The sequence below is a fragment of the Hetaerina americana genome, unplaced genomic scaffold, assembly GCF_022747635.1.
Source record: "Hetaerina americana unplaced genomic scaffold, ioHetAmer1.1.p SCAF_3, whole genome shotgun sequence".
Classification (NCBI taxonomy): domain Eukaryota; kingdom Metazoa; phylum Arthropoda; class Insecta; order Odonata; family Calopterygidae; genus Hetaerina; species Hetaerina americana.
Window position 1 is genome coordinate 82,500,856 of NW_027286874.1, and position 72,089 is coordinate 82,572,944.

A 72,089-nucleotide genomic window follows, 5' to 3' on the forward strand; every position below is an offset into this window, starting at 1 on the left:
CTACTTTGTTCCAAATCTAGAGTGAAGCCTCTTCTTCATGCTCGTCGATCCTCTCGCACACCCATCGATGACGTAGGTCCCAATGTTGGTGGTGAACTAAGCGTGGACCGCGAGATTTTGTCGAGGTCCCCATTTCACTCCCCACTCAATGATCGCGTGAAAAATCTCATTAATCTTCACAAATTCATACATATAAAAACGATAAACGGCATGAACACTTCAAAGTGTTTGGTAGTTGAAAGAGTGTTGCGGTGACTTTTTTTGTCAGTTTGTTTGTAAGTCCATGCCTCACCAAGAGTCATGGGCTATTTCAGGGATATGTAAAGAAGCGAAAATTAAATGTATTTAATATCTTTGATTAAAAAATGCCTAACGTTATGTTACAAACTTAATCAGATTAAGGGGAGTCGAAATCACTCGAATCACACTCGCAATATTTAAAGAATATAGTGAAACCTTATCTACAGTTTGAAGGGAGTTAGCTATCTGGTTCGTGGGATAGTCTAATGAATAAAAACGATAGGACTTAAAGCTTCGTATTCTATGAGTATCCTGTTTCGCATCCCATTGATTACTGCTACCTGCAACTTCCCCTCTCTTTCCTCGAATTTTGATCCCTTTCAATTTTGGTCGATGATATCATTTTGGGAGTGCCTCGCCGCGACGAGTGCTCGCGGAGCACGATGCTTTAATTCTCCGCCGCTCGTCTCTCTGCTCATTATTTAAAAGAGATGCGATAGCAATCGAGAGCAACGCACTGGAGATTCTCTCGGTCGGAAGTGAACAAAATATGTGTGCGTCTTTATTTTTTCACGCCCGCTTGTTTTTTTACCAAGTGGAGCCGATTTCGCGTCTTCCGTCCTCATCCCTTTCCTTTAACCTGCGGCCTCGCGAATTTTCCCTCTACTTTTATCTCTCTTTCTCCTCTCTGTAATTTCTCTTTACTATATTTTGTATCTACCATCTCTGTTTTCTCCCTTATCCTTTCTCTTATTCTTTTTCTTCAAGGCGATTACGTGCCACTCCGCACCACCCATGATCCGTACATTTCATTTCATCTGCGACCTCTCGCCTCCCTCCCTCTTTTATCTCCTCTCTCTACCACCCTCTTTTCTTCTTCTCTCCATGATTCAACCCTCTCCCTCTCTCTCCCTCTTCTATGTTGTCTCTCTTTTGCCTAGTTCCTCTATAATATCTCTGTTCACTCAATCCCTTTCTCTTTTACTTCTTTAAACCAATGAATGGCGTGTCCTTCGACCCATCCCTTTAATTTAATCCGCCACCTCTCACTTTTCTCTCCCTCCCTCTTACCCCCATCTTTCCCTCTCCCTCTTTGTCACTGTTCTGTCTTAATCTTACTTCTCTTTCTCTTCCTTCCACTTAACCTCCCCAATGTTTTTCCTCTCCCCTCTCCCTGGTCCCTCTCACTCTCTTCCTCGCTCATGTATTCCTGCCGAGAGTCAGCGCTTCGCCTCACGCCGCTCACCCACCCACCCACCCCCTTATCTCCCCGTCTGACCGCCACCCCTTCCCGTTTCCCTGCGGCCGCGCTTTCCTCGCCTGCCAGGGGCCATCTGCACTTGGGCCACCTTGCCGTCGCTGAAGGAGGGAGAGGACGGGGGCGTGAGGCAGAGAGAAAAAAAAGTCCGCTTTGGATTTATCAGTTGGGTGGCTCGTGTTTCAGACCTGGAGTTCGCCATGCGGCCGAGATATTGAACCGAGTTGATGACCTCACCGAGTGTGCCTGGACTTTGTCGTGACCCGGAAGGATACTCGCTGGATCGCGTATCGGGTTGCCTCGAAAATATTTAATCAGCGGAATATAATTATGCAGATTTATTTCTGTAATAAAAAATCGCCCGTAGCGATGCATATTCAAAGCGTAGAGTATATATGTATATATATATATATATATATATATATATATATATATATATATATATATATATATATATGTCTTCTTTTGCACTTGGTATATGCAGAAGCACTTGGCAGTATTTTTTCCACCAAACGATTGTTGTTCGCATCAGTTCTTCATCTCATGGCTTAAGGTGGAAAACGATCTCACCTGAAACTATATTTTTATATGTGACTATGAATTATTTTATTACAACTTAAGCAGTAAAAAGTAACATATTAGCGAGTTACTTACGTAAAATTGTTTCTGCTCGTTGTACATTCATTCGTCTAGATTTGTATAGTAGCGGGACGTGGTAGTCTAGTGGGAGGTGGTGAACTACTGGAACACGGTAGGACCCAGGTTCGATTCCTGGGGAGGCCTCAGAGCACGTTCAACTTCAACCAAGCTGTGCTCTTTTCCGGGTATCACATTTTCCTGGGAAACCATAGGCGGCATCGGGAAAGGATCTGTCTACTCAACCCTAGTGTGCGACATTCCCGCGCTGTTGGGCCTAGTACAGGGTCTACCCTCTAGTCTATCTACCCTCACCTATGAAACCGGCCTTCGGGTTGAAAACTGTAGTCATGGTCATTTATATAGTTTATTACTTCCTGTGTCTCAATCGTTTCGGCTACTAACAGAATGGGAATTGAAGGGTGTAAGATATTGTGAAATATTGAATTAAGAAATTCCCCAAGAAAATTAACGAATATTAACCTCAAATTAACGTTTAAAATGAATAATAGTTCCTGATGAGTATAATTCAAGCATTAACTTCATTAATCCAAAAAAGAAAAACTTGATTGTTGGGTCCAGATCGAAAAAAATTTGAAGCCATTTCAATGAAATATTGGCTTCAGAATGTGATCTTTATTCATTAAAACCTACTTCTCAATAATAATCTAGTTATTAATGGAGTACACGTGTAAGTCATTCTGAAATTATTAAGTGCTCACCAAAATATTTTTCCGTTCACTGGGACTAAATTTATGTTCCACTTTCAGGGTCTGCAATACACTCAGTTGGTGCATTCCGGGAAAGCGGCGGCTTACTACCATCCGCACCCCGTCACGCACTTACCCGAGGACCAAGGGATCGACATGACGCAGGTGAGAATTCAAGTTCCCCGCTCCCGAAATGGCACGTCCTGCTAGCGCGGAGCTCTCGTCACGTGATCGGGTCGTAGAGCGGTCACGGGCGGAGTGTTAGCACACTCATTCCCGTCCCGTCCAATTCCCTCGAATAATGCGCCGTTAATTCCATTACCTCACTTTTTTTGAGCTCCCTGTTTCATTTTTTTCAAGCAGACGAAGCTAAAACGGGAGCATTTCCAAGGATTCTGTTCTCTTCTCCTACATTTTTATTCTCTCACCTTCTCTGTCAATGTCACGTTAGGCCCCCCACTCCTCCCGCATTCACCTCTCAAATTGTCTCCCTTTCTTTCCAGGACATCGTTTTAGTTCCCTCCTCCAGCCAATAGGCACCTCATTAGCCTGTTCTTTGGAGCATGTAGACACACGACATTTGGTTTCCGGTTATGTCTTTCTCTAACTAGACGAAGGTTCGCGTTATACGAGGGTCATCCGGAAAGTAGTACCCGTTCGTGCCGCATGAAGTGCTGACGACGCGAGTAGCCGCTGGACGAGGTCAGATAGCTTCAGTGGCTTGCCTGCCTTCTCTGAGCCAAGTTGCGTGACGCTAGCATTGCCTGTGTTGTTTCTGTGATTGTTTACAATGTTTAAAAAAATTGAGAACGCCGCCAGTTGTGAAGTGAGGGCAGTGATTAAATTCCTCAATGCAAGAAACGTTCGCCCATGTGATATTCATCGCCAATTAAAGGAGGTGTATGGAGACAATGTAATGGACGAGTCGTCTGTTCGGCGGTGGTGTCGCAACTTCAACATGGGGAGGGGGAACACACACGACGATGAGCGTTCGGAGAGACCGTCTGTCATTACAGACCAACTGGTGAGCTCAGTTGACGAATTCGTGAGGAACGATCGGCGCGTCACAATTGATGACATCTGTGAGCATTTTCCCAATGTTTCTCGAACAATTGTTCATGAAATTGTTAAACACCATCTGCATTATGCAAAAATTTGTGCAAGATGGGTCCCTCGCGTATCTCAATGAGCTGGCGGCGAAGGACTATGCAGCAGGAATACAGAAACTTGTCACACGTTATGACAAATGCCTTAATTTGCTTGGAGATTATGTTGAGAAGTAGTTTAAAGTATCCTCTTTCAAATAAAATTTTTTATGTTTGTTAATATTTACTTTTGTGTCTTTATTTCACGAACGGGTACTACTTTCCGGATGACCCTCGTACCTTTTGTGTGTATTGATTTACGGCTCAAAGTTTTTAATTCATAATAAAAATCCTATTGATAGCAATAATATTCGGTCTTATGCGCTTTCCACGTGACAGCAGGGTAGTGCTGTCACTTTATTTATTTACTTAAATTACAGTAAAAAAGTCAAAGTAACTTACAATTTGTACCTCAGATCATTCTTATTTTATCAGACTGTTTGGTTTTAAACATTTTCACATTTAGGATACAATTTTTCTTAATTTTATAATTTAAAGATAAGATTACAGAGATGATGTGGATGTGCATTATCTTCGTGTGGATTATCTTTATTCTTGATCCTTCTTCGTTTCTGCCTTTACATGTTGTTTTATCGTACTTCTTACTTAACAAAACTTGGTCTGGATTCTTGGTTTAATTCGTGAGTTCCATGATTTCTACAAATTTTTCTTTGGGAAATTCTTTAGGATTTAGGATCAATTTGGTTTACGAAAACCTTTCAGAGTTAAAAAATGTCTTAGATATTTAAATTCATGATTGTCTATTCTTTATGCATAATCTGTTACCCTAAGTTTCTCACTATGTTATTTCTATCTTCGGTGAAAATACTACAATGAGTCAATCCAAGTTCAATAACGTCGATTCCATTCTTGAAAGGACATTTATTTTCGTCAGTTTTTCTTTCTTCTTTAAATATGTCCCGAAGTTCCCATTCCCTGAACTTCTGAACATTTGCGACCCATTGGAATATTTATTCGGTCTTTTCTTGATTTCTGGAAAGAATTTGAAAGTTGTTTTCCCCCTTTCTTCTTTAGATCAATCTTCTTGTTGGTGGATTTACATGATTTCCTTGATTATTCTCTTGTTTATCCTCTAGTATTCATATGGATACAGTTTCTCTGTTAGGAACTGGGTATGGTATTTTCTTCCTAAGTCTAATTTTGCTTTATGTTCCAGAATTCCATATGCTATAGATAAGGACTAGATGGCTAACCATACTATAGCAGAATGATAATGGGAGTAATCAGCATCTTTTTGCTTCGTTGAACCTGCGTTTACTTCAACTATAGAACATTCTTCTTCCCCAAAGTTTTCAACCATATGATTGTAATCGAATGGCTACAGATTTATAAATCGTTATTAGATTTAGAATTTTGATTGAATTGAATTTACTTTGCAATGCATTTTTAAATTATGGAATATATTTTTTACTTTATTTGAAATGTATTTTGCATGCATGCATTAAGCTGAGTCTTTCATCAAAGATGATTCCATATTATTTTAAATCTTTGTCTTTTTAGATTATTTTCAGACACTTTTACTGTAAGGTATCTTGAAAATGTTCCTTTATAGCAAACGACGGCCGTGTTGTTTGTGGCCAGTTTGAGCTTGACTCAATCGTTCGCAAATATATCCGTTCAGGTCTCAACTTTAGATTCTAGAAACTTCTTTGGTGAGAGAATTGTATGTTAATCTCAATGTTGTCAGCATAAGCTGTGAGATTGCAATTTTCGATTAACGTGCTTTTTAGCGATTCATTCATCATGATATTCCAAAGAATGGGTCCCAAGATCCATCCTTGTGGAGTAAATGGCTCACTTCTTTTTTTCCGAGCTTTGAAGCTCAATTTTGATAATTCTATCTTTGAAATAACTTTTAAATAGAGCAATTATGTTGTAAGATAATTTACATCTTTTTAAATCTTGAATGTAGACCGGCCAGGGAATCAAACGCTGCTTCGAAATCCACGTAGCTGTGGGTACACGTATGTGTGGTTTGAATTTTTTATTTCATTGATGAGCTCTTCCGCTGCATCGATGGGAGCTTCCTATCCAGAATCCGCAAGGGGCAATAAGATTTTCTTCACCCACGAATTCATTTATTTGTAACTTAATAACCCTTTCAAGTACTTCCCCCAAGGTCTGGAAGGAAGGTGATGGGTTTGAATATTTTAGAGTCCCAAGGAGCCTTTTTCTTGCCCTTCAGAATGGTACATAGAGTACCATTTGGGAAATATTTCTGCACAAGATCTTCAAATATTTTGTTCAAGATGTTGTAAATAGTTTGTCTGCATTCGTGCTTTTCCAAAGATCGTTAGTTTATTTCTTTTCTAAAATACCTCTCCTGTGTAACAACTGCAGTTAGACTGTCCTCCATACCTTCGGTGAGGAGCAATGAGGGAGAACGGCAAAGAGAAATAAAACTTTCGAATTGATTCGGTATTATTTTTTCCTTCTCTTTCCCCTGCTCTGGTATTTCCATTCATCTCTATGAGTACGGGCTCTTAGCATAACGTCACAAGACCCTGATTCATGGGTTTTTATTCGGGGGAGCGATTGTCACTTTATTAGACTGGTACTGATATGTTTCTTTTTGATGATTCCACTCAAAAGAACTGTCGATATTTGGATTAAATCATCCTTATGATTGTTTTATGCATTAATAGTGGCATTATAGATAAATGTTTAACATTTTTCGGCCATTAAAAAATAATATTCCTTCCTAGAAAGAGTTTTCGCATCTAGCGTTTTATAACTCAGATTCTTTTGACCCTTTTCCCAGAGAATAAGCCGTTACAAAAGCAATAATCAACTGTGTAATGTGTTAGTACAATCACCTTGGTGTTTCACTCCAACCGAATGTGTTTTTTTTCATTTGCTAATTTGCCATTATTCCAAAAAGTTTCTGTTTTCACTTAGGTACGTAATCACCGTGGAACGGGTAAAGACGCTCCTCGCCTTTCAGTTCTATTCATAAGTAATTCACTTTCACATATAAACCTTACCGAAGTATAACGGAGTTGAGAGCGGCGAGTGACCGAATCACGCAGTAAAATCCAAGGGATGCGAGCGAGGGACCACATTGAATATTTAAGCGGCGGCCGCCTGATGGCGCCTCTGCGGCCGCTCCTAAGGACCCTCGACGGCATCGCGCCGGAAATGACGATGCCCAACCCCTCCCACCGTCCCCACCCCTCATCCAACCCCTCACCTCCCCCCCATCCTAGCTCTCCCTCCACTCCCCAAAAATCCCATCCTCATCCTGCAAGAAAACGTCCCGTCCCACCGTCCCGGGCCATCTCCCGTCAATTCTTCCTATCTACTGTGTCCGCCCACAGAACCAACGAAATATATGGCCTCGGAATGCTTGCGCATGCAGCAAATGAAATGATCGGGAGTGAAGGGGAACGTTCAAGCGATATTTTCATTATTTAAGTCAATTGGATAACCTACAATATTCTGGTGGAAAACTCATGAACGCTATCACTATGATTTTACACCACTCAAACATCGAGTGAAGGGCTTAATGTATGCAGTAGACTATATTTACACCTATTATTAGTGTTTTTCCGTCCACTAAAGATAAACTACTGGTTCCTTTTTGTCTTAGTACGTTATTTTAGGAGAACTTGAAAAGTGTGGATAATTATGCACATAATCTAGTGACCAAGTGTCTGATGATTATCCCTTTCATCCAGTGACTAAGTGCTTTTTATCGATTTTTCTTACTTTCCAAATGTATGGAATGCCGAAGAATTTCAACGATTCTTGTAAACAAACAACGCGTCAATAATGTGGCGAATGGAAGCTCAGAATTTCCAGGAGAAGTGAATAAGTACTTGGTCAAACAAATTAAGAGCTATAGAATTTGTCTTTTCGTGATTCAATCCGTCAGATTCGTGATTTCACATACTCGTGATTTTCAATAGAAGGCAGAGAGAATCAATTTTTGTAAGCTGGATATTTGCCTTGCTTTACACAGGGTATCCAAAAGATAATAAGTAAATGCATTCATTCGCCTGGCTAGGATATCATCCTAGTAAAATATGGTCTACAATTAAGGATCTCGTCTCAGTAAAAATGTAGTATTTACCCACAAAGCTTTCTCTTCGTGGGTAATTTTGATAAGGTAATTTTTGACATTTTTCAACCTCAATGATGCAAGTCTTGGCTCAAAAGTCTATAGTGTTTGCCCCCAGAAGTACTGTAGAACTTTTTCAATCAACACTCTACAATTCATTCATGTTATTGCAGATCCAACCAATGGATGCATTCCGATTTCCCGCAACATTTTCCATGCTTCATTGACCCTTTTCCCTTTTTCCAGAGCCCGGGTCGGGACAGCCCAGGCTCCTCTGGGTCCGGCTCAACGAGCAGCGGGTGCGGCGGCGGGGGCGGTGGCGGGCGGAGCAGCGGCAGTGCCGGGGGCGGTAGCGGCGGGGGCGGGAGCGCCGGCGGGGGCGCCGGAGGCGGGTGCAGGCACAGTACGGCCAGTCTGGACAGCGGCCGGGCGTCCTCCGGATTCATCCCGGCCTCGTCGTCCTCCTCGTCCTCGTCCGGGGGCGGGAGTGGCAGCGGGGGCGGAAGCAGCAGCGGCGGCAGCGCGGGAGGCAGTAGCAGCAGCGGGGGCAGCAGCCACGCGCGGTGCTCGTTGGACAGTAGTCCGCGGTGCTCGCTCTCGTCCTCTTCGTCCATCGCGTCGTCATCCGCCGCCGAGCACCACCACGCGGCACTCTTCGGGTGCGGGTGCGGCGGGCAGGGAGGCGCGGCAGCCAGGGTGGAGAGGCTCATGCAGCAAGGAGTGCTGCCGGTGAGTCCGCGCCCGAGTGTCTATGACTAGCCGCTCCTCTAGCCCTTTGCCCTCGCATTGAATTTGTTAGTAGACGTAGTTTTAGCTCTTCGGTCCAAGGGCTCTGATCATGTATCGTCTTATAACCCTTGCTGGAAAACCACAGCACAATGGCAAGATATATACGAATAACAAGGCAATGATTCTAAACACCTCTTGTTTTCTAAAAAGTCGCTCAATATATTTGAAGAAATGAGCAGAAATAAATTTGTCACGTATGAATTTTTTAGTTGGTTGTATCCCATTATCATTACTACTAATATTACTAGGAAATAGGAATGGTAACCGCTAACCTCAACGTTCTTTCCGTCAGGGGTAGATCCTTATAGTAACAATGAAATACGATAAATGGCAACTAAATGGTGTTGGGTGGAATGCTGTCTTTTCTTGTGAAACTTTGGATTAAGTAATGCTGGGTATCTGAAAATTGAAAAGGCGTTTTCTTCGCTCAGAATATTTGCCTAAACAACTATTAAAACTTTACTACTGCTGGAAAATGGGGTAGAAATGGCTTTTAAGGAGCGATCCCAAAGAATTAGGAAGCAGGAGCTCTTCATTGAAACTTTGGTAAAACATTCCTATTATTTGTTGTCCTTAAGTACAACAAATAGTTTATCCTCCAAATATTAAATTAAACTCTATTATAGTACGCTTTAATGAAGAGGACTTTGCGTCATGGACGAGTAAAATTCCAAATTCTGCCCATGAAATAGAAGCCATATGCACTTTCATGCACAGTTGAGAGTGCTTGTTAATACACGAAATTTATAATTTTGCCAATGTATGTAGTCAAATAAAGTTGCCATAATGTAGTCAAGTATTAAAATTAACGAAACCAGTCAAGTGAACATTTACGGGCCTAGGCAGAACCCCCAGCCAATGTGTCCAATTTCCGGGTGGCCCAATTAGACCCTGTCCTTGATGGAATTCTATGGTATATTGCTACATTTCGGAGTTTATTTCTAAAGGCGACTTGAAATAGATACCTAGGACTTTGGTTATGATGCGTAACCCAGATGCCTTGGGTATCCCACTGTCTATAGATGATAGTTTATTGAACATAAATTATCATCAGCCCAACTGCATTAGAGTGGAACGGAAAAAAAGAGAAAGATGGAACGCTTCAACTTTAAGGGAAGGTCTCTGGTCGCTACCTTATTTTTGCTTCCATTAAACCGTTCTAGGGAAGATTTTTGGCATCACACTTATGGGAAAATATCGGAAGAGCAATAAGTCTATTATCTAGTTATCCCTCTAATTCATGAAACTTTCGTGTAGTGAGGAAGTGACCCCTGCTGACATCCCAAACGATCATACACTTCATGAGCAGCCAAATGCTATCCAAAAGGTTATCATTAGTTACTTTTATGTCGAAGTAGACATTCACTATATTTAAAATTACAGAAGGGTGTCTTCTCCTTCCTCTAGATATTGCTACCATTTCAGGCATTCCTTTATTTGTGGGACATAAAAAAACTAGCATTTCAAACGCAAACAAGGATCGGGAATAAGTGAAGCGTTTTCCCGTCTCTCGCCCAATCCAGTAATCCCCGAGTCAAGTGTCTCTATTTAGTCCGGAGTGGAGTTTCGAGAGACGGAAGCTCCATCTCGTGGTCGGAGGACAATGTCGTTGACCGCCATTCTCGACTCGCGCCCTTCCCTCCGCCCTTCTCCCTCTTCCCGCTCTCCTGCCCGATTATCCCTCCAACGGCTTCCCCCGAAGTCTACTTAAGGGGCAGATGTCGGAATCAATTGGAGCTCTATGTCTTCATGCGCGACATCAATGACCTCCACGGCCGAGCCGTTGGGACCCTCTTCATTCGCCGAAATGGTTAGCACTTTTTATTCGACTTCTTGGCGAAGTCGTTTCAGTGGAGCCCCGCGGTAGATGGCCAGTGGTAGTTTTGAGGGATGCTTTATTAAGCGCAATCAAATTCGCATGTACGGCATTGAATGTACGGTGGCATGCGTTCAAAATAGCCCGGGCATATTGCGTCCATCGTCCGTCACCTTGGTATCAGTGACTTAGACGATGGGTATGATGATGCCCGCATTCATCTGTTTATGGAGTAGAGCGACACTCGAGGTTAATTGAGTCGTTATGCGGCCTGCCCATTGGAAATCTTGGAAGCCGCTTTCTTTAGGGATTCATATTCGATTCCAGCCGCCCTTAAGTTATTCGGTAGCTTACCTTAATTACCTTTATTTTAAAATTTTATTGCCTCACACTTCTCTATGCATGAAAGCTGTTCAGAGAGCAGAAAAGTGGAAGGTTTTCCTAATCATTTTCAAAAGCGTCTGGTATTAATTAGTATTGATTAGAAAACACTTTATTCTAGGTATCCCTTGTGGACAAGCAAATATAAAATATATATTTCTTTACAGATAAGAATAGCTATATTTTGGGAAATATAGGAATAAAGAACAGAGCTTCATTGTGTAAAATATATTAATGGATTTTGAAATATTATAATTCCTTAAGTCTCAACAGTGTAATTATATTTTAAACAGTAGTAATAGTTTTTGCTCACAAATCCGTTTCGTTATATACATATCTACTCTTCATTCGATCGAGAAGTCTCAATCGGATTAAGTAAAAGGCAATTACGTTGGTGCAGCCGTTCTACCTTATTCAATGTACATTACTTTGCCTTTAAGTAGAAGACTTTTTTGGTAACATTTGATTAACCCAATTACTTCCCCTGCGTAAAGTGAGAAGTGAGCTTCTTTTAGGCTATACGGATGCTGCATTAATTAAAAACCTCCCTCCATTTCCTTCGCATTCCCTATTGAGAATCGTTTTCCGTGTTTCTTTTCTTCGCTGGGAGAGCAATATCCACCATCGCACCGGAAAGTGAATTTGGTTTAAAAATAAAGCACTAACACACACTAAATTCGAGGAAAAGGAAGCATTTTCCCACGCGCCCATGGCCACTAACCCTCTTTGGAGGAGAGCGAGATTGTTAACGCGCGAGTATTCCCATCGCGGCCCTGGGGGAGGCGAAGAGGGTGTGCCATCGGCGGCGGAAATAAAGGCGCGCATCAACCGAATGCTTATTAGCCCTTTCCCACTTTTTTATTGCAATCGTGCTCCTTTTTTTTACGTCCACCCTCGCCGCACCTCCTCAGGACCATTCCACGGATGGGAGTGGGTGTGGGCGGCAGCCTCCCGGCAGCGGCGACGACGCCCGGTGCAATGTCACGTGTTATGAGCCATAAGCCATGTTAGGGGTGGCATAGGAGGCTCAGGGGAGGCCAGAGGGGGGGTGGGGACGGCAGCCAGCCCCGCTATACGAATTCCGATTTTATTGACTCCACGGAAACGGCAAAAACAACCTCTTATCCGCGTGTCTGCACGGCGTTCATCAATTCCTCTCCACGTCCCACCGCCTCCCTCATCTGCCCTCGCTCTCTCTCCCATTCTCTCCTCTTACTCCTCCATCTTTTCCCTCATAACCCCCTCTCCTGTGTTCTCCTCCTCCACGTCCAAACTATTACCTCCGTTCCCAACCCCTATCACAAGTCCACGCGATGACCCCGGTGTCCTCGGGAGAGATGTCTCCTCTTCCACCCTCCCTCCCGCCCCTAACGGAGGAACGCGTAGTCGTTGGGAGGAGGGGGTGGAATGCAGTGAGTGTTGGACGGGGGAGTGGAGGGATGTGAGTGAGAATGCTCCTTTTCCACCCTCTCCGAACCCCCGCTCTTCAATACACGCGTTCGCCCGCTTAGATGACTGGGTTGTGTGTGTGTGTTTATGCGCGCGCGTGTGTAGTTTGTGTGTGGTGTGAGAGTGGCGATTTGACAAACCGTTCAAGCGAGTAAACCGTGCATCAAGCCCCTCCGGAACCTTCTCCTCTTCCAGCGGCTCCCCTCCATTCCATCTCCTGGGGCGAAATACTTCTCCCCGCCCTCCCTTTCAGTTCTCTCTCTCTTTCCTCATCCTCGCTCCGCCAACCCGATCTCCCTTCCTCGTCGATCGTAAAAAGAGAGAGGCTTCGAGGAGGGAGGAGGAGAAGGGGGTGTAGTGGAGATCCGTAGATCATTAGAGAGACTTCATACGCTCAGTCTCACGGCCTTCCTCTCCGTCTGTGCCCCGTACGAAGGTGCAAGACGTGGAGACGCAGAGGCGTGGAGTCGCTCTTTATCTTCCCTTAGCCAGTGTTACTCAGGGTCCGAAATATATTCGACAGAGGATTAGAAATACAAAAGTCAGCTAATAATTGCGAAAGGTCTAAGTTGATAAACAAAAGATTTGTAGTAGATAGATAGATAGATAGATAGATAGATAGATAGATAGATAGTGGTCTTTATTTGGGCGAAATTGAGGCCAAATGGTCCCTTCTTCCATTTAACCCATCGTCATATACATATTATATTAGCCATTTAAACTTACAGTTACATTCAAATCTAAACATAAACAAAAACTCCAAACAAAGTAATGGATTTTATTTGAAAAGTGAAACTTTTCAGTTGAGTTAGTTTTCTTATTTTGGTTAGTTAAGTTTCATTTATTTTATAGTATGTTTCCTCTTTCCTTGATTAAATTCATCAAATGTTTTTTATTCAAAGTTTGAGATTTAATGTCTAGAGAGCATAGTTTCATAAGGGAGCTTCAGCTCTTAATGGCATCATCTCTCTATCTGTACCCTCTTCCTAGCACATTTTTCATTTTAATCCGGACAAATTCATTAAATATTTTTACGATTAGGGACAATTTCACACACAAATATGAAGGGAAATCCTCAACACCAGTCATACTAAGCTATCATCGTCAACTGCCTGTCTTGTTGTTTTACCTTTCGAGAAATCCGAAAGATTCCCTTTCTTCTACATGTTAATGTATTCGACTAATTCAGAATCTGTCATATGTTTTGTCCTGTAAATTAATCGCGTCACCTCATTCGACGATTGTCTTTTTAATTGATTTTTTTTCGATCCACTTCCCGATGAGATAGTATTGATGACTCACGTTCAAAATTTAACCTTGTTCATACACATCAGGTTCTTGACGAATTCTAGCCATGGGAAAATTATGAAATATGTAACGCGCGAAAGATTTATGCTTGCAGACAATTGAGGGGTAAGTTGGGCGCATGACACGTTTGTTGGAGGATGGGTAGCAGAAGAATGGAATGATATTCGAGGGAGAATGAGGCAAGGAATGAGAGGGTTGGAAGGGATTTTCATGGGTTCCATTTACGGCCACTGTGAGAGGGAGAGTATAAAAATAAAAGACAAGAGTGAGGGCGAGAAGGGAAGGGTAAGAGAAGTAACAAAACTCGTCAAGTGAAGAGAGGAAGAGAACGAGGGAGATGAGCAGAATCAATTTCTGCAGGCCTAAATAAAACGGGAAGTGAGATAGGAAGAGGAGAGGGGCGCAGGATGGAGGAGGAGGAGGGTGAGGGGAGTTTTTATATCTCAGACACGCGACAAACGCTCCCACCCCTATTCTAAAAAAAGTGACGAAGCCTTACCGAGAGGGATGGAAAAAAATAAACCCTTTCGCCACCTTTTTCCCGAAGGGTCTCTTCCTCCCAAGCGTCTTTTCGCCCGCTCTACTGCCTCCCCAATCAGAGTAGCCAACCGTCCGCGACGATACATTGAAAAATAGCTGAGATTGCGCGGAGTCCCCAAAAATCTGAGCGTAATATATTTAGGCGTCTAAAAATATATTAATAATGATATATATTTTTTTGGAATCCCATGGCTTACGCGTGAGTAATACGCTAAGCATACGAGCATCTCGTAGCTTTGCATAAGCATGATCGTATCTCGCAATGATAAGATCTCTTTAACCTCTTACGGCATTTATTCACGCTTCAAACTAACGCATTCTGCAGTGTTTTGGAGGCCTTTATCGAGCATAATCCAAAGTGGCCAACTACAGAAAAATACAAACATGTCTGCTAAAAAAGAGAGCCCTCCTACGCCTCTCTCCTCTTCCTCTCTATCTTGCTGCTAGATGCTCTTAATTTTTTCCCTCAAGTACAGTTAGTAATGCCATCCCACGGCCTATTCATCCCTCCTCCACCCTCGTACTCTAACCCTGAAGAGGGTCCCCTGTCGCAGCCCTAAAATTTTCGTCCGCACCCATCAAACGGACTCCCTAAGGGTACCAACCGCCAAGCCTCGCCCCCCATCGCTCGCCCACACCCGGCAGCCGCCGCTCGTGGAGGTACTCCCAACCCCCTCCCGGCCCTCCTTCGGGATTGCCAACTGTTGTGCTTGGCGCGGGGCGGCCCATACTTGCTCGAGCGTCTCGATAAGCAAGCATCCCACGTGGATCTTCCGGTGGGTGGAAGGTGAGGTAAACAAACACGAAGCGGTCGCATTCTGTCGTTTATTGTTCACGTTCTGTTCCCCTCCATGCTGGGAGCCGGGGGCTAGTGGTCTTGTAGCGGTGAAAGCTGTTTGGGTTTTTGAATGAAATGTGCTTTTAGTATAGCATCATCATCGCTGAGGCATGATTAACAGCTCTGTAAATCGTTAAATTCTTTAAAATTAACAATTTTAATCAACAATTTGACGAGGAAATGAAAGTATTACTTGAGTCCCATGAAACGTAAACCATCTCGATAGGACAAAGTATTACTTTGCGTAAAACATAGCTACCGTCAATGTAGCGAATATGGAACGTGATTTTTTTTAGACAATGGTATTTCAAATTTTATTAAATTTCTGTCGTAATGGGCTCATCATATTAGAGGCTGGATGTTACTTTATATTCGTACTACATCTATTTAATATGAAAATATAAGTATTAAAGATAATATGATTTTAAAGGCGTATTTTATAATCTGAAAAACTTATGCAATCATAATTTGCCATAGTCAAAGAACGAATTTTATGTACTTCATCCCTTTGTCTTTACTTTAATATGATAGTTGGAGATGGATAGTTTATTTAAAATGTTTACCTTTCTGATATTTATTACATAAATTATTGATACGACAGTTTAAACCATAATGAATGAACATTAATAATGGGCTATAAAAATATTTAAAAAATAGAATGCTCAATAAAATTTTATAATTTTATTAATATTTTCATGGTCAATGCGTTATTTTGTAATAGAATAACTTTATTTTTTTACATATCTCGGCTCAAGCGTAACCTCATGAAATGAAACCGATTCTAGTAGAAATTAACGGGTATATTTGCCATTAAAAGGTTCTTTCCTAGGTTCTTTCTAAGAATTTTTCAGAATTTAGCTTTTATTTTAATTGTTTTTGGACGTTGAATCCACAAAGATAATATACATTTTTCCTTATACCATAGCTAGTAGATTTTAGACCATATGATAATCTCAGTCTATACTTACGGTGAATCAGCGGGGTGAACTGTGCCAATAATTATTCATGATCAATCATAATAATTTTATTGGCTTAATTCCTTCAATGTTCATCCCTGCTATGAAATCGGCCGAACTCCACCGACGTGTACGCCCATGAGTTGTTTTTTCACAAATATATCGTTGCACAAATTCCCCTCGAAACTTGGCGACATCTACTAATGTATTCCTTTGCCTAGTTTGGCCCTCGGTGGAAGGTTACCGCTTGCCCACTCGAATGCCATTGTTAGTAGCTGGTTGAGACCATTAAGGGTCGCTGGAGATATTCGTGCGTGCTTGTGTTGCCATTTCGTCGTGGGGAGTTGGGGATGAGTTGGTGTGAGACTCGCGAGTATAAAAAACTACTTCATGCGGTCTCAAAAAAGGATTAAAAGGAACGGAATCGCTCTCTAAGCGCATGAAAATAGGCAAGCTTAAGCTTAAGGCCCTCGTCTCGTGCCGAATTGCATGGGCCATAAAGCGAGAGTTCTCTACATTTGCCCCTCCCTGTATAGGGTATACGCGTGGTAGTCCGGTCCTCGACTCTTCATGCCTTCACTGTATCTGTAAGTTTTGATTGTCCTCTTTAGGTGTCCATAAGAGTAAAAAATAGTTTTACGACCCTTCTAGGTATAATCCCCTTCGCTTTCTCATTGGCCATATAGCGGAGTATGCGAAGTATTTTGTTTAAAGCGACTCCGTTATTGTCGGCGTTTCCTGGCCGTGAACAATTAAACTGGAAGTTCAAAACGAGCCAAAAAGCGTATAGCCTAATGATGTGTGCGAGTTAATGAATTTAAGTAAACCTTCAAGCTCGTAATGAAAATATCGTGAAATGTGAGACGCTATATTTTTATTTTATATTTTCACATGCAAATTTTACTACTTTGTGTCTTCAACTTGTTTACTGACGTTCCTGTTTTAATCTTTAGCTCTTGGGCCATTGAGCTCTTCTGTAGCGATGCTGGAAAACTATGTTTTATTAATATTATCAGGAACAGATGTTAATCGTAGTTATAGTAAAACAAACTATAGGACCGGGTTGTTAGGTTTCCGGTTTATGGAGCTGAGTGCCCGAGCTATGCTTATTCATGGAAGACGGAAGAATTTGGCACTAGTGTTACGTTTCTACTAGAGTTTCGCGTGGAGAGCACTTTCAGGTGTGAGATGTAGGCGCTTTCAAACCTTTTAGTTTAGAGTGGTGAGATACTCACTCCGAGTTGGATACTGCTGTTTCCAAATCTTATCTCCACCTGATCGTATCTACTCGCTTATTCCAAATAGTATTTAGTGTAATGGTGGCTCCTCACCTCCCACATTACTACTGCTGTTCAGTGCAAATGCAAAATGGCTAATTTCTCACAGGTATTTAACAGCCATTTCCTTAATTGTATAAGGAGAAAAATATCTATTCTCAGGGGAAAATAATTATATTATCGCGTGTAGCACACACACGCACTTAAAAAATTATTTCGAAATCGACTCGGGACAATGTGCATATCGAATGAGTATTAGCCAAATACCGGTGACGTCAGAACTATACTTAATTGTTTGATAACTGATTTTGGTACATAATAATGTTTAAATTATAAAATCTCCAAAAATGATATAGTATATCTTAATGTGCATTATTTTTTACCTCAAATTTCGAGTACTTTCACCTTATCTGCGCAAAAATGTTATTTTTTCATAGAATATTTCCCGATTAATTTGGGCTACAAATTTTTCTTCAGCCTTAAGAAGAATTTGGTGGAGCCACAAACGGTATTAATTTTTATAGCCAGGAAATGAATTCATAAATTCGTGTGATAGTCTATGAAAAAGAAAACTATCAGAATTTAGTTTTTTCTTGTCTTTTGGATGGAGCAAATATTTGTATGAGTCTTGAATAATAATTAAACGAACACATATTCCTTTTATAATACTGGCCCGTAGCTCTGATTGATTTTATAGAAAGGACCCTACCGATGTTGTTCCCTCCCCATCTGAAGAAGAGGTCAGCGGTCACGTTCACATGGGACGTACTAAATATTTCAGGAGTCATAAGGCTGCACTGGAAAGCTATTTGTTGGCAATTTTTTAATGATACAATTTATCTCTAATCACCATTCAATTGTCCGTGCCGGTCGAAATCCAGAAAATAGTGCGTAAATGGGAAAAAGATAGACAAATATCATTAAAAATTACCCATGTTACATTTTGCGTTTTTCTCTTTTTTTTAAATTTGATGATCACAAAATGGAACATTAAGTCACATTGGACTCAATAATAGTTGCAGTTTGATAAGGCTGGAGGCGGAGCCTATCTCCAAAACCACATCTCCAAAGCACTGCCGGAAATGTGTTTTTACGTGTGCACGCGAAGAGGAGGCTGGGCGGGTTTGCGGAGGCGGAGAAGTGGAGCGAAAGGGCGTGTGAAGGGATGGAAAGGGTGTTAAGAAGTTACTCATCGCTAGAAGGATCTTCAAGGCTATTTGGATGCGATGGGAGAGGGTTCGGGGGAAGAAGATTGCCGTGGCAAGGCCCCCTTTCATTGGGAGGGTTGGGAAGAGAGTCCGTGAGTCGAGAGTGCGGGTTTCAATATTGATAAGCTCTCTCTCCCCTCCGTCTATCTCTCCCGCCCTCTCTGCCACCCGCACTTGGGGAGTCCAACAACTTATTACCCAAGCAATTTCCTCTTCGACGCCGTGCGAAGGGCGAAAACTCCGACAGATTGAAGCTGCGGTGCCTGCCGCAATGCTTTTCATTTTTCCCCTTGAGAAGGAGAGGTGTTGAAGGGGTTGGGAAAAGATGAGGGTGTTAAGGCGTTGTCGGGTGGACCACATTAAAGGCGTGGCTAAAGGGGCAATCGTTCGTTGGAGCTCCCAAATACACTAAGCGCCGGAGCAGTTCCGAAACGTCGCAAAAAAGTAGATTAGTCAGTGTAACGGGAACCTTACTGTTTTTTTTCTAGGGATACGACAAAGTTGATCTCACTCCCACTTACAATCGGGAAGATTAATATCAAATCGGCATCAGTTAATCTTTGATCAATTGCCTGTCGTACGATAGTCGTTGATCAATTTTTTTTATTATGCAAATCACAATTTTCGACTTAGATCGCTGCCATTCCTAATAATCGAAGGACGACACATATTGAAAGTGAAAGTACCTTAAAATTTCTCAGTGTACTTGAGTCAATCGAACAAGGTTCAAATATTGTGAGGTAAATTTTGATTTCAAGGATCGCTAATCAAGGATCTCAACTCTGTGTCAAAAGGGCCTTTCCTCTAATATTAATATTATTAGCAAAATTAGATACCATATCAGCAATCGGGAAGCCAAATTTGGCATACCGGTGTAATCATATTGGTACATAATCTCTTATGGGATGTCTAACTCTATTGGTGTTTCCTATAAACCTCTGCAGCCATATTTTATCGCCCTGACTTTTGTTTTATAATAGTTTTCATCATTTTGCCTGTTGATTTATTTGAGAGTTTATCTGAGGAATCATGTGGAATTGTATGTTGCTAATTATTTGGTCTACAGTTTTCTTGACTGATAGACCATTGACTGTTAGCACTATTGGCAGGCACTTTATTATATACATTAGTTACCACCATTAATTTGAAAATTTTATTTTTTTACAGGATCAGGACATCATTCAGTCATGGCTCATGGATCTTCATTTTGAAGAGTACTTTCCCCTTTTTGCTTCGGCTGGTTATGATATGCCAACAATCTCTCGAATGACACCAGAGGTATTTTATTTCATAAATGATGCTATCATATGTGAATTCCTAAGATCATATTGAGAATATTTTTGCTCTTACAGATTTCATTATTTTAATTGCTAAATAACTGATTAATTGATATAAATATTTGCTCTCAAATTCTTATAATTAGTGTATGAAGGGCATTCTCAGTGTAACATTCCTCTATATGCCATGCCTCAAATTACTTTCCTAATTTATAGAAAATTTAAAGTCCATAACTATGTACTGAACGTGTGAATTACAGTGAATTTTGCTACTTTACAGGATTTGACAGCCATTGGAATTAAGAAACCAAATCATAGGAAAAGATTGAAAGCAGAAATTGCACTTCTCAATATATCAGATGGCCTGCCTGAATACATCCCTGTAAGCATTTTTTGGAACTTAAATGTGTACTTTATTTTTATTCAATATCTTAATTAAATACTTTTAGCTAGTTTGTAGCAGCAGACTTAGTGGATGCTACTGTATTATAATAATGAGCACTATATAACTTCTTGTGGTACATGGCATTCTTACCTGAGCTATAGAGGGTATATATCATCCTTATACCACCTTATTATTAAAATCTCTACTACTGACCCTCGTTACCTACCACATTTAAATATCAATAAAGTTACTCATGTCCTAAAAGATATTCTTTATTACCCATAGTTCCATAAGAAATGATATTTGAATTATGGATTTTTAGGGACTCAGTGTAACACATTTGAAAGTTAATGCCTAATTTTTAACAGTAAAAACATAATGAAATTCAAGAGGTAATGAATTCACTTAGAAAACAATATGTCAACACTGATGGTAATTTTTCTGCTAATTCATTAGAAGTAACTTATAAGTGGTAGAAAACCAATTATTATAAAATTCTTCGTTTTATCATCTCAGTTTTGAATGTTTTGCTATAATTCATCTAATTTGTACTTGAGTCAAACAAATTTATAAAATAAAATAAATACTGTCATCCTTTTAAAAGTAAATTCAAATGAAGAATGTTTGTAAAAAACACTGAATAATATTGACGTCTTTTCACCAAAAACATTAATATATCTTAATCCATTTCACTCAGTCATCTATTGAAGAGTGGCTAGGGCTCCTTGGGCTGTCAGAATATGCTGGTGCTTTGAGGCAACAAGGCTGCCGGACAGTGGAGGATGTTGCCTCTGGTGTAACCTGGGAAGATTTGGAGGATGTAGGGATAGTTCGCCTTGGGCATCAGAAGAAAATACTCCTGGCTATCAAGCGGGTAAAGGACATAAAGGCTGGTAAAAGGTTTCCACAGCCTCAACCCCTCCCTCCTGGAGCGGAGCACCCCATCAATGTACTTCTTGTGCCCCCACACCTACAGCCGCACATAATCCAGCAGCAGCAGCAGATTCACCAACCACAGGTAAGTTCTTGCTACCTGATCAAAATAAGTCTTAATCACTTGACTCAATGGGTTAGAGATAAGTCCTTATTATTGTTCTTTATCTGTGAATCTCTGTATACAATATGAGTGTCTTTTTGAAAATATGGCCGTTAAAATAAAATGCTTCTGAATGTTAGTCATACTTAAAAAGAGGCTGATTGAGCTAAATGTTTTAAACAATAAGTTGCTTCAAAATGTGCTATTTATTGGCTATTCTTCTGTCACATGCAAATAAAACCACTGAAACTGCTGGTGCCTTTATTTATAAGAAATGAAATGCAGGCTTATCTTTGTGCCAAGTAGAAATAGATATGCTTCAAGTTATGAATGGGATCTGAAATAACTGTTCACATTGGTCACAGCTCTGAAATCTCCCCGAGGGAGTGTATGGGACGGTATAGTACAACTGTTCCTTTTTTCCACGCCATTCCATTTATACACCACTCTCTAAAGCTAACGTAGAACCCTGATATAGGCAGCTTTGCCCTACTTTTGCATGGATAAATTTATACAACCATGCTTCAGGAGATAGTTGAAACTTTGCTGCACATTATTCAAGCTAAACACATTGTTTACTTTTGTTTTCTTATCATAAGAAAAAATAATTTCGATCCTGATTCCTGAGATCCCATTTGCCTTCATTCAGGTTTTAAATAACCTTATCAAGGGCATTATCGAGTAAAAAGATAATATTAATTAATCAATTCATGCAATTTTCTCATTGTTTAAGTCACTATCTCAACTAATTTTACACTTCCTTTGATGTCCCTAATTTCTTTTCATACACATGAATGGAACACCTGGATAATATTTAATTATATCGGCAATAATTATGAAAAATAATGGGCCGTAAAAGCACTGAAAAATGCCCACTATAAGCAAAATAAATAACAGTATATTGAAGTATCATTCTTTTAAAATTTTGGTAGCTTTATTACACATAAAAAACTGTTATCAAAGACATTTTCACCCAGAATTTGTCTGTAGAAATAATTATTGTGAAGAAAAATTCCAAATGGTCTAACAAAGAAATGTAAGGTTAAAAGTTTTATTTTGGAAGCTAGGCTGATTTTACATTCATTATCTCTTTTGACCAAAAATATCAATTAGCTGATTTTGTTTTATAGGAGAAGTAATTGCAAAATCTTCCTCTATACCTTTATCACAAGTGTCACCTTCCATTCTGTAACAGGGTTCTACAATTCTCTCTTCCACCATAGTTCATTCATCACATTTGATTTTGGCACCATTAGCAAGTCAAGGAAAGCTTCCTTCAATATGCATTATGGATTGTACACTGTCTTGCTCAGAAAAAGCATGGCGGCACAGCTTAATAGTCGTGAATTCTGCTTAATTCCTTCACATTCCCATTCCCGATTAAAACAGTATTCACTCACTGTATATCATCAAATCAAGCAAATATTGTTTTCCATCTTTCCTCTTGTTGTTAGATACCACTTTCATTGAAGGATATTTTTATGTTTATAGTTTAGTTCACACAATTCTGTAAATTTATATTCCAAATATACTATCATAGATTTTGTTACTCTTCTAAGATAACTTAAGTGTAAGGATTTACTAACACCTCTGTTAAATTCCATTTATTTATATTGCTATAGACTGTAATTTATAATCAATATGGAATTTTCATACCTCCTGAATTATTAGTGACTTGTTTGACATTATTTTATGATGATAGTTGATTTAATATCAGTTTAAAGTAATCAAGTAACTCTTCTGATTAATAGAATTTATAGTCTGAGTGTAGCCAAGTTGTTTATTGAGTTAGAATAAGCACTATGAATGAATTTGTACAGACATTTATTATTTCATTTGAAAATTGCAAAATATATGAAATTAGATACTACTACTATATTATCATGTTTATAACTTAGCCGACCATTTCTCTGCCACCAATCAATGTGACTTATAGAGTCAGGTCATTACTTTGCATGCATGGATTACTGTACAGAAGTCATTCATTTTGCAACTCATTTAACTAGTTGAGCTATCAGAAATTGAAAGCTTTCCTGTGTTGTAGTTTCAGGAGAAGAAATCCTTTTACACTTTGCATGGCTGACTTTTGTGAGGTGGCAGAGAATATCCATTGTTTATTATTTCACTCCACTTCAACCTTACCTTCTGTGTATGATGGCATAGTTCAACTGAACAATTATCATATTGATCCCAGTATAAGGTGCTCTAAGTGAGCCAAATGGCATGTAAAGTTAAAGGATTCAGCTGTCATTATTATCAGTTCCCCTCTTATCTTAACATTACTGCCAGGGTTTGTGGCCACGGTTTTTTTACAATCCCTCCCAAATTATTGTTTTAAAAATGAAATTCAATGGATGATAATTCATGGTGTTTATAGCCTGATGTGAAAATTGAAGCTGTGGAATTTTGGGGGATTAATTTCATTGGAAGGAATTTGGACATTTTCCAATTGAATGTGATGAGTATCACCAGAGCAGCTCATGTTTGGGTCAGTAAGGTACCCTGCCATCACCCCCAAGGGGTCCTCATATGCAATGGTAGTGCCTGTGCCAGGTTATGGCACAAGAGCGAGTGGCTATTGATGTTTTTAGCTTCCTCCCATATCCAAATCCCTCTTTCTATATATCTCTCTCTACCCTCTCTGACACACTCTCTCTCTCTTTCACACACACTTCTCTGTTTAAATTCATTGCTCCTGAAAACACAACATCCCCTCCCCCTCCCTCGTTCCATTTGAAACAACCCTGTCTCTTCTGTTGCTCTCTCACTCTCTCTCTCTTCTCAAGGAGGTGATGATCACGACTGGGGGCCATTCCCCAGTTCACGAGTGTTACCCAGCCAGCACGGCCCCTCCCTCATCCTTCCACACCTTCCACCGTGCCTCTGTGCACCAGCCCCCACCCTCGTCGCCCCAACCCCACCACCCTCACCACCAACACCCCCACCACCACCATCAAGTCCACCTGCACCACAGGGGCGGGTCGGCAGGCTACCAGGTGAGGTGGAGCCGGGATGGGACGGCAGGGGGGGGCGTGGGAAAGGAGGGGGTGGGTGGGAGGAGGGGGGGAGCAGGCGAGGAGATTGACGACGACGATGACAGCACTGACGTGGCGGGGGACGTGGGCGGGGGGGAGGAGCTGGAGGTGGTGGGCGGTGGGGGGGAGGAGGATGAGGAGGAGGAGGAGGAGGAGGAAGATGTGGATGGTGAGGAGTTCCAATCCCGCCACCGACGCATCCAGCAGTTCCTCCAGTCCTCCCAGCTCCCGCCTCCCCTTGCAGGGAGTGGCAGTCCCTCCCACCACCCTCACTCCCCGACCACCTCGTCTGCCTTCTCACCCTTCTACTTCTCCCGGCCGCCCCCACCCCCAGCTCCGTCGATGTGCTACCAGCCCTCCGCCTACTGCCCAGACATTGTTCCCATCAAGGTTAGCCCCATTTTTATTTTGTTTCTCTTTATTTGGTTCAATCAGTGTTTAGTTATGCCATCACTCCGTGGCTTGTTAATCTAATCGTTTTGCTTGGTTAGCTTTGATTAGAGATGTTGTTTTCTTTCATCTCATTTACCTGTGATGTGTATGTCAACTCCTAAATGTCCTTGCATGCTGGAATGAAGTTGTTATATACGGTCTCACATGTGACCAGATCACAGGATGGTGACATCAAGTTGGTATTTACTTATAGTATGGAAGCTGAAATGTTGATTGTGTCAAAGTTTTGTGCCATATTAATGTGCTAAGTATTATTAGTAGTTTAAGAAATTTTTGAGTAAAAATTCCACTTCTACTCAAGTACTGACTGCTCCTTTCTTTTAAGGAAAGGAATTTAAATTTACTATCATTGTTGTCTCATGTGTTGTTACTTATGTATTGGTTTAATTGCTTAATGTCTGCACCATTTATATTGATGATCAATGCCTACCACTAACATGTTTTTATTCTTCATGCATCTCATTTGGAAATTTGTATGTGCCAACTAAATCATTTATTTAATGATATTAAGAAAGCTATCTTTAATTCAAAAGTTTAAAATGATTGATATTCTTTTGGTAAATATAACTTAAGACCTTATTGTCCTTGGTGATGGATGATAATGAATCATCTTATTTTGGGCCTATTCTAACTCTATTTTTGGATGTCAAACAGATTCGAGGGGGTAGGGGTAAGTCCTTGGAGAGTCTGGAAGATGGAGGGACTGGCACTTCGCACCTAACATTCAGTGGTGGAGGAGGTAATGGGGGCACAGGATTCCAGCATCAGCCACAGATGCCACAGCTCCACCTCCCACAGATGCATCACCCCATGCACTCCCACCCCTTCTACCCACAGCCTCACATACACCATCCCCACTTACACTATTTCCGGGGAACGGCAGTGGCCCCCCTCCCAGGGTGGCGCCCCAGGAGTTATGATGACGGTGATATCACCCCAACTAACGAGGGCCACCTGCAGAGTCTCCTGCTACACCATCACCTGCACCATCACTCCACGGCATTCCATGATGGAGGGGGAACCCTTCCAAGGCAGAGGTCCTCGTCCACTGCTGGCAGCAGTCCCGCACAAATGCCATTTTCGACCCTCAAGCCACGACCTGTGGCCAAAATCACCGCATGCACACAGAACACGGTTCGGTTCAAGGGAGACGGGGAGGAGGAGGAAGAGGAGGATGAAGAGGATGATGATGATGAGGAGGAGGGTGAGGAAGGGGAGGGAGTTGGGGGGGATGGGGATGGGGTGAAGGGTGGGAAGAAGGGGGACCGGAAGAAGAAGAAAAAAAAGAACTTGGCGCTGATGGCTGAATTTGAGAAACAGAGTTTGCAAATGCCACCACCGATGCCACTGCACGCCTGTGCTTACAAAAGCCTCCCACGGGACTTGGCTGAGCGCGACAGGTATTTTGCAATGGCTGCAGCAGGTATGAGGAAGATTCCTCCGTCACCACCCAAGAGGAATCCACCACCTACTTCAGCAGTTGGCACAATGAGGCCTGGGGAGGGGGACACCACCCCACACCCTGGAACGGTGCCAGTGGGGGGAGATGCTGATGTGGAGAGAAAGACATCTCCACCAGTGCAGGTTGCAGCCTCTATTGATTCAGTATCGACTGCTTCGCCATTGATGGAGCGTCAGCAGCGAGTGACATTCCAGCAAGACCGGGTGCCTCAGTCCACCCATGCTCCAACTCAATTAAACTCCAGTGAGTCCCTGAATCCAGCAGGAATGACTCCACGTGCGGTTGGGACATCCTCACCTCCAGGACCAGCTCCATCTTCTGCATCACATCGATGGGATGGATCCAGCTCTATGTCCGACTTCTCTGAACAGGATGGAATGATGGGATTGCCAGGCAATGGAAGCATATTAGGAATGCATCAAAATAGAAATGGATCTGATGCAAGTTTCAAGGTACTTACTTCCAAATATTAATTAGTGTTCCAAGTGTTCGAAGTACCTTATCTAATTATTCTCACATAATAACCTTTTAGTTTTGTTGTTGACAATTATGGCATTGTAATAATTTTTATACTTTTTAGTTTATTATTCATGTTGTATAAATTATTGTCCAAGAATATTAATTTGGATATTTCAATGCAGTGGATAGCAGCAAAAAGTTGTTTTTCATGCCCCATAATGATTCCTTTGTGCATTTTTCTTTAACTCTTAAATGCTTAAGGGATAATCTCTTCATACAATAAAATCAGCTTCATATTTCGAAAAATATTTTATAAGTGAATGAATGATATGTGATTGTAATAATTTTAAAGAGTTTGGGCTATGGAAATTGAATTAAAATTAGTATTAACTGTAAAATTTTGTATCAACATGCAAGTGTTAGCCATTAATACAAGTAAACACTCAATTTTTGCTCTTCAGCAATATAGTAATAAAACTATAATATATATTAGGACAAAAAAAATAACTAACCATTATTTCGTAAAAACAAAATAACTTTTTTAAAGCCAAGAAAGAGTAAATGAATAAAAATAAATCTATTATTCTACCTGTGGCAGAGAGTCAAATCTTAAAAAATGTTTTCCAGTTCCAAAACTTAGTCAAGATTTGTGACAGAGTAGCAAAAAAAACCTCTTTTCATTTCACTAACCATTTACGGTGTGGCCACAAAATTGATGAATTCTAATGTTAAAAAAAGAAAATCATAGACACTGAAATACAATTATTCAGTTAGATTATGTGCATTATATTTTAAATATGTTTAATGTTTTAAATCAGTATCTTAAAATCTGTTGATGCCATAGTTGACTGGTAGTATGCACAGTCTTAAGAGTACATATTGCCTCTGCATTGTTTTTAAGTAATAAGTTACTCAACTATATTTGTTTTTATTACAGTCAAGTTCAAGTACAGAATCTGATTCCTTGCCATTTGCAAATGAAAATGCTGGCACTATTAAGCAGAGGGCTGCAAGACCACATCCCACTTTATCTTCAGCCATGGACTATCCCAAACAAGGTGCATGCTTTTTTCAGCATTCAAATGATTTGCGTTTGAAAATATTCCATGATTACTAGTTATATTTATGTATTATCTCTGTATATGAAATCAATTTTAAGATGTTTCACTTTTAGGTTCAACTTATGCATAATTCAGGTTATTTTGGCATATCTACTTATTTCATTTGAAAGCTTGTTTTGAGCCCTAGATATAATGGCAATGAAAATTAGAATGAGGACAAAATCTGAAAAAAATTCGATTTTATCACATAATGGTGATTCAGAGTCACTTTCAATTTAGCTTGCATCATCTTAGGATTGAGCATGTACTTATTAAGGTCGGAGTGCAACCAAGTATCTCTTCAATTCAGCCACCACATTACGACTGAAGTTTCCCATGTTTTACTGAAAGTATTTTTGAGCTCTATTTCGTAAGTTAGTGTTTCTATCGCTACCAACTCAGCTATGAAAGCTTCCATACAGTGGTGTATTTGAAGGTACAAGTTTTCCAATATTTCTTCTTCATGAGTCTATTTTAGTGAGACAACAGCAAAATGTTCAAAATGTGTTTTATGCACCACTGTTAACAAGATAGATAAATGTGGAAGAAATGCTGGAAAACTTGGATCTTGAATTTACATATATTGATATTCATTCATGAAGCATGCATTCTTTAGCACCTCCGTTGGTCATGGATTTCTCTTTAGAGTGAAACACATTGTCACAGTTTGTGTTTTGGATTAAATTTGAGGAAAATATCAAGCCAAGAACTTGGGGAAAATATTCACTAAGTTCATTTGTGCCTCAGAAAAACTTGTCTCAAGGGTGATGTGATTCCTGAAACATCAAAAGTCAAAGGAAATGCATACATATCTGTGTTAACTCTTAAGCTACTGATTTATATTTGTAAAATTACTAAGCATGGCTTATAATGAGGGTATATGTATATTGATGAGAATGAAAATACAAAGTAGAATGTAGAACTTATTAGGTAACTACTCAATTGTCTATTTGGCATTGCCCTGTGCTAACTATTTTCTTACACTATTGGTGATGTAACAATTAGTGTTGCAAACCTTGTGTTAATCTTTTAAGCTTCAGTCTCTACTTTAAAACCTGCTTCTTGTTTCATCCGATGTGTGCTATTTGTGGAAAGTGTGCTGTAGTCAATTATGTATTTGTTAATCAAACTAAAACAGTTGTAGAATGTAGAAATGTTTAAATTTTGCATTCCAACATTTTATTTGCCATTTATGGTTTCTTATGTTTGTTTGTGAAAATAATTTGTTGTGTATTTGCTGATGCTGAGAGAAAAATTATTTGTTATTCATATTGTTTCATTTTGAATGAGTTATTATAAAACAGATGTCATTCAAGTTTAGATCACTAGTTCTATTCAAGGGAATTATATTAGGATGAAGTGAAAGGAACAAAGTGACTTCAACAAATAACTTAGGTAGACTTTGAAGACATGTACTCAATGTCAACTGCTAGTGTGGCTTTTAAGTTTTCAATTTAGTGAGACTAATTGAAAGTATGGCATAATTTACCAAGCCAGTGCTTATGATTAACTGTGGCTAGGTAAATGAATAGTGGACAAATGTGCAAATTTAGGAAATGTTTACCATACTGTGAGAAACTGTTATGTACTCCATGTTGCTGATGTGATGCAGAAAATTTGCTGCCCTTCAAGCCGAATATGTGACTGTAAGTTGCTGCAACAACCAAACAAGGTTTCAACGATTGTCCTGATTATGCTTTTCTAATCTTCGTTGCCTTTAACTTTAAAGATTATGATTGTGTCTCCTTTTTTGCCTCTTAAAATTCTGCTGATTATTTGTGAATGTTTTTGCTTGCTGTTGGTATTAATAATTGCTTGCTTTGCATTATCAGAGAGTATGGCTTTTTGAATATGTTATAGTTGCCTGTTCCTTGCAGATTCAGTTTTTGCAAGATTTGTGATGCTTGATTATTGTTTGATTGTTTTAATCAATTTCCTAATTATATCTTCCAAAACATGACCTGTAAATTATATTACTTCCAAAAAGAGTTAACCATATATCAATATATAAATTGAATTTTAAAGAAATTAATATTTTCTAATCCTTGGGTTCCAACTTAGTTGGTGCATAAGTGAAAACATTGGGATTTCTGTAATCTATTTAATGTCTTTTAAATAGGATCAGTTTTCCCTTAATATGGATGGCAATTATATTGGATACGTTAACTTTTCATTCTGCTATCATATCATAAAATAATCTCTTTCAGACATTTCCAAAATATGCTGTGCACAAGTAGTGATTCTAATGATTCAATCAGTTTATGGTACCTATATAGCAGATTCCTTAGATAAGTAGAAATGTCAATTTATATGTGCTGAAATATATGGTATTGGCTCTGATTGATAGTCCATATAGTTTAAATTACCTGGTTAGATCAGCTGTGCTATTAATACTTTATCTTGTATGAGAAATTTAAACTTCAACTAACTCTTGTTTTAATTAAGAATCAACTACAAATTTTTATTTTTATTATGTTTCTGTTTCACTATATTGACATATTTTGATATCTAGCTCTCACTGCTTTGACATTTCCGAAATGAATAATGGGTACATTCGTTTAAATAACAAATCGTTTCAGTAGTGCATTTGTTTTTTCATATTCTCAATATAATTAAAGTATTCAGTCTTCACTTTCAGAGTTAACAGGTTACCACCTGTTGTGGTGCATTAATTTATATATTTTCAGATTTTGTCCTAAGAATTTAAAAAATTCAACTGTAAATATTGAATTCAACTGCATATGAATGAAATAAGATGAAAATTGGTTCTCTGATGATAGGCATGAATAGCAATTACTTTAAATTTAAATATTATAAAGAAGAACTGCTCAATATTTATACTTTATGTGCCTTTAAATGTATTTACAAAAACTAAATCATGGTTGGTTTCAAAAGTATGGAATATCTCTAATGCTTCATTTATTCCAAGGTTACATAAAAAGAATGAAAATATGTATTCTGGAGGTATTTCTATGCCTTTGATAACAACTAGTGAATATTGGCACTGAGTTAGCATGATTTTACTAATTTGAAATGTTTTGTAAATGCAAGGAGCTCGACGCTCAATTGAAAAATTGAAATGATGCAATGTGCATTGAGGAAATGGATTGTGTGCTCGAATATGAGTAAGTTATATGTTAAGGGTACTAATTGTCATTTTTTCATTTATTTTTTTAAATTATATCTTATGTGTTCAGTGAAATGTGCAGCCAACAGGTCTTTATGTGTGTTTGAAACATTTTCATCTTCTTCTAGGAAACATTGCAATAATAATTCCTATTTAGTGTATTCTCAAATTTGAGTGTCATTTCCCCAAACAAATTACCATTTGATTAACAAATCAAATTAGCCATTGATATTATAATCATGGGCTGTGGAGCTTATTTTATTGAAGGGCATTTGCTTTTCTTGTTGTAGGAAATATTTCCTTGGTAACAGCCCTATTTGAAAAAGATAACTCGCTTCACATTTATTTCTATAAATATAATGTTAAACAATGCTTTTCTGAACTACTAACAAAATGAGAGCTAATCTCCCAAAAAATTACTGAGCATTTCCCTGTGTTTATGTATTCTATCATATATTTTTGTCATTTGCATCCATTTTTATTGTTACCTACTGTATTCATCATTGTTATATTTCCATTTTAGAATATGTGACTCCAAAAAGAAGTCAACCTACATCCCAGGAAGTCCAAATGCAGTTTCGGGATAGGTGAGTTTTATTATTATAACTGATAAAAATGTAAAAAAGGTTACGACAATAAAAAATTATTTATGATAAAAACGTGCTGTGGTGTCGCTGAAAGAAAAAAATGGCATTAAACTATATTCTTCAGCTAAATATTCTTCATTAGTGATAATGAGGACACATCTGAGTGGACAAATAAATCATGCCATTCAAATGTCCCTTAACAAATTTGTCATGTATCAAATCGGTTATTTGACTGCAAAGAGAAAATAACTTCTCAAATTATGAGAATGGGCAATAATTTATTGAATGTTGCAAGACAATTCCAGTAATACATTTAGCATACTGAAATTTAGTTAAGAGCCATGAAAAATATGCTCCATTATTATGAGTAAAAATTTCAAGACAAGCCATATAGTTAATGTATCTTGACTAAATTATTACGATTTATTTTTATAAAATTCAAATCCATATTGCATAAATCCGTGTATATGCACAGACTCAACTTAATAGTAATAATAAAATAGCAGCAGCTTGTGGAGAATGAGATGAAGATAAAATATGCACTCCAATAAACAAAATGCATATTAGCAGAAGACTCCATTACAAGTGACTGTTGCGACATCTCCTACAGGGTCTTTGAACCACTTCAGTAAAGTTATTTGATATATTAGGTCATTTTTCAAAAAAATATTTCTCAGTCCTGCATTGTGTAATGCCTGGGACCTTTCATAGTCAAGTTCCTCACATCCTAAGACCCAATGTTGGACTGCCAAACAATAATGCAACCAACCACCCTATTAAATTACCGGCTGACAGCAATTGAAATAAATGAATACCTATTTAAGACATGATGTATAAGAGGAATAATTATGTATCTAATTTTCTAATATCTAATATAAATTTTCAATATATTCTCCTAATTTAACCACCAAACTTAAATCTTGCCAAATAATTCATTTTAGCAATGACAAGGTAGGTGGAAGTATATAAAATATTATATCCCTCGTAGACTTTCTTGGATAATTTTCTCATTATGTCATATTATACAGTACTACTCAACGATGAATTCATTCATTCAGTTGTTAAGGATCCTAAAATCATCATCTATCTCCTATTTATCTTGGCATATGACAAACCCAAAAATTTACCAATGATTTTATCTCATCTTGACTCTTTACTCCTGACTGCGTAAAACTTAGGTAGGACATTTCTTTCACTGCCCTGTCCCAAGCTTCCATTAATAGCATATTTGGAATTCTGTTTTCTTCTTTTGTATATCTTAATTGGCAGTGTCAAGGCTTAAGAATTACAAGCCATATCTTCAATATTTTGCTATCATGTGAGGGATTCCATTTTAATTCAAAAATATGAAAATTAATGGTTTTATGATCTGTTCTAAGGATGAACATTATCATAAAGATATTTTCTGAAGCACTTGAAACAAAAAAATAAGCTCAGACCTTTCTAATCAGTCTGGGGATAATTTTCCTCGACAGTAATTTGTAATCAGGAAGTGAATAGAATAGGCTTCTCATCCTGTTTTAAAAGGAATGTAAAATCATGGTCCAAATGCCTAAGGGAAGCATTGTATTTCAGGATAACTGCTAAGGTGGGAGCAAAATGTGCCAAAACCCTGGTAGATGTGATATGTTCTCTTATCTTTTCAAAAGCTATTTGACATTCCTCTGGTCACTGCCATTCAACCTTTTTCTTTGGCCTCATGTTGTTCTTCATTGTCCAGATCATTTAATGCCATATATCTACCGACATTAATGCTCCTTGTAGGGTTCCCAGCAATCCTCCCTCTCAATGGAATCATTACTTAGGTATTTTCTACGTCTGAATTTTTTTATGCCGGCCCTGGTGGTGGCAGGATAACGTCCTCCTCCACCAACCCAAAGGTTGTGGGTTCGATTCCTGCCAAGGTGGGTTTTTCTCCATTTAGGACTTCGGTGTTATTAATTGTTTCTATTGTTATCATATATCTCGTATGTTACTGTTAAAAAGTCTGATGTTTAGCCCAAAGTGCTGTTTTTGGATTAATGTGGAATGAAAAAGACAATTTAATATGAATGACTACTCTAATGATATTTTTAAACTAGAGACTTCCAATGTGATGTGTAATCTGAATGAACTTTATTAGTTGTGAATCACATTATTGAAAGACACACATTGAAGGACAACTCAGGCAGTTAATCAGGCTAAATGGCAAGCAATGAAACAACTACCCACTTTCTGATGTATTGTACTACAACTGATTGGTGATTGTTAGGCACTTTGGGTGAGATTGTCATTATGCATATATGCTGCATAATACCAGATGATGATTTTTTTCACTAGCACTAAGTGCCTACTGATATTCTACTTTATTATCACTAGTTTAAAAATGTGTGCAACTGCTTGAGTGTTAGCAATAAAGAATGCAATAAGGTGTCATGGCATGGTTAAAATTCATCGAGATACTTAAAAAAATCATCAGCGTTTTTTTTAAACTCCAATTTTGGACTTCAAAATCCAAGTGAGGAAATGTCTCTGCCATAAAAAGGTTTATTATATTGGTGAGATAATGACTTTTTTAAATATGATTATTGATTCTTTATCAACCAACAAATACCTATATCAGAGGAAAATTGCTAAAATATTTGTGCATGAAAATTCTGCTGCATCCATTAGATTATATCAAGGAAACAAGGTAGTAAAAATAGTTGCACAAAACCTTGAAAAATAAATTGCTATACTTGAAAATTTGGAATTAGGAACCATCTAATTTCTGGTTGCCCTGGGGAAGAAAGAATCATTATAAATTGCATGTGACTGCCCAGTAAATGTAGAGAAAATGTATTTATTAGGAATTGAACGATATTCATATGATGGATACTTTTTGTTGATTACTTTGAAGTGTCAAAAGAGACTATAGATTCACCATGTTAATGAATAATATTTTGTTTCATAATATGAGAGTTAAATGATGGGTGTTATCCACCAAGCAAGAGAGATGGTGATTTTAATACAGATATGTATAACATCACTTTCCAATTATTTCTAAAAATTATATATGCCCTATTATGAATGAAGAATTACGCTATTTTTAATGTTAATATTTGATTTTATTAAAATGGAAATGACAATATCAAATACATCACATTCAACCTGATTTTTGGAGTTTTCAATCAGACATGTGTTAAAAAATTGAGAAATGTGTAACCTAAATAACTAAAAAAGTAATTCCTGGCAATTTCCTTATTAATCAAAATCATTGAAAAGCCTCTTTACAAATGAAGGGAAGGAAAAACTGTACATTTTTTATTTCATAAGAAATTTTACATCAGTATGATGACAGGATTGGCATGATGTATGTATATATTTTTGCTGGGCATATGATGTACTATATTATCAAGCGCTGCCAAAATGTGCTAGGGCTTTTTGAATTCATTAGATTACTTCAATGGAACACTGATTTTATGGAATGTTTTCATTTTATTGTAATGTTTGATTTTCCCTCTTTTGTGAGCATTCATTGGAGTTGTTTGATAAGTTTTTCAAATTAAATTCTTGTATTTAGTACCTTGGTATGTATCAAATGGATGTCCCTTTTAAATTAGTCAAACAAGCCCTAGCTATTTATTCAATTATATATTATTAAACCAATCCTTAATATCCCTGTATTACTTGTTGAACTTCTGAAATCCTAATGAAAGGAGTATTTTTGATGTAAAATTAAGGTTTTAACCTTTGTCGCCAAAACAAATTACGAATGCTAAAGGGAAGTCAATTTTAATCTAATGAGATTGAAATTCATTTTTTTTAATTTTCAAAATCATTTTCTTTTTTTATTAAGGATGGGAAATAATGGTGGAGCCACTTCTGAACGAGCAGTTGCAAGTAATCAAGTGAACTGTGGTGTAAGCAATGTTGAGTGTTCAGCTCCTGGGCAGGGCCAGGAACCAGCCGATGTCCTCAATGACATTGGTAATATGCTGGCCAACTTAACAGATGAACTAGATGCAATGCTAGAAGAAGAGAAGAGGCAAGGTCTAAGTCAGTGAGGGGAATCATTTGAGGATAAGTGTCTTGTAAAGGCGACATTTTGACTGCAGGAAAAAATTTAATCTTTGCATCTGTGCATTGATAGGCTGGTGCTGGAACATCTGAGTGTCTATACTTTACACTAAAAGTCCAGGGTTTTGCAAATCCCTATCTAATGTCCAAATTGTGGAAGTGTTTGAGAACTGTAGTGGCAGGTCCAAGTCAGCTGTTTGATTTGTTTGAGAACCAGCAGCTTGACTTATTTTATCCTCCAAAGATTTTTGTGTTATAATTTCTGTTTCCATACCAAATGAAGAAAAGAGCCTGTACTGCTCTGAAAAGGTCCATTTATTGTTGCTTAAGAGCAATTTTTTGTACATAGTTTTTTAGCCTATTGAAAGAAAGACTGCATTTAATGAGCACGGGATTTCATAAATCCAAGTCTTGTTTGTAGATATGAGTATATATAATAAAAAGAGCACATTAAAATTATAACACAAGTTTGCCTATGTATAAAGGAGTCATGCAGTACTCAACAAAACTTCAATCCTCTAGTTTGACTGAATATGAACTTATGGAGAAGGTATGAGCGGATGCCATAATCTTCCCTCAAAACACTGCTGAAAAATCATATGTATTTGATGAATGAGTGACTTTTGGATCCAGTGATCAAGAGCCACATCCTGAGGATGAGTGATGATTTGAATGCCTGAATAAGTGCTGCCTTAAACAAAACAATTTTTAAGTTCTCAGTGACGCTTATGATATTGACTTGATCTCATGAGGACCATTTTATTCTTAATTAGTCAGAACTATTCTCATGATGAGCCAAGCTCATTGCGAATAGTTTTTAAATGACAAACATCTACAATATTCCAATGCATGTAAGCAACTTTCACATTTTCCAAGGTGATTTTTTCCAAATATTTTAAACTATCCTTCAAAAATGTGTTTTGAAAAATATAAATGAAACTAGATAATGTGCCATACCATATCTTGCTCAGGGCTTATGAGAAATATTTTTCATTAGAGTCATTGACCTTAAGCTTTTATGTTTTGCTTTACATTTACACGTTGTGAATGATAACACTGAATGACATAAATTCTCCGTCATATATATAAACTGTTTCTTTTTGGAATACTGTAAACAAAAGGCTGTAATTTATGATGCATGCAATTTGAAACTTAAAAGAGTGAGTATGTTTTGTGGCACTTGAGAATATGAATGAGTGAAAAAATAATAATATTCACTATGAGGTGAAATATGAGAAGAATAGAAAAAAGGTATATATTTGTAGCACATCAGAGACTGTTTGCAGTGGACGAGTGTAAGTAGTTTATTTGGAGAAAATGCTCAGTTTTCACGAGAAGACAACTTTAATCTTGGTATAGTTTTGCCATGTTTGTATAAATTTTCCCAATTTGTTAAGCTTGCATTTAATACTGAGGGTTGTAACTCTGGTAGCAAAATCAATAGATCAGAACCTAGGGAATTGTTCAATAATGGTAGTACAATCGCTACAAAAATCTTTTGAATATTGTTAATTCATGATTTTTCAGCTTAACATTTTATATTCTTTTTTACATGAAATAATGAAATTCACCTGCCTCCATAATGGCTTGAAAATTATTGATGCGATTGCAATGTAATAAGTATATTTATAGGCATCATAGAATTTTTTGTATATAACAATATTTGACAATAACAATTCCTCAGCTGGTACTCAAGAATTTTAAAACACCTTTATTGAGAGAAGACTTACAACTACAACATGTTGAAGCAACTACCAGTATCTTTGTTCCTTTACTTGAAGGCATTTGAAAGTACCCACCTACTTTTTTCAAGTGGTTTCCACTGTTATGAACTGTCATGTCTGCCACATTTTAAAGAGTGATGAATGTCCTTGCCAGTTATTGATTCAATATTTTCTGTTACAAGATACATTCCTCACGCTACAACATTTGTTGAATGATTATTTCTTTGAATGGAAATCTATGGGTCTTGATGTCCTTGCCAGTTATTGATTCAATATTTTCTGTTACAAGATACATTCCTCAAGCTGCAAAATTTGCTGAATGATTCTTTCTTTCCATGGAAATCTATGGCTCTTCATATATAATTATCAGCTATAGAAATACAATGTACAATTTTTTTCTGAAATGAAACCTTTGGCTAATGTATGGTTTAAGGATGCAGGTGTGTTTGACTTTAATGTGATTGTTATTTAGTTTTGGACTGTACATAAATGTATGTATAACCTGTTTTTTGTGCTGCTAGTTAACCTTTTCAAGTTGAAACCCTTAAAGTGCAAGTTTACTTTTGTTTTGTATTAGTTGACGGTGTGAATTTATCAATGTTCTTATGCAAAAATAGATAAACATGATGTTACCATCAATTGAATTAATAAATAATTTGAAAATGATTGATTCTTACTATGTAGCAAATAGATGAGGAAAATGTGTTATTAATTATGTTGCGATGTTATAGCATGTTTTTAGTGAAAATATTATCATTGCCAAATGAGAAGTAATGATTGACTTGGAAAATTTGAAATATAATATGTAAACTCAGAAAATATAACCCACTATTTACCTCCTATGAAAGTACATTTAAATGCTCATGGCAATTTGTGTGATTAATTAATCTGACTGTTAACTGTTGCGCTGGTTGAGTTACATTTTGTTTATGATCAGAGTCTTCAGACTTTTACCTACATTGAGAAACCCCAACACCTAGTTTTTTTATAATGTGAATATGTAACTAAATTTTACACATATTTACTAATGAGTTTAAGTTTTGCTGGCCATTTAATGTTTTGGCAATATGTGACCCAGTAACATTGTGAATTCTTGTTAAATATTTTACCTCTTCCATAGCTTAAGATCTGAACTTGCATCTTTGCATCTGTTTTTCCACAATGAAACAAAAGAAATGAGCTAGAGATGATGATGGATAGTGAAACAATCAGTAGAGATCCAAAGAGGAGTCTCTTACCAAAATTCCTCTTTCATATCTCAATACATGATGAATACCCCAATTTTAAAACAAGCAATCTCATTACCTTGTAGTAAGTTCACACTCTAATGACTCGTTTCAATGCAAGGTTCATTGCAATAGGGTGGATAGTATTTTCACATTTTAAATCATTTTCTGTCAGCAGCAATGATAGGCAGAATATTTCATTATGATAAATAGCTTTTTTCAGGTAAAAGTCAAGAGAGTTCATTTTCATACAAATAATCAAATTATGATCCAAAAGAAAGAAAAAAAATGAAAATTTAATATGAAGGTAAGGTTAAAGTGAAAAACTCACCGGCAAAATTAGACCACCTTTTGGAAGGTTTCAAAAATTATCTCAAGAAAAAGCAAAAACTTGTGGAAGCTGCCTTTAATTGGAGCCTCACTCAGGACATCCATGGGCATGAAGAGATAGTTTCAGTATAAATATTTCCCTCATATCTCTAGGTAAAATATTTTTAATTTCAAAGAAAAATTAGGTGCAAATATCAGAAAAATGTGTTTGTGTTTTAATATCTTGATGCTACGGAGGGATCTTTGTTTCCCAGACTGGAAGGATTTTCATTAAAAGAACTATTAAAGTAACATATGAAGAGGGTTATGAATCAAATGGTTGAAAATCTTCCTCAACCAATAGTTTTGTTGAATATGGCTGTGAAATTATGGCGTGGATTGATGATACAACCCACAGATAAGTATTTAAATATTTAAATATGCTGAGAAAAGGTTTATGGTTGTATTTTTTCACAAACTTTTGAAATAGAATGCACTGTTAATTTTAAATAACTGGATTTTAAATGTTAGTACCCAATGCTTTAAATTTTGATATCTCACTTTCCTTAACCCTTCCCTACATCAGAACAACTTTGTCATTCTAAAGCCCTGGTTCATGACGTTTTACTTAACCTTCCCCAATTCTTTGCCAGTACTAAATGAGTCAATCAACAACAGCCATCCCGCATCTTTCACCTCCAAATACCACTTTATCTCTCTCCTGATTCATGGGATTGCCTTCAAATACCTTGCAGTTGTAATTTATCTTTAAAATTACTTCAATTTCAGAGGAAATTGGAAAGAATAAAGTGGAAGGGACAATATAGAGTATTTTAATGCATGCCTAAGGGGAGATAGGTTTGGCACAACTAAGATATAGGGAACCTTGGCATTGGTTTTCAAGGTGCAATGTCAGGTGAGAATAAGAGAAGTGCAAAGAAGGAACAAACTTTGAGAATAATATATATTTTGACAGTTACTAGGGGCTTAAGGACAAAGATAAAAATGAAAGGGGAATATTCTGAGAGATAGAGTATAATGTGCCCAGAAGAGAGAATACTAATGAGATAGGGCCAAGTTTCCATGTAGTTACCAAGTTGGTCAAGAGCCTTCTACATAGATGGACTGTGGAACTGTGTGCCTTGCATCTTTGGCTTAGGTCTCTTATTCTAGATTCAGGCAACTCTGAAAGTCTTATCCTGGAAGACCAGATGGCCTCCACAACTTTCATCTTCCCTCTTTCTCTGCCTGACCAGATCATGCAACTATATTCAACAAAATGAAGATACTATGTAGGCAGTCATTTAGTAAGTACAATTCATGGGATAAAAAATTATTTATGTTGTTTAAATTTATGTGGACATAGTCATATTAATTAACTATCATGACATTTGCAATTTAAGAAAGTGATACAATTCTGTATCACTTAAATAAGTGCAAGATCACAAAAATATAAAATATTTATTGTGTATGTAAATAATACCAAAATATAGAAAGATTCATTAGTCCAATGTTAGCTTAAAACACAATTCAATTCATAATTTAAAAAAATAAACTATACCTTTATTTGACCATTAAAATTTGATTAAATTAATATTAGCTTTTCAGAGTAAATTTGCATGGTATATGATTGTACTAGAAAAGTGTAACATGGAGCACAATATGAAAAAGGAGAACCAGATGACTGGGAAAAATTTGAGCAATGATGAATTTAAATATTTCTGACCACTTTGGGATACAAGTACATAAAATGCTATTTTATAATTCAATAATCATAGATAATTGTCCTTCTCAGTTCATAAAGAGAATAATTCCAATATTTCTAGGGGTGAAAAAGGTTGGCATTAATTTATCTAACATGCTTGTAGAATGGACATAAGGTAATATGTGACTCCAAATACCAAATTTTTTATCATAATTTAAATCACATCTAGAAAAAATGCTTTCTAAATGATAAAACATTTTACAATTAGTGGTGTCTTTCATATTCATTAAATCAGAAGAACTGGATCAACTTGGAGATGCTACTCTATAAGTGTTTGTATTTGTGCACATGATAAACATTCAATACTCACGAGGTCACTGGATTGTTTCAGTGGGGATCTCCTGCCTTCAACAACAGAAGGAAACTAAAACAAGATGAAGTAGGAAGGAAAAGTGTCAAGTAGCTGGGATAAAAAGCAAATAGGAAGTGCAGCAGGGGAAGGAGGATTTAGCCCAAAATATTCATTCCTGGTAGTTGACAAAGTTTGAGGAGCTAAATATGCACAGACTCATGACTCCTTACTTTGATGAAGGATTCTGAGAAGGATTTTAGTATTGATGGGGAGAAACAGAGGCAAAATGGCAGATTATGGGAGTGGAATACATATGGAGGAGTAGACAGGGAAGTGGTTCATAGTAAAGTGGTGATTATTTATTTGGTGGGAGAGGGTAGATGTCCATCCTCTAATTTAGTAGGGGCAGGGTTCTTTTTCAGGTCAGAATATAGTTCTGGTTCTCGAGAGGCAGTTTGTTTGAGAGTTGATAAAGAGAGTTGAGAGAGAATAGTGGGAAAGGTTGGAGAGGGGAGGAGTGGAACATATAGAGGGTATGTTTTATAGCAGTGGAAGTTGCAACACAATGGGTGATTGAGAGAGATGGCAGATCGGTTCAACAGTTTTGGATAATATAAAGGATGTATTTTAAGTCTAACTAGCATTTGAAGGATACCTAAGGGACGCTGGAACAAGAGAGAACAAGGAGCTTAATTATTTTTTATTTGGAAATTTCTTTTAGTATGAATTTTTTGTGCATATTTTTATCATTATTAATGAAAACAAAGTACACAAGGCATTATCGTTACGTCATAACCTTTTTGTACAGCTGACAATTTTTTGGTACTCTCTAGCAAAAAGTTTTCCCTGGGCTAAATTAAGTTAAAATTAAGAACGGCCTAATCTTAATTAAACCCCTCCATATTACAATGTCTCTAGCTATTCATAGTTTTTGCACCCGAGACCTTCCCAGTCTTCCGGTTGTTGGCGTGCCAAGCGGATGTAATTTTCTATCACCATTGAACCTCAAAAAAGTTGAGCTGCCCAAAAAATTGATGAAATACGATTATTTCACGCCTTGTTTCCTCGATAATTGTAATGTTGAAGGAATTTTTTTCCAAAATCGGCTGAAAATTATACCGAGTTATTTAGTGGCTGTGTATTTATTATTGAACACTTATTGATACCCAATACCATTGCAGGTATCTATTTTATCTGAATTACATGCCATAGCATGTCTTCACGATATAGGTAGGGCAGACTCCCATTTAGAGGAATTCCAGATCCTTTTGTCATTGCCTAAGTGAGAGCTTTCAGAGAAGTGTATTTTCTAGAGTTTGGAATGCCACAATTTCATTTAACTCGAACTGAAAGCAAGAGAATTCCGTCCATTTCCTTTCGCACGTACCCTCGAGGGGGAGGATGGCTACGAGTGTAGCCCCCGGAAATTTATTTGAGAGCGGCTCGTATCTCCATTAATTAATATGGGGCCGTGCCAATGGTTTCGGCCCTTCGCACGGCGGCCTGCCTGGAAAGTCCCGGTATCACGCCAGTCCACCTCTCCCACCAGCCCGTTCCCCTCCACCCTCCTCCCCTCTACCCCCCCCGTCCACTATCAAGCTGTCAAAATTTGGCTTATCATACGAAATTAACGAGGTTCATATTGTTCCGACCTGGCTCAGGGTCACATTTTCACTTTTATGTTTTACATTACAACACCTCTTGTCACCCCATTCAATACCACTGCCTCTCCCTGCCGACACAACTCCATTAAACTTCTCCGCAAACTTTACCCCTTCCTCCTCCCTCGCATGCTTTCTCATTCCGTGGGTTTCATAACCTCACCCTTGACCCTCTTCATACCTCCCCTCCTTGTATCTCCGTTTGCCAATCTCTGTCCACCGAGTCATACTTTACCTGCCACTTCCCGTGCCGATAACGGTCATTCGGTGCACTGGCATTCATATATCAACTTTCGTCGTGCGAGGTTATATCGGAAAATGCGCGGTGTGGAAGAGAGGTGAAGAAAATGGAAGGATTTAAATATTTTTATATACGTAAGTGGTACCTGTTTTTCTTCTTACTTCATGGTCATGCAGTGATCGTTAATGAGGTTTCATTATATCTTACCTTCGTTAAAGTGAACATAGTGTGTTTCTTCGGGGAAATGGTGTCGATGCACACTGACTTTACCTACTATTCATTGCAGTATTTTTTAATAGTATAAATATCTCGTATGTACTGTTATCTTGTACATAAGGAATCATGCATGACATTCGCAAAGCGTCATTTAATCAAAATTCAGGAGTGAGATTTTACTCTAACTGGGGGAGATTTTCTGCTTTAATACGAAGTAAATTGGCACTTCCTAATTTGCTTATTGGGAATAATCAATTGTTTTTGTGGAACACCGTATATAATTGCAGGGTTGTCAGTATAAGCGTCGTAAAATGTAAAATCTCGTGGCAGTTCACTGCCACGAGAAACTGGATTAGGTGGTATGCTCCCAGCCCTGGGAGCCTCAAAGCGATCTCCCACGTCAAATTCCATCTGTCAGCGCTGGGGTTTCTGTTGAGTTTCTCCCAGTCCAAAATCGCATGGGAAATTTAAGCGCAGGAACCTATTAGTAGCTACCAGAACTTGAGTGCCTGGATTTAATACGAGCCATAACCGCGAGAATAAAATCTTCTTAAATATTTATTTAGGACTCAATTTTCGTACTTGTACAGTGAGAGTAACTTAATTGATTTTACTTTTAGCTGCTCTCTTCTCTAAAGTATCCATTTTTTTAGCTTTCTCTCTCAGGTTTTCCAGTTCAAATTCCTGCATTCATGTTTCTTCAGTGAAGTCCAATCTGGGACGGAGCGGTGACTTATGTATATGCATCCCACCCGGAGGGCCCGGGTTCCAGTACTGGAGGTGGCATTTTATTCAGTGGTATCCCGAACGATCCTTACTTGTGGTGCTCTGTGGAGATCACGTAAGTGAGTAACCCGTCCGTCGGATGCGACGTTAAACTGTGGATCCCTTAGCGCCTTTCGTATGCTAATGCCGACGCCTGGTTTCTCTCAACCCCTCCTCCATTCCCATCCGTTCCTCGTGCCGGGAATGACTTCAGTTGAAGGTCACCTCCCATTATAGCTTACTCCAATCCAAAATCGACCGTCAGACCGCAAAGTATTTAATGCATTATTTTTGAGGTTATTCATCTAGAACAGATTTGATACAGTAAATAAATGCATCATTGTGAATTTACGGTAACTTGACCATAGTATTAACTCAATTTATTTCAACCTGATGGTTCTTCAAATCTGAGAGAGTTTTAACTTAGTGACAAATATTTGGATTGAAAGTTAATTCCATTTTTAGTTTAATTAGATTTTTGTACCAATGTGCAGTAAGAACTAGAAAGTTCAAAACATAATAGTTAATATTTGCAAATGTTAAACTTATTTAATATCCCAAATGTAAATTTTATAAATCTTATTTTATCAAATACTCGTTGCTTTATCATTCTAAATATAATTACTTTCAACAAATTTATTGTTTCAACAAACGTAAAATTGTATTTTAATGGCTTCGTTTTCAGACCTGTCGATCACCTTTCAACGTGAAGTGGGTGTAATTATGAAATGGCCAAAGGTTGGAATTACCTCGACCTCCACCTACCTACATCGTATTTAAGAGCCTTTTGAATCGATTGCAATCCCAAGATTCCTACTCCGCCAGTGTAATTATCGAATTTCTTCATAGCGGGCCAAGTTTCGGAAGATCAAGGTAATAAATCAGCTGATCAAGAATTTGGCTTAAAGTACTTGCTGCTACTTCCTTTTTCGGAGAGGCAAAGCAAATTGAAAATTTGTATTCTCTAGTTAAGTAATATTTATAGGTATTATTTTGATGTTTACAGTTCATAATTGTGGTTACAATTGAAAATTATGAGAATGTAGTGGACGGCTCGCGCAAACTAAAGGTTTATTTAGAGTCCTGATTCTTTGCAAATTTTAATCAAATTAACTCTCATACTGATGAGCCTCAAAATCATATTGTTGATTGATATGATTTTAGGGCTCCCCAAAGTCATAGGAAAGATAGTTTAACTTTTTTATTTAGTAAATTTAGTAAAAAACTTATTTTAGATCATTCAATTTTGATTGTTAGAATTAGAGGTTTTCATTTATGCGAATGATAAATTAAGATCGCTTTATATTTCGGTTGTCATTATAGCGTAATTTAGTTCATCATCAATGCTACACATCCTAACACGGCTTCCACTTAAGCATAGCTTGACAGGGAAATTATATCAGTGGGTCATGTAGCCGTTAGTTTCATGTAAACCATGAAAGAAGTAACATATAAAATTAAGTCGCTATATATTTTTATTTACTTCAAGCAGAAACGTTTTCGCTTTATCAAAATAGGAGGTCATTGAGGATGTATGTCATGAGGGTGTTTCAAATTAAACTAACGAAATTCTTTCCCGACTCCCCTTATTGCTTAGAACATTTTCATATAAAATAGAGCTCGAATACGTTAGAAATGAAACTTATCGTGGGGCAATTTTTTCATTAAAAATCATTATTTATTGCAAAATTTTACAAGAGCCAAAAATGTTTGCCGTTTTTCTGACCAATTCCCAAATTAACTTTGTACCTGTGAACGCTTACAAAAGTAACGAAGGTTTTCTGTTAACTGTATAAGTTTACCTGTTCATAATTTTCCGGATGGTGCCAAAGCATTGCAACCCGGGTCGTGAGTTGTGCAGTTTTCGTAAATGTATAAAAAATAATAGTTTTAAAAGTTTTGCCAACTGCTGTAGTTTGTCGTCCTAATCCTGTTCCTCTTCATTCACTTTTTGGAGTCCTTTTTCCTCGGTTTTACTTAATTTACATTCCATACTTATTAAAACTGTAATGCGTTCCACGATGGCTGATATTGGCTGAAGTTTTGTCAATTGAAAACTGGTACTTTTATGGGTACACAGGGCGGGGGGCGAATAATCTCATCTGGTCCAGGATAATCAAATAATTGAAATCACCCATTTCTATTCCTCTTCTGGTCCCCTCCTATTCTTCACATGAAAACTTCCTGGCTTCCCGGCTTATGATGGTTAGGATGGCAATCTAATAATATGATTATTAGATTGCGAGTATCTCAAGTTTTCCATCATCATTGTTCATTCACGCGCTCGATTCTCCTCTTGTTTATGAAGTCAAATTTACTCTACTCTAATGGGATTTTGCCTTGAAATTTCTTATAAAAAATGAACCCGTCTAACTCAATTTGAGTTGATTTAGTCATCTCAAAACATGATTAGGTAAATGTAAGGAAATGTGGTACGCTCTTAAGATTTCCGCTTTTTTACAGAAGTAAGATGAGATATAGCTAGTATGCAAATAGATGAGATATAGCTAGTATTCCAATTGATGAGATATAGCTAGTATTCCAATAGTTTAAGGAAGAGAATCTTAGTTTCAATAAAAAATTGTTAGCCTTAAAAAAATTGAGGATAGAAATAAATAAAGAAAATGTCATTGAGATTTGCATTCGTACTCCCTCTGCAGTGCAAGATGTCGAACCAAAGTCAAAAACCTGTAAACTAGCCTATCATTTATTAAACTGCTTTTAAAGAACAGTAGATCAGTTTTTTGTAGATCACATCTAATTAAATAGAAGGATAGTAGAGGTAATATTCTTTTATTGTCAGTATGATTCCAAGTTTAACCCATCGGCGAAGGCACCCCAATATTGCGATATGAAAGTTACCTGAATTTTTAACATCACCTATTCACTCGTCTTTTTGTAAATTTTGGAGAGCAGCGGGAGGCATATGGAAGGCATATATAAAGGGACTGGTGCGGGAGAGGACCTGTAGAAGGAAGATGATCATATTCAAAATGAGAGAGCGGCAGATTTTGTCTGGTTTTGATAACTTAGGAAAGGCACATAGGATGGGGAAACTGAAAACCTTGAGGGTTGAAATTTTCGTCCACTGTTTCGTTCCTAAACTTTCTCAGGCAAAGCCTTTCCATTCTATGTAAAACGGCAATATTGAAGATACATTGTAGTCATACTCCACTCGTTGACTAGACCCAGATATACCCCAAAATTAATACTGCAAGTCAGAGATTCTTGATGTACTCAGGGTCGGACCGATGTTAGGGAGGCGACTTTCACATTACCCACGCCAACTTGCCAAACTGTCCTATGTATGCAGTAATTTTAATAACATTTGTTATAGTTTTAAAATGAATTAAATACTTGCTCATTCATTGCTACTCTTCAGCTTTGCGTTACTGTAGCGCAACGATCGAAATTTTCAAGCATGACCAATCGGTTTCACCTCCAAATTTTACTCCATGGATAGCATATTTATAAATGCATCCATTTGTGGACTGATTTTATTTATAAAATGCTAGTCTTGACGTGAATTGAATGAATATAAATTGTCATAACACTACTACAAAAATCTGTCCTTAAAATTAAGTATTTATTGCGAAAAATCCGAATGTTTTCACCAATAGAGTATTAATAAACTCAATCAGTAATCAAAATTTTTCAACTATGTTTATCAAAATATTCCAGAAAGTGTTTTTAAGGCATCATGCTATGTTTTGGACATTATTTCGCGAAATTTGAAATTAATAATATATACTGAAGAAAATAAACGACTTAAAGCTCTTACGTATGTTTTCCTTTATGAAGGAAACTAAGAATTTGTATATTTTTAATGCAATAATCCGAAAAAAATATGGCAAAAACGCTTGGTACCGTTATCTTGGAGCTTGATAAGAATAATCATTATTTTCGGGTCATTTAGGGAAGTTCTGAATTTATTCTAAAAAACCAAAAGAAGGTTTCAGTAATATTTTTCCGTAATTTTACATGAAACTATGCACCAAAAATTGTGAAAATTTGTGAAATGTTATAGCGAATCGCCTAGAGCTTTACTGGCTGGAGCAATGATATTTGATCCTGGTAGGGTCACCTATGTCAATTAGTCCAAAGGATAGGAGATCGATGAATGGTAGTCCACCCAGCGTTAAGTTCCTCTGTGAGGCACCTGCAAAGGCGCGTGAGCCATTAAGTCAGGTCACGCTAAAAACACCATTGAGGAAGGAAACGGGAAATTGCCTTTATTATTAATTCCAAGATTTTTTGTAAAGGACATTACAGAGAAAATGGGTCGTAGCAAATACGGGATTCGGCCCAATCGACGGTGTGTCGTGTCCGGCAGCTGAAGAGGCAAGGATTCAGAGGTTGTCATCTCATGAAATCCTTGCAAAGCAAAAGCGATGACGGCAGCAGGTCAGAACACGTTGAGGAGGACCAAATTAGTTAGAATGTAAACTTGGAATATAAGGCCTTATGGAAGGAAAATTATGGAATAAAGCGAGAGATAAGAGGAAATATGCATTGAGGTTGCACGAAGTTAGATGGAAGGATAATGGGGATTGCTGGAGAGATTACTTAAGGAGAGAGTCGGAAATGGGTGGCTACAATACTGAAAAAGGAAGGTAAAGTGTAGTAAACATAGAGCAAGCAACTGTGACAGAATATTACTAGTTTAAGTGAATTCAGAGCCGGCGAACTTGGCCATTGTTCAGGTATATCTACCACTAAGCAATCATAGCGAGGAAGAAGTCGATAGGGTATACGATCAGTTAGAGGACATAATCTCGTGTTTTCATGCAGGGAAACATTTAATAGTGATGGGGGATTGGAATGCGATGGTAGGGGAAGGAAGAGAGGGTGATGAGGTAAGGGATTACGGTTCAAGTACGAAGAGTGACCCTGGAGAGAAACTAATTGAGTTCGGTAGGAGAAAGGGGTTAATCATCACCAAAACTTGGTTTTGACACCATAAAAAGCATAGATATACATGAAAAATGCCAGGTGATTCAGAAAGGCAATAAATCATACCAAAGTTAGGCAATGGTTTAAGGACAGGGTGATCAATTCGTAGTTTCCCGGGGCGGATACGAACTCGGATCAAAATTTAGCAATTATTAAGTATAGCGTTCGATTCAAAAAGATAAGGCTAGGGCGTCGGCTTAGGAAATGGAATTTAGAAGTATTAACTGGATTGACAAAGAAGTATCAGCAGGCTGTAGAGAAAATCATGGACCAGGGAAAAAAGCTAAGTACTATTGAGGGAAAATGGGAGTATACCAAAAATTGGGTATCAAAAGGACAAGGAAACTATGGATCACTGATGAGATGGTTTAAAAGATAGACGAGAGAATGAAATGGAAGAATATAAGTACGGAGTTAGAAGGAAGTATAAAGAGTTATAAACTGAGGCTCGAAACAAATAGGGTGAAAGAAGCGTGGTGGAACAGTGTGAATATACTTCTTCACACCGATTTCTTGGTGTCATTCTAGACAGCCAGCTCACTTTTCAGCCGCACCTCGACCTTTGCCGTCAGAAGGTAATGGTCGCAAGTAGCCGCCTCGGCTGCTTTTCCTCCGTGATTTCTCCTCTGGGTCAGGCCAACAGGATAAGACTTTACAGGTTGATTACTCGCCCGTAGTTTCTGTAGGCTTGACCAGTGTTTGCCATACGGAAAACGCTCTGGCGTCACCTTGAAATCATCCAAAACAAGGCTGTTCAGTAGTTACTCCAAGTGAGTCGTTTCACTAGGATGGCCGACGTGCGAGCGGCGCATAAACTACCGTCCGTCGCAGAGTTTATTCGCTCGCAAGTCGCGTCTTTCAAATCCCGCCTCGTACCGTCTGGAAATCCCCAGCTACAGACCATCTAGGACTATGATCCCGGAGAGAAACACTTATACACTGCTTGAAGATATTACTCGCCTACGAGTCTCTTCTACGTCTTATAATTTTAAATTTTCTTTATAGCAACAAGCCGCTTCACGGCCGGACGGATCTCTTCCTCCGTCCTCTAAGTTATTTTGGTATAATTTTATCCGCTTCACGGTCTTACTGTCACCCGCTTCCTCTTGCCCAAGTGTAATTTCCCGCTGTGGGAAATTGGCACTCCTCGCATCCGTACCCTTTTTGTACCGCTCTATGCTCAGAGTACGCTGGTGGGCAGTTAGTGCTGTTGCTGACATTCTTTTTTTGTAAAAAGCCGTTCCCTGTAGGCTTTCCTTTCTTGTAAGGTTAAGAAATCATATTTTATTCCTAGTTTTAAGTTTCTTCTTCTCGCAAACCACACTTCCACCTCAGCCATGTTTCTTCAATGCCATGCGTTTCGTATGTACAATGAACGGTACAGGTGGGACGTCACTCACCGGGACGGTTTATACTTGCCCGCTTGGGAAGCCAATGATCATTTGGTGTGTGAATATACGGAAATTGGAAAAAGAAAGGGGGAAACAGGTTCTTTACACAGGAAGGGGAAAGCACCATCAGGAAGTAAAAATTATTCTCATTAAAACTTTGATTACAAGCGTAATTTTGTACGGTGCGGAAACATGGTCATTAAAGTGGGAAGATGGGCATATATAAGAGTCTTTTTAAATGTAGATGTGTAGAAGGTGAAGTCGGCTGAAGGGAAAAAAGAGAGGAATAGTGGCGGAGGAAAGAAGTGTTGGAAGAAGTCAAAGGAGGAAGAGGAGGATGGATTCATGGCGTTTTGATTGGTAATGGGATGTTGATAACTGTGGTAGAAGGGAGAATGGTGGACAAACCAGGAAGGGTAAGGAATAGGATTAGCATGTTAGACAGTTTAATTGAAGTGGAGCCTACTGTAGTGTCAGATTTCAGGTTGTGATTTTTTTGAGGAGAGTCAAGTAACTGTATTTTCGTAAAATTGTTTAGGCTGTGTCCATCCAAAACATAGCCTAACCGTTAGGATACCAATAATAATAGCGAATCGACCACCAATGAAATGGCAGCAAAGCTGGATGGTATTGTGAAAATGAAATACAAAGAATGAGGATCAGATACTGGGTATAAGGTTGATCATTTTTTTTCATATTTTTTGTATGAAATTTTGTGATACCAGTATTACCTCAGGGGATACTGTTCTTAATGATGCACTATTGTATAATAAATTCGAAAATTTGTACGCCTGCTGGTCAAATAAAGTTTTTTGTTCGGAATGTGAAAAATTTTATTGTTACTACCTTGGATCTTTCAACTTTTGAAAACTTGTAATATGCTGGGAGGAACAATGCAATTTGAATGAAAACACACATATATATTATTATTATTAGGTAATCTACCGGTTAAGGTAGGTTTTTCGATGTATATAGCTACTAAATAAATATTTTGCGACTCCTAACAAAACACACAATCCAGTATCCTACTCTAAATCAGGTCCCTCTTCATCACTGAATCCTTTCTGCCTCCCTTCATCCTGTCCAACATCCCTATCCTGTTCCTTCACTTTCCTCGTTTGCCTAACATTCTCCCCTCAATTACAGTCTTCAACATCCCACTGCCGGTCAACACCCCCTTCATCCACTTTTCCTGCCTCCATAGGATTGCTCCCAACAAACCCCTCTCTTCGCCCACCATACCAAGTACTTCCTCATTTGTTTTCTTCTCTGTCCATTTCACCTTCTCCATTCTTCTCCACACCCACATTTCAAAAGCCTCCAGTCTACGTCTACCCTCCTGCTTCAATGACCACGTTTCCGCGCCGTACATAGCTACGCTCCATATCAAAGTTTTTAAGAGTCTTTTCTTAATATCCTTACTCAACGTCCCTGTCATCAACTCCCTCATCCTTATGAAAGCCTCTTTGCCTAGCGCAATTCTTCTTACGTCCCTACTACTTTGACCGTGTTGGTCCAAAACACTTCCGAGATACGTAAACTGCTCTACCTGCTCTGGTTTTTGCCCTCCTATTTTAATGTTTAGGTTAGCCTTTTTACACGCACAAACACACACCTAACACACAAACACACATATATATATATATATATATATATATATATATATATATATATATATATATATTTCATTCACATGGAAATAGATTAAAGGAAAAGGGATAGGAACACACAAAAGACGAAAACACGAGAGGTGGAGAAGGCGAAATCGAGGAGATCAAAAGTACAAAAATATTTCCTTAACCGGGACTAAATTTTAATAAAAATTTAAATAAAATTTTTTAAAGTCTAAATAAAAATATTTTTGAACTTATCTATTTCCATGTGAATAAGTACTCTTATATATTCGCCTTCTGGCGGGTTATTGCGTTTGTATAATTCTCTTGGCACGGTTGTGAAAGTCTCGTCCTTTTATTACTGGAAATTGACTCCTTGGTCTAATTCCTTCCATTCCATTTTCTCCTCGTATTCATTGGAATCATTTAAATTCTAACATTTTTCTACAAGTACTTTCGTTATTTAGACTCGAAACTCCCCTCGAATCTTTTCGACTACAGTCTCCCATGACTTTCTTGGTCCATTATTTAATCTCGTATATTTGCAGCGATTTCAATCTTATTTCTCTGGCTGAAACAGTTTAGCACACCATTTTCATACTTATCCATTACCGATGCATTAAATCTGTTTTCTTTCGTAACCCAATCACTCCGCTGCTCTCCCATTTTTATCAGTATCCAAAACTGACAGCATTCAGTTGATATACGTTGGTTACTCGTACATCCTTATGCTGTCCAACCAAAGCACTCGAATGCTTTTGTGGAGTACACATAAAATAAAATTTGTCACTCGTGTTGGGAGAATTTCAGCTGTCATATTCATACTGCACTTTGTTTCAATCTGCATTTCGGAGATAGCCCTGTGCAAGTTTTGCATGGGTGTTTGTGTCCGCGGAAGGGACCTGGATGAGCATGATCAGGGGTGGTATATTCGTATGTATGTCGAACGTAATGATATGGCGATTATATGATAAGAGGAGCATGGAGAGGGCTGGAGGTAAGCCAAAATAGTTGGGGAACTGATTGGATCTGTTTTTCGAACAGTTTGAGCCAGTCAGCCAAAGGACTGAAATCATTGCTACCCACATTAAAAAATCAGTTTGAAAATTATGGAATGGATATAAAGGAAATCAAAGAATGATGAGGATCTTAAGAAATTTGAAATATTAAGTTAAAGCTGAAGTCAGAAGACATAAATTGGACGATATAGAAGTTTAATTATCATATTAGATAATAAATAACTTTGCGGTGGCCAAAGTGTCAGGGATATAAAAATGTGTCGGGAAATAACCTATGACAAAGATGAAATTGATGGCATGCCCCATAAGAATATGAACAAAGGCAAATAAACACACTGATCTAAAGTATAGCACTTGTATACCTGAGAGACTTTAGCTTTTATGGTTTGGGTTGGATGGAAAAGGTGAAATAGACTGGAATAAACAAAATAACTGGCGTTTATTGGGAAATAAAGGCTGCTTGGAGAAATTCTGAGGTAGGAAAAGTTAATGGAAGGTAACTTAATCGGAAATGGACTTTTGAATACTGATGGAGGGAAGTATCTTGGGTAAGTGAAAAGGCAATGAATCATAGGCAGGCAAGAATGGTTGAGTTACTGATAGGGATCGGTATGTCGGAGGCAGATCAGAGAGGAGAACGTTGGGAAAGAGCCATTCGTTTCAAGATATTTTAAGGTAGGTTTTGCACGGTCCATGTATTTATATCATCTCAAAAATTTCTTCTTTTTTGCCTTACTATAATCCTTTCTTCATTCCTTCATAATTTCTCTCTGCTTTCATTTTGTCGAAGAACCCTAATCTTCCTTTTTTACCGCTATTACATAACATTTTCCCTTATATCACGCGCCTACAACTACCTTTCAGTGTTTCCTACGCAAACTTTCTCTACCTTTTTTGGATATAACCCAGCAATTTTCTCTTTTCGGCCACCATATTTGAAACGTCAGCCTCATCCGTCTACCCTGTCCAACTCATTTTCTCCATTCTCATCACGTCAACGTCTCAAACCTCTCTAATGCAGTGTCACTCTCTGGCTTAAAGGACCAGTCAGGGCTACACTTATTATAAAGTCTTTACTAATTCGATATTTGCGTATTTAAAAAAGGCATCTTCAGCCAATTCCTTTATTTTAATGGCTTCTTTCTCCAACATAATTCTTCTCCTAATATCCCCATTACCATGTCCATTTTCCTCTGGAATACTGCCTCAATACACGAACTGCTCCATCTGCATAGTTGGCACTTCAGGAGATAAACTACATTGCTGGAGGTGCAGGAAGAGTAGGGGATGGGTGAAAGACACACGGGATTTCGGTTTTAAAAATAGGACAAACATTTAATCTTGGTTTATCGCGGGGTATGAGAGTGGATTTGGAACGGGGCGGGAATTTAATAAGTGGATTGGCCGATATGAAGATATTGGATAGGTTGGCAAGGCGTTTGAATGCAATGGAGGGACATTTGGAAAACATTTTGGTCGAGGAATAATAGTTCTTGAGCATAGGGTAGAGGTTTTTTAGGATGGATCTCAGAAACTCCATGCCAGAGTCGTAGGTGGTACAAATTGAAAGGAAGTGGGCGGTTGTGGCGGAGGAAGATTTGAGAATATTTGCGTGATTTCGGAGTTTTTGGTTGGGGAATGGTCGGGGTATCCTCGGAGGAGTAAATGACATAGATTTGAGAGGATTTATCAAGGGAGTCGGGATGATTGCAGTCTGTGTCCGCGAATGTAAAGGGAGTAAATGATGGAGCGTATAAGGGTGGCAACTATTATAGTGGAGAAATTGTTTGTTCGTTGGCTTTACATGCATAGAAGTATGAAATTAATTGTCCATTAGAGAGATATTGACATTTAGGAGGGTAATTAGAGAGAAGAAAATTGTAGAGGTAAAGGAAACAGAGAATGAAGCGTTGAGGTCGGAGAAGCTAATGAACGAATCATGGCACGGAGAAGTATCGGATTTAAGGTTATTTTGTGTGGTGTTAGATCTTGTGAATAGAGCAGTGTGAAGTGTATGGGCCTGTTAATTACTTACCCGAACCCGATAGATCACTGATAAAAAAAATAAAGGTCAGCTTGGAAAGTCATTACTAAGCCCAATGTGTGATATTATTAAATTTACAACCTAAATTAATTGTTAAAAATTTGCGCGCTCAGCGTGTAAAACTCACGCATCAGGGTAGAGGGAGATTTATCTCTGTGCTGCTTGTGGTTTTCTAGAAAGACGAAAAATCACACAGATCGGGTGAACTTACGTGAATAGCCCAGAGAGGTTGCCCGGGATTCGAACCCGGGCCCTCCCGTCAGTAGTCCAACCCTCTACCCCTGGACTATCGTATCCCTTTAGAAGTGAGTAAATCAGACCACTCCTATATTTCAGACCAATAATATTGAGGCGGGGCTTAAGAGACTTATTGGTGCTTAGTTCATATAACCATCAGAATTGTCTTGACTGTCGGAAAACTAAGAAGTAATAATCATTTTTGCTTAATTTGATAAACTCCACATTCTAGTGGCTACCTTCCTACCAGAATTAAAATGACTATAAATCTATTTTTAATTTCTTTCATAAGAGTTCTGACGAGGGAATGGTTAAGATTCCCGTGAATTGTTCATAATTAGAGTTGATAGTTCATTTAAATGACAATCGTTTCATGACGCACTGTAAACTCTACGACTTATGTAGGTATATAAGGTCGTGAATCAATTGGTAAAATGATAAACATATGTGCGAAATTGAAAAAAATGTTGTGCCGCAAAACATACACCCCCAAAATATTGACGAAAATTTCCTCATAATATTTAAGTCCTCGAAATTGGAGGAAAAATATTCCAATCATAAAACAAGTGAAATTAAATTTTTGTATTCATCACAGTTAATTGCAAACACTTAGGAACATGAGGGTTCAAGTATTATAGTTACAAAAAAAGAGGAACAGCATTCAATTAGAGTTAGAGAATAAAGTATATCACAAGGTATATTCTGTTCCAATTAAGTCGGAAAAAATTTTAAGTTTTGTTGAAGTTAGAAAAAAGGAGAAATCCGTGAAGTGAAGGCGAAAGATTTAGAGTCCAAAGAGGAAGGCGTCCGAAAATGAAAGGAAAGCCCATAGAATCAATGTGATCAGCTTCAACGTACTAGTTCAAAACATTATATCTTCTTGCAGGATCAAGTATGACGGTTACAAGGAGCATATAGCTACTTATTAGGTGATTAGACAACATTCGGTCCATTGCTATTATTAATTACACAAATGAAGATTTTATAAAACTATTACCCCAGTGCAGTACTAGGCTGAACTAAATCAACACCAGGCTGAGGTACTAAGGGCGGTGGGTGGGCATGGTAACGCGCTCTTCGGATATGCCCGAGGGGAGGACCGGCATTTGCCCATCTGCCCTACTGTCTAAAGGGGAGGCTACGCCAATTTTTTTTTCAATGTTTTCCTGCTACACTGAGTGATTCTAATGCCTCTCTCTGTTCTAAAGTTGGTTTGGATTGCCATTTTACTGCTTCCACTCTCGGGTAGTATTACAAACCTATGAATACCGAAGATTAGTGTTGGACCATGAATCATTGAGAAAGACCCCCATTCCTCGGTAATTTCTTCTCCCAGGTATTCATAGCACAGAACCATTTCCCCTTCGACTTAATTACATATAAAGGGGAACGAGCAGAATGGTAAGAGAAGTAATAAAACTCACATATATTGCAAGAGAATGTTTTATTCCAAACGAGTCAATAACAATATTCTAAGTCCATAATACCTGAGAAATAAAAAATATGGTTATCCATTTAGGGAGAAAGAAGGCAAAAATGTCCAAGTCCGAGGAGGAAGGGACCTGAAAAAGAAAGGAAAAATTATCACTTGTTCGTAAATCTTATATAGCCATTTTGCGGGGGGACCACATAAATGAACTAAATATTGTTTTATAGCAACATTTATAAAATTAAATATGAAGCTGGGAGCGAATGACCCCTTCGTAGCTCCCAGAATAATTTTTGATTAATGGTATCAATAAAATATTCCTGTCCTGTCATTTAGCCTAGTAAAGTACTTGGTAAATAATCTATGGTACAGAAATTTACGATCTCTGGAAAATTTTAAGCGTTATACTTTAATTTCAGGCAATCCACATGCCGACCGATCGAAATTCGTCGCAGTAAGCAGCTGAAAGTTGATGTCTTCTACCGTAGCGGTGAGCATGCAATGAATACCAATTCTAAGTCACATTTATGGAAAATAGTGTCACATTCTAATCCATGTGGCTGCCAAAGATTACATGTGACTTATATAAATCTATGACAAATTGTGACTGTGGTATACCAATGTGATCCTTTATATCCTTATCTATTAAAATTGTTTGTGAATAAAAACTACATAAAAATTATCGAATTATAATTATCATTGAGTTAAATTTAGGCTCAAAGAATTGTCAATATCTCGATTTTCCAATAATCCTTACCAAACGTCCACGTCCCCCCACTTCGCTTTATGTAAATTTCTTTGCTTAACGCAATCATGATGACAGGTTGAGTTAAAAAAGAATGCTTGCTGAACACGCTGAAAGTGCATGTGGGAACGATGTAGTCTGGACTCCGTGTGACGCCTGTTGAAATTAAGAAGCGAAAGATGCTGCAAGAGCAAAGAATTAGCCATGTAAAATGCACTATAGCTAAGGGTAAGTAGACACATAAAAAGTACCGAGTGTAGACACAAAAAGTACTGAGTAGCTATAGGTAAGGAAACTCTTAAGACAGAGTATGATGTGCATTTGTATAAAAAGAATTATTGCAAAAATGTCATTAAAAAAGTAAGAAAATAATACGTAGTGCAGTAGCATACCTGTATGCAATGATTTCGAAAGAAATATGAAGCCGCTTTTGGAATGGGTAAAAGGAAATAGGGAGTGAAGTAATGAACGCCGCAAAGAATAAGGGTGATAATATTTTAGGCCATGAACGCAGATTCTACGTCGGCTGTAGGGAATACTTCGAAGAACTTGTAGTAATAATATGCTTTATCTTTTTACGTGCAAGTAACTTGGGTACGGCAGGATAAGTATAAACCAAGAGAATGGATCGGAGTTGAACCACATAATATGTACGGGAGTAATGTGAATGGTTTTAGAGGAAGGGGTAACAAGAGAATGCCATGGGTGAGTATGGCCGAAGAGCCTCTCTCACGACAAGGAATGTTGTAAATCCCAGGAACAAAATAACATGTATGGAACAATGTGTGAATTTGACAGAAGCGAAAGAAGTATGTAAGGACGGGATGGCTTGGATGAAATCACTAGAAGAGTGCGTCCCCTAACATGGCATTATACCTGGCCATTTTTGACCTATCCAAAATTGGAACGGCGTGAATGAGAAAAATAAATTTTTAAAACATAGAAAGGCAAAGATGATTCCAGTTTGAGCAAACTACTTTAAAGCAATATTAAATTGGGTGATATACACCTGGGATTGGTACTAATTGACCTAGAATTACGGGGATAAAATCTAAAAAATCTTTAACGTAAACTTGATTTTTCTTTGACACTGTTTTCGCCATAACCGGTAGAATTTCTTCATTGCATAGATAAAAGAAACACAGTACTATTAATATTTATTGAGGACTGTAATTTCGCCACTTTGTGGCATCAGTATGTGAAAATATAGTGTAAGGCAAGGTATAATATATGCTTACATTTTCAAGAGGAAGGGTCGGGTGGTGGAGTGATAGAGGGGGTCTGAAGGAGTGACGCGTTAGTGTGTAAGATGGGGTGGAGGGGAAGGGCTGATGGGCAGCTCACGGGGTGCTGCTTGAGCACACTGCGTGGTCGCGGGAAATGAATCGAATAATAGGAAACATAGAAGGGAATGGGTATAACAGCTCAGTAACCAGGGGAGGTCTCCTTAGAGTGCGCGAGAGTGCTAATCTCTAATTCTTCGAGTGCATCCAATCTTGGACCTTTTTTCTCCATGTTTAAGATCTTGGTTCGGAATGCACTGTGTTTTTGTGCATCTTAAAACATCATGCGACAATCATCATGGAGACATCATGGAACAAGGCGGAGTATACGATCTACGCAGCGGTGACTGCAATGCTATATACATCGGGAAAACTGGGAAAATATTCGGCATCAGAACCAAGAGACATTCAGCCTTAACAAATAACAAATACACTCCTCAATTCTCTAAATACCTATTGACAGACAACCTTACACAGTGCATTCCAAACCAAGAAACGAAAATCCGAATCACCAAAGTTAACATAACATCGTACCCGAGGCGGGGCTCGAAACCATAATCTTCGAGTTAGCAGGCGGGTATATTACCCACCTCTCTAACTCGGCCTACCATTATTTAGCATTAATTAGATGCGATTAGAAACTGGAGAAGCTAAAGAAGAGAACTAAGACTCGAGGGCAGTTAAAAAGGAAAAATAAAACTGAGCAAAGGACGGTTTTCCGAAGGAAGTTGGAAAAGGGAGGAGGAAATTGTAACAACATAGGACCGATTGAAGAAAGATTGCAAGAAATGAAGACTGGAATTTTATAAGCCGCGGATTTAGCTTTACGTACACGGAATGAAACCTGTGAAAAGGAAGCCATAAGTAACAGACGAAGCACTGCACTTAATAGAAGACAGAAGTAATAACAAAACTCAAGGACAGAGAGAGAAACTATGCTATAGAAGGTTGAGAAATAAAATCAGGCGGAAAGAAAAAAAAGTTAGAGAAAATCGATGGGAACACTGAGCAAAGAAGTGCAACCTCACTAGGAAGAAATTGAAGAAGCCTAAAGAACCGATGAACTCTGAGCAAATACCAATGCTACTTGGGATGACAATGGTGTAATTCATGCTGAAGATGAAGCCGAAACGAAGGGCCGGAAGAGTATTTGGAGACACTTTATCAAGGAAAAGGAAAGCATGCTAGAATACTAAAAAAGAGAAAGGATACATTCTACAGGGTTCGTCCGGAAAATAAGTGTACTGAGCTCAGGAAAAAAAAATGTATTACACTTTTACATATCTTAAGCTAATATTCCTCAAAATAGGACCCTTGTGAGTCGATACACTTGTTCCAGCGGCGTTCCCATTTCTGGAACGCTCCCGCGAAGGCATCATCGGGAACCTCTCGAGGACACGTCGTCACGGCCTCTTTGACGGCGTCCAAAGTCCCGTATCGCGCTCCTTTCAAACTCCTCTTTATCTTCGGGAACAGAAAGAAGTCCGGTGGTGCCAAGTCCGGGCTGTAGGGCGGGTGCGGCAGCGTTGCCACGCCGTGCTTGGCCAAGAAGTCCGACACGACAAGCGCGGTGTGAGACGGCGCATTGTCGTGATGCAGCCGCCAGATGTTTTTGATCGCTGGCCGGACGCGGGCGACTCGTTTTCGAAGCCTGTCGAGCACTTGGACGTAAAATGCAGCATTTACAGTTTGTCGTTCAGGTACAAATTCATAGTGGACGACTCCCCGTTTGTCAAAAAAGACAATGAGCATCGCCTTGATCCGAGATTTGCTCATGCGAGCTTTCTTTTGACGGGGTGATGATGGGGTGTGCCACTCCGCACTATGTCTCTTCGACTCCGGGTCGTACTCAAAGATCCACGTCTCGTCACCCGAAACAACATTCTCTAAAAAATGTGGATCATTTTTGCAGTGATCCGCAAGTTGTGTCGCGATTTCCAAACGATTGAGTCTTTGATCATCACTGAGCACTTTCGGCACCAACTTTGCACAAATTTTTCGCATCTGTAATTGGTGCCTAATAATCTCGTTCACTATTGTTTTTGGCACATTACACTCCTCTGCTATCATCCGAACACTAAGACGACGATTTCAGAGAGTTCAATTTCAACAGAGTTCAGTACATCGCGAACTTTTCGCACATTTTCGTCGGTGAGTGTCGTTGATGGGCGTCCAGGCCGTGGCTCGTCGTCGACCTCTTCTCTGCCCTCCACGAACATCTTGTGCCACCGAAAGATCATGTTTCTGGACATGGCCCACTCCCCGTAAGCCTGGTTAATCATACCGACAGTTTCGGTAGACGATTTCCCAAGCTTTACCGCAAATTTGATGGAATAACGCTGCTCCAAAAACTTCGGCATCGCGTTCCGTGACGTGGGTCGAGCGTGGAGGTTCGCGTTAACAGAGCTCCTCACTACACCACAGCTCAGAGCCGACTGCCTTTTTCAGGGTCGCTTGCCAACATACCCCCCTCCAATCGCAGCCCGTCAGAGCGGTGCTGGGCGCGCCTGGAGCGGCGGGAAAAAATCAGTACACTTATTTTCCGGACGAACCCTGTATATAAACCATAAACACAGTAATCGACCCGAATGTCGGTTTGGTAGGTGATGGTAGAGTTCACCCAATACTAAGCCCGACGGCGTGTGAAATTCACACATCAGGGAAGGGGGGCCAGACCCGCGCCCCTCCGTTCGGCAGTCCGACTCTCTACCCCCTGGACTACTGCGACCCACATATATATATATATATATAATATATATATATATATATATATATATATATATATATATATATAATATGTGTGTGCGTGTGGGTCGCGGTAGTCCAGGGGTAGAGCGTTGGACTACTGACTACTATCCGTATCCATGCCCAAAATCTTGCATCTTTGAAAAATCTTTGAAAAGAAAACAATTAAACTGGTCATCCAAGAAATCTTGGTTTGAACTTATCCCGCATTACCTTGATCCTGATCATGGTCAATGGTCAATGAGAAATGTTAAGGAAACCAGTCCCAGTTGTTAATTTCTATTTTTAATTTAAATCCAATTCAAACCCACTAAACACCCCTTTGCCACACGTTATTATATTTCCATAATATCTTCTGCGCTGAGGGACTGACCCAAGTTATTTGTGGTGTGGAAACCTTATTACGTGACTTTTTAGTGTCCATCTAGGGTACAGTGATCGGGGTCTAGTCTCTTGAAAATTTAGTCGCTCCCAGGTCTCTGCTGTGTTTACTTCGTGAATCTGTCGAATCTCCACTGTCTTCATCTCCTTGATATCCCCCGGCGTTTTTTCTTTTATTTATCCTTTTTCGTTTCACGTGCTTCCTCCACATTCTCATCTTTAGAATTCCTCCCTATTCCCTCTCCTCTCTTTTCCTTTTTCATTTTACGAAAAATTTATCGAGACAAATTTGTGACAGACAGCGGATTTTCGCACCATTTGAGGTCAATACAACCAGATTATGGTTGGTACGGTATGTTGGTTGGTATGGTACAAGCAACATGATTGTGATATTTTTTATATCTACAGTAAAACAGAGAAGAGTGATTACATTCATAAGCGAGTCTCCCAAACACCTCGTATCATTCACCGAGGTTGATGCTTTCCCTCTGTCCGAGAATGCCTACTCATAAAACATTGTTTTCACCAGATGATGATGTATGTCGCGTGGGCTTCCATTCTTGGCGAGCATCATTTTACCGTAGGCACTTATATGCATATTTTTTGGTGTGAAGGGTCCTCGATCTAATATCAGATATCTGTCCGTCTAAATTTTATTCTGTTTGCTCTAAGATTAATATTAAGTTATGAATTTTTATGATTTTCCTCTTAGCTCGAAGTGTGCATGGATTCTACGCTGTTGCATGATTTTGAAATGCAAAGCTAAGTGAAAAAAAGAAAGATCCAGGGAGTTTAATAAAACAATCCTCTGTTACGTCACACTCAACTTATAGCAAGCAAAGGAAAGAAATATTCATGCGTTGGTGGTTAAACCCTTGTTGAACGAATATCAGGAGTTAAGCGCAATAGTGACAAAAAATTGGAAGAGCTGAAGAATCGAAATATCCCCGTAAGAATACAATTATTTTCATTTCTTCTCACAGCTCCTTTCAAGAACAAATCACTGCCCAACTTTTTCCCTAATGAATCGACTTCAACCCATTGTCAAAACATTCATTGACTACATTCAACATTTCCATGTATTCCATGAAGGTTTGATGCGCCGTTTGACAGCCTAATCGTTCTTATAACAAATGAGGATGACAAAGAAAATACGAGAGATTATCTCAGTCATTAAGGAGAATGGAGATATATCAATTGTCATTGTTATATGGAATCCACCAACACGACTTCAAAAGAGTAGGCAAAGAACTTTTGTCCCCTCCTTCCGACTAAACTCCATTTTTCTATTCTTCCCCTCCTTAATTCTTCTGCCCGTTTGACATGGCCATGGTCTACCTACAGATGGCAACCCCACTGAGGTCTGAAAGCAGTCACCCACCGAGTTTTAGTGACTTTTCAACTATTTAAGAAATTCTCACGCGGTCCGTCCCACTTGCGAGTCAACCTACATTACGATTATTATGCCAATAAAAAATCAATCACTTAACGGAATCCCCACCATTATAAATTTATAAATATATTCTTGCATTACTTTTATCCATTAAAACTACCATATTGTAATTGACCCAAATGATTGTTTCTTTGGGTAACGGCAGAGCTAACTATTTGGTTTAGTCTTCAAATGCGTGCAACGCGTGAAATCAACGTATCCAGCCTGCGAAGGGGGGGGGGTTAATCCCTTGCCACCACACCGTTTCCCACTATCATAACCTGGAAATGGCACCACTTGGATTTTGATTGTATGTTGAAAGTGATCATCCGGGGATTGATCCCGAGACCCTCCGGTGAGGCGTCTTTCTCCCAACTCGAGTACCACGCCGCCAGTAAAATTACTACACATGGGATTTGTTTTAAGTTATATCTCAACTTCCTCCTTTTAAGTTGAATTCTTATTCAATTTCCACTTGTTTGCGACGCCATGTCTTATCGCATTGGATTGCCCTGAGGGTCAAAAACTCAAGAACTCAGTCAACTCAAGAGGTCAGGAATTAGAACCCTATCCCGGGCAAATAATGCTGTGGAACTTCAGTGGTTTCCCCGCGAGAAATCGGAGGGCTAGCCAAAAGAAGCTAAAGGAGATTCCAACTGGCGACCGAGAATAACCAAAGCGTAATAAACGTATAATCTACGGTTTGAGACTTAACTTTTTGGAAGTATTTGGTATCCGTAGAGTTATCTTTGACCTAACCTGACCGTTGCCACCAGGAAATTTGCCTAATTGCAACGTAATTGTGTAAATAAATAAATAAAATATTAAATTAGAATGTACTTGTCCACTGACTTTATTTTAAGATACAACGCTGTTCACCGAATTGCAGCATCATCAGGTACAAATTTCATTTACATATCGCACGAATATATATACTGAGGACAGAGGGCAGGTGGGTTCAACACCCCACCTTCCTCACCCCCCAACCCTATAGTTGGGGGGTGAAGAAGGGTGGGATGTTGAAGATGGGGGGATCGGGGTTAATTGGGTAAGGTGAGATGCGGTGGTGCCGTACCGATGACGTGACATGGGGTGGGATGGGGGGAGGGTGGGGGTGATTGGGTGCATTGAAGGGTTTGTTTTTATTTTTCCCTTCAAGGTTAGTTTCTCGGGAGGGAGCGGGAAGGGTTGTGGGTACAATTGCAACTTACTAAGGGACGTTTTGAGGTCTGTCAAGTGCCTTCTTATCTCGACTTGCACGGGAGCGGCCATTTTTAATCATTTTGGGAGAATATGCGGTATTTCGGGTAAAAATTGCTATTGTGGTTTAATTCTATGAGGTGTTTTGCAATGAGGGAATTGGAATTCTGATTTTTGTGACATCTAGCTTGTTATTAGGATCGTCTCTTGAAATCTCTTGGCAAGGAGACCAAGTCAGACAGTCGGTGAAACAAGTTGTTTCATTAAGTCTGTGGAAAAGAACTAAATCTTTTGATGTGTGTAAAAATTATGATTGAAAAATATCTGCCAATCTTTTATATATGCGATTATTTTTAATGTAACGTCAATACTATGACAGCATACAGCGTAATCTTCGAAAACGAGTCGCCCGCGTCCGGCCAGCGATCAAAAACATCTGGCGGCTGCATCACGACAATGCGCCGTCTCACACCGCGCTTGTCGTGTCGGACTTCTTGGCCAAGCACGGCGTGGCAACGCTGCCGCACCCGCCCTACAGCCCGGACTTGGCACCACCGGACTTCTTTCTGTTCCCGAAGATAAAGAGGAGTTTGAAAGGAGCGCGATACGGGACTTTGGACGCCGTCAACGAGGCCGTGACGACGTGTCTTCGAGAGGTTCCCGATGATGCCTTCGCGGGAGCGTTCCAGAAATGGGAACGCCGCTGGAACAAGTGTATCGACTCACAAGGGTCCTATTTTGAGGAATATTAGCTTAAGATATGTAAAAGTGTAATACATTTTTTTTCCTGAGCTCAGTACACTTATTTTCCGGACGAACCCTGTACATGTGACTTTAGGGAAATTTTGACAAGCTCCGTAAAGTAAATGCAGGGAAGAATATTCATGTATTTTAAGATTTAAGGGAATGAAGGGGCTGGTAATTTCCCGCTGATTGAATATAACACGAACCATCTGCTGTATTATTCAATATTTTTTACTGTTCTATTATAATTATGAAGCAAATGACATTACTAGAATCGAAATGATATCGAAAATCTATTTTACCCCCATCGTACTACAGTAGTAGTTATAATGCTAATAAAATTAGAGAGATTAAATGTAAAACAGATAGATTTAAGATGTCATTTTTCAACGAACGATAGGGGATCATAATAACATTGTCAAACCGCGGTAGGGTTATATTCAGGTCAACATTAATCTGATGTGCATTCACCCCCTGCCACACATCCTAGCGGTGACTTGGAGGATACTAAATTATCTATCTAAATATCTAAATTCATTCGGGCTCAAACCCTTGCGGAAAAAACATCTATCCCCTGGTAAGCGTTAACATGGATCTTCCTTCCTCGCTGTTACACCCAACCGCCATACGATCACGCTATCGAATTTCTTTTTGTCCCTCTTATTGTCGTATTAGGCCATTTAACCTGCTATGCTTAAACTACCCTCGTTTCCCTCCATATTTTTATTCCCTCCTCGAGTCAAATACAGCGATCGCGAATTCTCGACGGTGACATAACTCAACGCCAGTTTTAATTTATGGCAAGAAACAACCGCCTTAACCAATCTATTTAACACTTCCTTCCTATTTTCAAGGTGTACATTTTACAGTTGAAAAGTGTCAGTGATAAATTAAGAAAAAACTTGAAAAAGCCTAGGATCGGAGGAGTCGTAACTACGTTTTCTTCCTGCCTACATGCATGCAATTACAAATATCTTGAAGAAGAGCTCATTTTCCTTCTGCTCTCGATTAAAATACTAAAAATAATTTTAAAAAGGAATAGATAACTAGCCTTTTCATCGTCGTCCTTTATATTCCATGGACGTCTGCATCCATCACGACAGGCTGGCGACTTCCAACTGCCTCTCGTTCTTCGGAATAAGATCTGTCAATAAATATGAAAAATAAAAATGAAATCTGGCAAGAGTGGGGTTCTTACGCATTTTCCCAAATTAAGAATGTTCTCCCTCTTCGACAGCATTTAAGTTGACAGCTTCAAAATGCTTTTATTTTTCACAATGAGAGAGAAAAAATACCTCGCGTAAATGTCAACACTTACAATTATTTCCAATTACAACGACGACCGATGCAGGTTACGAGGCACATCAGAGCAGAGCAGTCAGAAAAATGAATGTTTCAGTAGATGGTCGATTGGCGGCGCTCCTTACACTCCCGTTCCAAGGCCATGGATATAAGGATATTACTACCCATGGCCTTGTCCCGTTCGAGGAATGCGGAGGAATTTCTCACTGGTAGCCTGGGACTAATTTAGGGACTTTCCTCGAGATTCGAATTTGTCGGAGGGAGATCTTTCACTAACAGATTGCACGAGAGAAAATTCCCAGTGCTGTGAGAGAGAGGAGTTTCCCGGAACTATTCTATTTCTATTACGTTATTCGAGGTAAAAAAAGTCACTTCTCTCTTTATTAAGAAAACATAAATTACACCAAAGTATTGTATTAAAAATAAATACTTGGTGTATTTTAATAAAATAAACTATATTAAAAATATTTCATCCAGTGTTCTCGGAAAATTAAATTTTTCGTGTAGTACTTCAGGTCAGAGGCGGAGTGTTTGTATTGATATCCGAGTGGTAACTTTACTTTTCTTGCAGTAATATCTCTCTAAGTTAAGAAATATAAATATAGAAAATCAATATGCTTGAAAGAACAAGGTATATTTTTAAGAATACATACTAAGTACCCCCTCCCATGGAACACAACCTTGACGTGGTGGAGGGGCTTGTGCTTTCCAATAGCCCTAGATCTGTGCTGGCGAGAGCAGCACAGATCTAGGGTTTATTTGCTCCTGGTAGGATCCCCCATGCCAAAAATGTTGAAGGTTAGGAACCAGACGAATGGTGGTCCAAGCAGCATCTACATCTGCACAATACCCCGCAGGCCACCGCAAGGGCATATGGCGGGGGGTGTTAGGGCACCACCCGTAAAATAGAATAAAACTAATGCAAAACCAAATCATACTACCTCTACCCAAATATTAGTTTGTTCATGCACTCGACAAACCCTAATCACACGAAAGAAAGTACTTACATGTATCAATATTCAATTACAGGACACATACATTCAAACCATCCTGTAGAACTGTTAAAAACACGTGTCCATTAAATAAAAAGAATAATATGCAGAGAGAAACATGCAGGATATCGACAAACATATACACTACCAATTCTAATTATCCCCTACACGATTGATGTCATGTCTATTATGATCTCTAATAGTTCGAGGAAAATTAGAAATTTTAAATCCATCCGTTCTACATTAAATCTTCCTGACTTTACGTTGGTGATCTGATCTACCACAGTAAATGGGGGCCTGTAATAGGTCCTTAACCTCCTCAGATTAGTAACCTGCCTCAACTTTACGCAGTAAATTTAAACTGTATTTAAGCCTACGATCAACTAATGGCTTCCATTCTAATTCTTCCAATAGTATCGTTACACTGCTACCTTTCTCATGACAACTTTTCACAAACCTAGCTGTAATGCGTTGCAATCGATCTAGTTCCAAAATTAAGTCTACTTCATGAGGATCTCATACACTTGCAGCATACTCAAGGTGGGACCTAACTAAGGTGAAATAACAAAACTACTTGACCCTTTATTTACAATTCCCAAGTATTCATTTTATGAATACTAACTTTTTATTAGCTATTCTGCAAATTTCACGAAAGTGTTTTCTCCAGGACATACCCGTAGTTATCTGTACAACCAAGTATTTTACTGAGTCCACGTGTATAATGTTGGCTCCCTGTATAGTGTGTTTTTGGTGAGATACGTTTCCTCCATAAATTTATCGAAACATATTTATTCAAATTTAATTCTAGCTCCCATGTCTCGCACCACTTTTGTATCGCATTTAGGTCGTTAGCTGATGATACTTATCATCTGTTGCTCAGAGAGGCGGCTGCGAAGGTGTCTGACCCCAGTGGGGCGGCCATTGAGTGATGGTGTCACGTTAAAAGCACTATTGAGGAAGGCAACGGAAAACCATATTGATTGTTATTTCAAAGATATTTATGACAAAAAGTATGCAGAAAATGAGTCCTGGCAACTTTGGGACGCGGCCCAATCGGCCGTGTGTCGTGTTCGGCAGCGGAAGAGGCATAGCTTCCTTGGTTGTCATCTCAGGAAACCCTTACGTGGAGAAACCGACAGCAGCAGTACAGAAAACGCAGAAGAAGACAGAATTAGTTAGAATAGGAACTTGGAATATCGGGACAATATTGAGGACAGGGGAATTAGAGAATACGAAGTGAGAGATGGAAATAGGAAATATAGATTAGAAATAACTGGAGTGATAGTTGTAGAGTAATATACAGCGGAGAAGACGAGAGTCAGAAATGTCTGGCTATAATACTGAAAAAGGAAGGTAGAAGTGTAGTAAACGTAGAGCAAGCGATCGTGATAGAATATTACTAGTTGAAGTAAATTCAGAACCGACGAACTTGGTTTTTGTTCAGGTATTACTGCCACTAAGTAATTAAAGGGAGGAAGGATTCAATAGGATATACGATCTGTTAGAGAACATAATCGCGTGTTTTCATGCAGGGAAACATTTGATAGTGATGGGGGATAGGAATGCGACGGTAGATGAAGGGAGAGAGGGTGATGACGTAAGAGATCACGGTTCAGATACGAAGAGTGATCGTGGAGAGAAAGCAATTGATTCAGTATAAAGGCCATTGACAGAATAACAGCCAACACCTACCTTTAATGAGTAGAATACCTTGAATGAGACATTAGGTTCAAATTTGAAGAAAAGGAGGATATATTAATCAAATCGTATTCAGTCATATAATGAACCTGACACAAACTATATAAATCAGCTCTTGTAGAATTGGCTTGCATAAATTTCATTAGGAAAAACAGGACTTCGTTGGTCCAAATCAAATCAGATGTGAACATTCAATTTTCAGGAAAGCAGTTTCTATTGTTCTTACTAGTTCAAAATATGTTTAGCAAACATAAATGCTTCTAACCGAGTCACAATGTCGGGTAGAAATACTAATGAAGAATATATGTAGTAATTTTTCATAGGGATGATCTTTTTGAGGTGCTATATTTGCCTCTCTGCTTTTGTGCTCAGATATACATAAAAGAAATTCCTAAAATTCATGCCTGGAGCCCTACCTCAGAAAAGTAATGACATTGCTCCACTTTGGTAAAACATAGTAGGGTAAGATTTATATACAACCTTACAGATAAAATGGTTGTGTCTGAGTAGAGGGCTTGGAACAGTGGTTACCTCTGCCATTCAATCTTTGAAAATAAGTAAAAGTATTTCTTAGAAAGAAATTAAATGCATGATCAGAGCTCCTTTAATGATAAGCATTGAGGAATTACTCATACTGTACTCTGAAATAATTCAACTTTCATGCTATTTCAGTACATTATTAGAATTAGGTTCCATTATGCAATTTAATAAAAGAATATCTCTTATAGTTCAAATCAAATCGGTGGTATTGATATCTTTTTGATTTTATCAGTGCCAAATCCCAAATAGAGCATTAAAAAGCTATGATTTTCATAACTTCTTTCATGAGTTATAATATCCATGTCTGTATATGCATTTTTATTCTTATCACTTCTTATCACAATTTATTTATTATTTTTGAGTATTTAATGTGAAAAAGTAATATTTGCTATGATTTTGGTGGTTTTATTTTGAAGAAGTAGCTGTGTAGTACATAGTGATGCCAGTCAATCGGAGTTTAAATGTAGCTCTGCACAGTTAGGACATTTTATATGGAAGTTGAATTAATTGCTGGCAAATACATATTTCACAAAACACTCTGCTGGAGAGCTGAAGACACTCCGAAGTCTTATTGTATTTCCATTTATTTGAGATATTATTCTATTATCATTCAGGCAATATTTATTTTACCTCCAACGGAGTAAGTTTTTGTTGAATATGTACCTGCTAAAATTACATTTTAACATAAATTTTATTAAAAAATCATTTTTATTTACAAGGATGGTAGCAAAAAGCATTTTAAGAGCAGTTTATCCTCACATTTAAAAATTTACAACTAACACATTGAAGACAAAATAAGGTTACAACATCTAACTCTCCTAAGTGTTCACTGTAATGTAAGATACATCTGTAAATAATATATCATGGCACTCAATACTCTTAGGTTATGCAACAAAATGCCTCAGTGGTATAAAATATAATAACAGTGGCATTCATTCCTAGCAGCATACAATTATGTTCAACCAACTTTAGCTTCAAAACATTACAACAATACAATGCCTTCATGCACACATTAATTGGGCAAAAAAATGCTTTCAGTAAAAAATTCATTCACAATATAATGCTAAAAATTCTTGCAATATAATATTTTGTAGATATAGCACAATCTGACACTTTAAATTTCTTGTTTTAAAATAGAAATAAATTTTCATTATTTCATCATTGTGAAATAGGTGAAATGATCCAATAGAAACAGAGGAATGATGGATAGTTTCATCATTTTCTGCAAATACCATAATTTATTTAACATCCAAATGTTATTCATTCTATTTGTGATTTTTAATAACTTTGGAAGTTCAATGGTTTGAATGTTCTGCAAATAAAACAATCCTCATGAGGAATACTAATAAAAAATTACACTCACACGCAATGTCTTTACCTTTCGTTCAACAAACATAGTCAAGATTCAATGTCCGTAATGACTATTATTAGCTAGCCAATACATTTTAATTTAATTCAAGTAAACATTTCTTGCATTAATTGATTAATGCAATAAAAACTCATGAGCTAGGAAGTTTAAGGACATTGAATATTAGGTATTTACCTATCTAAGTTTTAATGGCAAGTTCTCAGAGTTTCGATGATTGTGAATTTCAAGGACCACAATGATTATATGATAAAATTTTATGCATGATTTAAATAACTTTAATTTCACAATTATCATTTGCCATTTCATTTCTAAATATAGAATGAATAATTTATAAAGGAATTGAACAAAAAGTTGTATACCATACAGCAAATAATAATCTTTAAAATGTCCTGTTTAAATTTTTCCTTGACAGTTGGCTTCTTTGCAGCTGGCATAGCTGTTGGTTAGAACAGGATATTTTGTTTTTCATTCATTCTATATAAACTGGACTGACGAAATATAAATGCCATTCTTTAATTACAGTTTTACTTAGTTTTTGAGAAAAGTATATATTTATCATGAATATAGTCACTTAAAAATGTTTAGGCGTAAAAAAAATTTCAGTTACAGATTTAAAACATTAGTGCAAGGTCTCCACTTTAAAAAGACTATATTAATATTTCATATGTTATGCCATTTTCTTTTTCATGGATAGTTATTCAGCAGACCATTAAACCCTATTCCCCAGTTTCCCCCTCACTAGAGTGCAGAACTTCAATTTTAAAAAAAGAGATCATAGTTTTTGCAGTGCTTATGAAACTAGCTGGAAATAATAAAGCATGATCAATGTAATGTATTAAGAATCAATGAACAAGGATACAATGTATTAGTAGATAGATATTATGATTAATTTGTACGAGAGACACAAACCAATACAACATTAATTAACCCAGAGGTTAGTTTGATAGGTGAGGGTAGAGCTCACTGCATAGTACATACTAAGGCAAATTGAATGTGATATTCACACATCAGGGTAAGGTGCTCATTCTTTTCACTGCACTACATGTGATTTCCCAAGAAAATAGTGAACCTAAATAATCACACAGCTTGGGTGGAGCTGAGGGTGCCGAGAGCTGTCGATAGAAGTTGAATCCAGGCCATCTTGTCTGTAGCCCAGTGCTCTACCCACTGGATTATCACCCT

General features: G+C 38.3%; 1 protein-coding gene across 1 annotated transcript; it reads left to right on the forward strand.

Moving 5' to 3' along the window:
• The first annotated feature begins 8,631 nt into the window (after positions 1-8,631).
• Positions 8,632-37,913, forward strand: ckn (CRK like proto-oncogene, adaptor protein). Its single transcript, XM_071587898.1, has 11 exons — positions 8,632-8,799; positions 19,800-19,910; positions 20,190-20,291; positions 20,992-21,312; positions 24,117-24,326; positions 24,507-24,755; positions 25,473-26,012; positions 26,082-26,732; positions 27,677-27,797; positions 31,490-31,553; positions 35,371-37,913. The coding sequence occupies exons 1-11, from the start codon at positions 8,779-8,781 to the stop codon at positions 35,576-35,578; spliced, it is 2,598 nt and encodes an 865-aa protein (XP_071443999.1). The 5' UTR covers positions 8,632-8,778; the 3' UTR covers positions 35,579-37,913.
• The last annotated feature ends 34,176 nt before the right edge of the window (positions 37,914-72,089 follow it).

Excerpts from the sequence above, each read along its gene's own strand:
- ckn (XM_071587898.1), top strand. The coding sequence starts at position 8,779 with ATGCAGCAAGGAGTGCTGCCG. Across the intron at positions 24,327-24,506 it reads GCGGGTCGGCAGGCTACCAG|GAGGAGGAGGAGGAGGAAGA; the intron begins GTGAGGTGGAGC and ends GAGGATGAGGAG. Across the intron at positions 24,756-25,472 it reads CAGACATTGTTCCCATCAAG|ATTCGAGGGGGTAGGGGTAA; the intron begins GTTAGCCCCATT and ends GATGTCAAACAG.